Source organism: Sciurus carolinensis, chromosome 3, assembly GCF_902686445.1.
Source record: "Sciurus carolinensis chromosome 3, mSciCar1.2, whole genome shotgun sequence".
NCBI lineage: Eukaryota > Metazoa > Chordata > Mammalia > Rodentia > Sciuridae > Sciurus > Sciurus carolinensis.
In genome coordinates this window covers 172,230,198-172,302,286 of record NC_062215.1, presented here as the reverse complement: position 1 = coordinate 172,302,286, position 72,089 = coordinate 172,230,198, and the positions used below count along the sequence as shown (strand labels likewise).

Sequence of the window (72,089 nt, the reverse complement as noted above, 5' to 3'; positions counted from 1 at the left end):
GGGAATCTTAGACCTTCTTTATATTAGCCAAATTACAAATATGTCTAATGCTTAAATATATTTTAGTTGAGTATCTGATGTTTTCATATTTAGTAGACAATGTTCCAATCAATGATCTTTTAGCATCCCATCCTGGTAAATCAATTATCTCCTGTAATAAAAGGTTAGATAATTAATTTTATTTACCTCAAATTAAATTTGTTTATTCTTAATTGGAAAAGTCAAGATATTAAACAAATTTAAATAATAATATTAATAATTTCTTTCCTGTTTATAAAAACATAAGAAACAAGGGATATAGATCTTAAGTATTATAGAATTTAGCAATTTTATTATTTATTTGAAAACCTGAAAAAATGTGAATTAAGAAGTCTTTTTACCTGGAAAAATTTGAGTTAATAAGTATAAAGAAGCCTTTTGAGTTGTTTACTCAATATAAATTAAATCTCATTAATTCACATGAATTGAGGTCATATGGATCCATTTTTCTTTTAATTTTAAAATGTGAGCATGCTCATTGAACTGTAAGTAAATTTTGAAATCATGTAAGTGTAGTTATTGTGTGAACACATTTATAGATCAGTCAAAAAAAGGAAATTTTTATAATTTATTGTAAGTGAAGCTATATAGCAATGAACAAACATGCATTAAACATTGATTTAATTTGTCTAAAAATTTAAGATATAAAAAAAAACCTTCAGAATAATTGTCCTGATGATTGTTATTCACTTTTAAAATCATCCCTAAAAAGCAAAAGATTAATTCATTAATAAGCACAATTAGAATATTTTTTATCAATTTTGGAAAAATTTTTTTTCCCTTTTTAAAATTTTTTTTTCCCCTTCCATCTGAGTGGTTTCCTAGTGAGCCTGCAGGTTTCTCCATTTACATTGAAGCATGTAAGCCTTCCCTGAAACCCATAAAGGATCTAAAAGAAAGATTAGTGGTTCCAGCAAAAACTTGATGCCAAGGGCATTTTAGAGACTTCTTATTTTTAGGACAAGTTTGGATGTCAAAGAAAATTACAAAACCTTATTTTCCATTACTTTTGAGAATGAAGCAGCTATACTAAGCTCCTTACTGAAATATGCCATTGGCTATTGACCTGATTTGTCTATGGCTATCTATCCAGCAGTTTGGGGTGAATATTTTTAGGGTTATTTTTCTCTCAGTGATAAACAGGTTAAACCTTGTTTCTTAGGTAAGCTGAGAACAGGGGCTTAAAGTAAGACCCCTTTTTGATATTTTAAAAACCTTCAGTATGTTTTGGTTCTCACATTGATACCACCATTTACCGGTGATGAGTTCTGCTCCCTCTAATGTTGAAGTTTGAACACTCGGGAAGCACGCCAAGGCAAGCATATTAAGCAGATTTTATTCAAAGGTAATAATACAGACTCCTCCCAGGAGGGAGAAGGGGGCCATGGCTGATGTTCTAAAATCCCAAGAAGTGAGTGCACCCTACATCTTTTATAGGTTAAGGTCTCTTTTGTTCTCCAGTTCTCTCCCCCCTTATCTCTCCTTCCCCGCCTATGTGACTAGGCCCGGTTTTGCATAAAGTGAGAAGGGATGGGCAGGGGGAGGGCCAAGGTGATTTGGGGAGGGCCAAGGTGATTTAGGCAGGTAAGGGCCCAGGGGGCATTAATTAGCAGCTTCATGCTTGCAGTCTTTGATAAAGGCAGGTAAATTTGGTAATCAATGAGCTCCGGAGATCCTTGACATTCCATTCTCCCAGGGGCAGTCTCCAACTTCCAGAGGAAGATGGCTTTCATGGCTTTCATTTCCTCGATTTGACCCAATCCCCTATTTCTACACTAACTGCCTGTCCTTAATTCTGGCTTCAACATCAGGGCAGTTGTTCTTTGGTGTAGAGTTTTTTAAGAAGGCTTAGCTAATTTCTTTTATCCAGGAATCCAAGGCCTGCAGTATCCAGTTATCCCTAGGAAGCCTCTGTAACGGCCTTAATATTCTCCTGTGTAGTAGCACGTAAAGGATGTCATCTACATATTGGAGAACAATTACAAATGTTTCATGTCTGAATTTTGTTAATAGCTAGGGTTTGTCCCAACAGGTGAGGGCTATCTCCAAATCCTTGAGGCAACACTGCCCAGGTTAGTTGTTACAAAGTCTGAAAAAATTTTCCTCTGGTCCCTGCCGACTTAGGTTAGGGTTTAGTTTTCTGTCCCTAGGCAGGTAATTCTCTCCATACTCTTTGTGCATATGCACTTATTTGAGTATAAGTTTGTAAATCGCAAGTCAATTGTTGTCCCAAATCAGCAAATCGTCCTGAGCCGGTAAGCATATCCAAGGTAATCTGAACTCCATTTGATCTATTAATTTCCACTTGATCTGAACAATGTTCTATCCAATTGAATTTCCATGTTAAATACTCCCCTTCAAAAAGTCAGGAGTTAGCTAGTAGGAGTGGTAGGGCCTCATACATATTAATTGTAAGAGACTTAGTACAAATGGTGTGTTTGTTCCATACATAGAGCAAGGTAGATTTTAACTCTCTTAATGATGTAAAAGGAATAGACATGTGAGTTCTTTTTGGTCCTTCAGAACATTAAGAATCATTTTGCTCAAAAATGGGGTTAAACCTGTAATGTATAAAGCTGCTCGCCTCCCCCATTACAGGAATTTTCGGCTTCCCCACCACTTGTCAATCTGTGCTCCGCCCACCTCTTCCGTTACAGGAATTTCCGGCCTCCCCATCATCTGTCAATCTGCGCTATGCCCGCCTCTTACGTTACAGGAATTTCCGGCTTTCGCCGCCGCCATTTTCCTGCTTCCCACGTTATGTCCTAACATGCTATTCGTTCATCAGTCAGCTTGCAAGAATTCTCCTCCGCTATTGGTTCCTTCCAGCCCTCGAGATTCCAATAACTGGGAGAAGCCACACACCATCTTTTTCTTTTGCTCCTTCTTTTCGCCCTGAGCGGACGCGCTGATCGTCTGCATAAATAAAGTCTCTTGCGTGAGATCTCATGTCTGTGGAGTGTTTTTTCTGGGAGCTATCGGAGAACCACAACTGCCCCTCACATCTGGTGCTGAAACCCGGGATGGGTCCTTCCACTAACTAAGCAAGCGAATCCCATCCAATAGCCCCAGTGCCCACGGATAGAGGCTCACCTTCCATTTATCTGGACGCCCAGTTTTCTGCATGCAACACCAGACTCCAAATTGGTGAGTTCCCCTTAGGCAGGTCCCCTAGACCACTTAAACACATCTTGGCTGATCTGAGAAGCGGCCATTGAATATCCAGAGCTCTCAAGACTGCCGAGGTGTGGGGGTGCCTCCAACAACGACTTTCAAAGTTACGGTTGGTCCCTATAGTTGGTCCTAATTGCTGGGTGGATTCCTGATTTTATGGTGCTGAGATTCTTTCTCAGGGTTTGAGGCTCATCTTATATTTTTTCATCTCACTCAAAATCCCGGCCAGGTCCTCAAACTCTCTCGGCTAATGCCTGGTAGACACGGGTACTGTGTGACGACCAGACCTGTGTACTACCTTCTCATTACCTAACACGTGGTCGTGGGACGCCACTGATCACCAACTTAGGCGGATCTCAGTCTTCACCATGGGATCTAGGACTTCCACCCCAGCAAACTCGCCCCTGAGATGTGTATTAAACAATCTCAAACACCTTCACCTGTTCCCTGAATTAGAGCTAAACTGTCATTTAGATAATAAGTCAGAATGGTCTGTTTATGACACCCTAAATTCTAGTTTTATACTAGGTATAATTATATGCATAATTATACTAGTTATAATTAAGTACATATGTGGGCGACTTGGTGAATGGAAAGAGACTTTTCACCTTCGTGTTTTTCCTTTCTTTCAGGCTAAACCTAATCTCTGCTCTCCTCAAAAACCTGAACACGTTCTCTTGGCTTCTCCTCCCCCTTTTAATCCTTCTTTCTCTTCTGAGTTTGATCCAGCTGATGAGTCATCTCCTTACAGGCCTCCTACTGCAGAAGCCCCTGTTCATTCCGCTCCTTTGCCTCATTCTGTTTCTCCTTCCGCTACTCCACTCAGCCCACCAAGTCCTCCCACCACACAGTCTCGTGCACATGTCCTAGCTCCTTTACGGGAGGTGGCTGGTGCGGAGGGAGTAATCAGAGTCCATGTCACCTTTTCACTGTCCAATCTGTCTCAAATAGAGAAGCGGCTAGGTTCCTTCACCTCCAACCCTGCAACCTTCATTAAGGAATTTCAGTACCTTACCCAGTCTTATAACCTTACCTGGCATGACATTTACATGATCATGTCCAACACCCTAACCCCTGAGGAGCACAGGAGAGTCTGGGAACAGACGTACAATTATGCAGATGAGATTCATCAATCGACCCCAACCCACCCCATTGGGGCTGAAGTGGTACCAGATAGGGAGCCCCTGTGGAACTACAATACCGAGGCTGGGTGTCTACAGCGGGATAGGTTTCAAACCTGCATCCTTGCAGGTCTATGAAAGGCTGCTATTAAACCCATTAACTATGATAAACTTCAGGAAGTAATACAGGACAGAGATGAAAACCCGTCAGCATTTCTAAGCCGCCTTACAGAGGCCATGCTTAGGTACACTAACCAGGATCCTGAAAGTCCGGAGGGACGGCAGCTACTTATGACTTATTACTTTTCCCAAAGTTACCCTGACATAAAGGTTAAATTGAGGCAGTTGGATAGGGGGCCCCTTACCCCACAGTCACAGGTTCTAGCAGTGGCATTCAAGGTTTATAATGGAAGGGAAGAAAAAAAACAAAAATTAAAATACCAAATGCTGGTCAAAGCCTTTCAGCCAGCTAGACCTGCCCAACTGTCCACCGCTAGGGGCGCCCAAGCTCCCAGAAGACCTCCAAGCTCATGCCTCAAGTGCAGGCAAGAGGGCCACTGGGCACGAGCCTGTCCCAACCCCCGGAAGCCCCCAAGTCCTTGTCCAAGATGCCACCAACCGGGACATTGGGCAATGGATTGCCCTGGTGCTCAGAGAAGTGCCAGGTCATCCTTGCCCCCTCCCTCTGGTGACTTGCTGGGATTGGCAATGAATGACTGAGGGGGCCCGGGACTTCTGCACCCGACGACCATCACTACTCAGGAGCCCCGGGTGACCCTTACGGTGGCAGGCAGGCAGATCCCTTTCCTTATAGACACTGGAGCCACCTCAGTGCTGCAGGAGTTTTGGGGACCCACTTCCCCTGCCAAATCCTCTATTGTTGGGGTAGAGGGAAAACCATATAACCCCTTACAAACTCCTCCAATAAGCTGCCATATAGGACAAATTGGCTTTACTCATTCCTTTTTAATAATTCCTTCATGTCCCATTCCCCTTCTGGGAAGGGACATCCTAACCAAGTTGGGTGCCTCTATTTCCTTCCCACCCACCATGCGCCTTAGCCAAGACTCCTCTGCTATTCCTCTCCTTATGACTCTACAGGAATATACAGCTCAAACAGAGTCCTCATATCCCCTTCCTCCCTCCCTGGTTGACCCCAAGGTCTGGGACACTCATACACCCTCTGTAGCTAAATGCTCACCTGTACTCATTCATCTAAAGGACCCAACATCCTACCCAGCCCAGGCCCAATATCCCCTTCCTCCAAGGAGCCTCATAGGACTTCAACCAATCATCCAGGATTTAAGGCAGAAAGGCTTCCTGCGCCCTGCCAACTCACCTTATAACACTCCCATCCTGGCTGTTAGGAAGCTTAATGGATCTTACCATCTAGTGCAAGACTTCCACATCATTAACTCAGCAGTGGTCCCCATCTTTCCCATTGTGTCCAATCCTTACACCCTGCTTTCTTCTATCCCTTCTTCCACCACATACTTTTCAGTGCTAGATTTGAAGGATGCATTTTTTACTGTCCCACTTCACCCTGATTCACAGGATCTCTTTGCTTTTACTTGGACTGACCCTTTCACTCGAGTTTCTTCTCAGCTGACCTGGACAGTTCTCCCACAGGGTTTCCGAGACAGCCCCCATCTCTTTGGCCAAACGCTATCTCAGGATCTTGCCTCTCTCACATTCGTTTCCTCCTTTCTCTTACACTATGTTGATGATCTTCTTCTACGTAGTCCCTCTCTTGAGGACTCCCAAAGGGACACAATTAAGCTTTTAAACTTTCTGGCTGACAGGGGTTATAGGGTTTCTCCCGCAAAAGTGCAACTTTCCCAGCTTCAGGTTGTTTATTTAGGTGTCAGCCTCTCACCTGGATTTAAGGCCATCACTGTAGAGAGAAAAGCATTAATACAGGACATGCCCACTCCATCCACCAAGGAAGAAATCCTTTCCTTTTTGGGATTAGCAGGATATTTACGATCCTGGGTCCCCAATTTTTCCATCCTGGCAGCTCCCCTATCTGAGGCTTCAAAGGGTACTCCCACTGAACATCTCCTCAACACAGTGAAAGCCCCTTTCCAGATCTTAAGGAAAGCCCTTCTTCAAACCCCAGCCCTACACCTCCCTGACTTAACCAAACTATGATACCTGTTTGTCTCTGAGAAAAGTGGGTTCGCCCTGGGGGTCTTCGGACACATGTTTGGTCCCATTTTTGGACCAATAGCATACCTGTCAAAGAGGTTAGACCCCACTATAAGGGGCTGGGCACCATGTCTTAGAGTATTAGCAGCAGCATTTGTCTTGATTCAGGAATCAAAGAAACTCTCTTTTGGGGCTCCCACAGAAGTACTCTCACCTCATCATCTGTCTAAGCTTCTTACTTATAAAGGTCTGCAAACACTACCACCCTGTCGGGTGTTAGCCTTACAAACTGCTCTTATCGAGGACTCTTCCATTTCCTTTAAAACATGCTCTCCTTTAAATCCAACCACCCTCTTACCCCTACCTTCCAACATACATGCTTCTGCGACCCATAGCTGCCCTGAGACCCTGGAGGAGTTACTTCCCTGCCCCTCTAACGTCCAGGAAGGAGCTCTACGCAACCCTACGTTCATATGGTTCACTGATGGAAGCTCTTTTCTCCATAAAGGGATCCGACAAGCTGGATATGCCATTGTCTCTTGAAAAAGTAATAGAGTCAGAACCACTACTCAACACCACCACCAACCAACAGGCAGAACTAATTGCCCTTACCCGCGCATTCACCCTCGCAAAGGGACAATCCCTCACAGTCTACACCGACTCCAAATATGCTTTTCACATTATCCTCTCTCATGCTGCTATCTGGAAAGAGAGGCCTTCTTACTACAAAAGGAAACTCCATCACCAACTCTAGTTACAGTCTAAAACTCCTTGAGGCTGTTCGCCTCCCAGCAACTATAGGCCTTGTACATTGCAGAGCCCATCAAACACATCAATCATTCATCTCTTCAGGTAATAACAAGGCAGATGAGGAGGCTAAAAGGGCTGCCTTCTCGTCCATGCCAGTCCCTATTATGGCTCTCCATGATCCTTTGCCTCCACCACCCCACAACAGGGAAATACTTTCCTATCTCCATTGTCTGTTTCACCCCAACCTTTCTTCACTCTTACAATTTGCTAAAACTCATCTGCAACTGTCCTCCTCTGATATCTCATTTCTGAAGGAACTCTCCTCCTCATGTGAAGTCTGCCTGCGAACAAATCCTACAGCTGTCAGGCCCCCCACTTTTCCGACTCACCAAGCCCGTGGCACCATTCCAGGGTAGACTGGCAACTTGATTTCACTCACATGCCCACAGTAAGAAAATTTAAATACCTATTGGTTATGATAGACACCTTCTCGGGATGGATTGAAGCCATCCCCACCTCCAACAAAAGGGCAATAACTATCTCTACCTTCATCCTTCATGAAATCATTCCTTGCTTTGGAGTACCTACTTCCTTCCAGTCAGATAATGCACCTGAATTCATTTCCCAAGTCACCCAACAACTTGCCAAGGCTCTCGGGGTCCCTTGACATTTCCACATTCCCTTTCACCCAAAGTCATCAGGCAAAGTAGAAAGAGCAAACCGAACTCTTAAAAATGTTTTAACCAAGCTCTCTTTAGAACTTCACCTCGACTGGGTTAAACTCCTGCCCCTTGCTCTTCTGCGTCCTTGCTCACTCCCAAGAAACCAGCTAATGTTTCCCCTTTTGAGTTAATGTACTGTCATCCCATCCTGCCCCCTGGGATAGTGCCCCTTCCTTCCCTTCTTCCTTCTCAAATATCCATTCCTCTCCTAAATCACATTCAAGCATTTCTACGGGGTTATGCTGACTCCACCCTACCTAAACCTTTATCTGACCTCCTTACCCAACCTCTTCAAATAGGAGACCAAGTTCTTATTTCTCCTCCTCAGGAAGCTACAATCCCTCTATCTCCCAAGTGGCAGGGACCCCATACAGTGATCCTGGCCATGCCAACAACTGTCAAGGTACAAAATCTACCAGGATGGCTGCACATTTCTTGGGTTAAGCTCTATTCTCGGTCCACTAACCCCTCTCCAGCTCCTAATCCACAGGCTTCTTCCAACCGATACTCAGCCACTCCTGTGGGACCCCTTCGTCTCAGACTGAAGATCATGAAACCCTCCACCCTTTCTTCCATTCCAGAAATTGGAAACCAGAGGACTGAAACACCAGACAACCATGCCCAGCCATGAGGACTGAATTCCTGTTTGCACTTTTCCTAACCACTGAATTTTTTTCCAATAGAATGCCAGCCGAAAAGGGGAGCCCCCTGTCTTTTACTTCCATGTCCACTAATCAGCTTGTATTACAGAAAATACCAGGATCTTACAGAAATCAGATCCTGGCTACAGGTGTGCCCCCAGAGGAACTATCAAGTTCCCAACTCTTCCTGCCACAATGATATCTCTCCCCTGAATCAGCTCTACGTCCACACTCAGCAGTAAGTAATTACAGAAGACTGACCTTCATCCATGTACCCAAAAAGTATTTTTTTTAATAAAAAAAGAAATGGGGGAATGTAATGTATAAAGCCGCCCGCCTTTCCCGTTACAGGAATTTCCGGTCTCCCCATCACCTGTCAATCTGCGCTCTGCCCGCCTCTTACGTTACAGGAATTTCTGGCTCACGCTGTCGCCATTTTCCTGCTTCCCACGTTATGTCCTAACATGCTATTGGTTCATCAGTCAGCTTGCAAGAATTCTCCTCCGCTATTGGTTCCTTCCAGCCCACGAGATTCCAATATCTGGGAGAAGCCACACACCATCTTTCTCTTTTTCCCCTTCTTTTCGCCCTGAGTGGACATAAAGTCTCTTGTGTGAGACCTCGTGTCTGCGGAGCATTTTTTCTGGGAGCTATTGGCGAACCGCAACTGAGACAAGCGAGCGAGCACCAGTTCAGCAGGATCGCTACCACCGGGGTCCCAAGTTGAGCTGCATTTTTCCCCTTACACACACAAGAGCCACTACTCCTTTTAAATGAGAGGGGGCGTGACGGGTCTGGCCATACCAGCTCTGGCCTCTTACAACAACTCGCCCAACTTTCTTTTATTTATAATATACAGGTAAAGGGAACCAGGACTGGGAGGAGCCTCTTCTGTGATGGGCAGGATAGGGTGGAGTTAGGGGAGCCATTCTATTAAAAGGAAAATTCCAGAAGGAGACAGGGAACCACTCCCACACAGTGCCACATGCTTCCTGGAAGTTCCTAGAAGCCAGGCCTCTGCATCCCATGGCTCAATCTAGTCTGATTCTGCTAAATAAGGATGCCTTCCCACAGTCCCACCCTCCCTCTACCTTGCCACCAGCCTGACAACACCTGCCACCTCCTCTCCTCCCACAGGAATGACCTCAGGCTTCTTTGCTTTCCTGGGAGTTCAGCCAGGAACCACAATTAAACTGCAATGAAAGGAGGAGGACCCCCCTCCAGCTGAGCCTCCACCTACGCTCTGTTCCCAGATTCTTAAAATGATGGATAGACAGAATCTCTGCTCCCTTCAAGGTACAGCCCAACCTACTCCTACCCACTGGGTGTGGGTTTGCCTTTTGCCCAAGTTCATGGCTGAAATCACTTCAGAACACAATAGGGATCTTCAGTACCTCCTGACACTCAAGCAACACCAGTGTGAGACATGAATATTGTCAAGATATGTCAAACTCTGCCCTACCTTTTTTTTTTTTAGGTCACAACTTCAACTGGAAGTTAAAATCAGACTGGGGCATCTTTTGCAGAGATAGTCCAGGCTACAAGCCATCATGGTAGAGGTTTGAACAAGAGCACAAGTACGGCCCAGCCCCCACCACAAGGCAAGGAGACACATCCACCCAAATGACTTCATATCTGCACATCAGAAATTTATTCCAGAATGACACAATCAAGTGCAAGCTCTGATTCTGCCTCAGAATGAACAGAGGTGAACGCTTACCTGCCCATGTGCCCTAATCAAAGGAGCAGCGCTGCGAAGTAATCAAAATCTCCATATCCTTAACCCTGTGTATGAAACCTCAGCTGCGCTCCCCAAGGCTTTGCAGGAGACACGATCACTGGAGGGAAGTAGCTGGCAATGTCAGCATCACCCGTTAGAAGCTGAACGGCTGTGGTCTCACTGGCAGCCCCTTCCCTCCCCAGCACACTTTTCCCACAGACTCACCCTTTTCCAGTTCATCTTGGTTAGCAGCCAGGCACCCCTTCAATGACATGGGCCAGAAAGACATCGGTGCCACCTTGCGTCCTATCTTCCTTCCACTGGATGGGTCAGCACCCCTCACTCCCTGCACCCCTGTCACGTATGCTGCACCCAGCAAGGTTTCCTCAGGATGGTGCGTGTCCACGTGGGCTCATCTCAGGGTCCATTCCCAGGGAACTGTTTAGAATGATCCTCTTTCATGCAAGGCAGGAGATGTCCTTCCTAGACCCAAACCCTCACCAACTCTCCAGTTCACCAGCAGTCAAAGCCAAAGTTTGCCATGACCTCCTAACACCTGTGAAAAGCAGTGGACCTCCAGTACCCCTTACCTTCCTGACCTCTGCTCTACCGGCACCCTCAGTCCATTGAGTTGAACTGCCTTCTCATGTGGCTTCCCACTTTCTAGAATGTTCTAGAATGTCCCAGATGACTGGACCATCCACTCCCTCATCATTCAGTAGTCTTTGCTCATATGTTGCATTCCACCTGAGTCTTATTCAGACCAGCAGATTTTGCAATCTCACCCACCCTCCCCTCAGTTCCAGTCCTTCCTACTCTTTTTTTTCTCCTCATTTTAACACAATTTATTTTTAAGGGGCACAAAAACTATGGACCATAATCTCTTTGGTTTATAACATACTCTAAGCCTCACCTTCTATTCACTTTGCTGCTCAGTTTAATTATGTAACAGTCCCAGGACCTTGACAACATAGTCTCATGATAAGGCTTGTCACCCCACAAACTCTTCTCCTGCACCCCTACCCCCAAGGTTGCCCATACCCTAAAGACTGTGTTTGTCATGACTCTGTTTTTCTTTGGATGGGTTTTACTACATCTAAATGCATTCCTGCACATCAGAAATTTATTCCAGAATGGGTTTTACTACATCTAAATGCATTCCTTTCTGTGAATTTGCTTGTGCATCTTCTCTCCAGACTATGGGAATTCCTACTGTTTCCCGAGTTTTGCTGTTTTAACAGTGCTGTTGCCTTGAGCATCCTTGTATGTGCCTGCTGGAACCCAGGTGCAAGAACTTACACACACAGTAGAATTCCTGAGTCTTGTGGAAGTAAATGAACTAAGTGAGCATGGACAAAGGCTATTTTACTCAGTGTTTGTCATAGCTAAGAAGTTAGTCCACTGCTTATATTTTGGTAGAGATTCAAAAGCATGCAGAGGAGTGGCAAAGATCTGCAGAGCGGAAAAAGGGAAGGCCTGAGGGTGCTGGGTTGGAGGTTGTCTGCAAGGGGAAGCCGGGACTGGGCTAACTAGGGAGTGGGACCTCCTCTGTGGTTGGTTAGAGGAGCATATGTGACTTTCTTTGGCCCTAGGTTGGAAAAGGGGACAAGAATCAGAGAAGATGTCAGTAATGAATCGGGTGCTGGTCATTTGCAGCTGATTGTCGTCTTTGGGATTCTTGTTTGTGAGATAGTGGTGACTTCCTGTAAATCTCATGTTGACAGTAGGCTGAGCACAAGGATGTTATGACAGAAAAAGGGTTGGTTTCCTGGGACGACGACTGCACACCACAAGTCGGGTTCTGTCTTTTCGAAGAGTCTGGCCATTGTGCATTTGTACATTCAGTCTCTCAATCTGTAACATGCTAGATAAGACATTTATTTCTTATGCATGTTATCTATCTCCATCCCTAGGTTATCAGTTCTATCCACTCAGACTTTCAGACCTGTTTTGCTCATTGAATATCCTTGGTGTCTAGTCCCCCTTTCTTATATAAAATTATTGACCATTTTTCGATAGCCATATTTTAAGGGGGTGATAGAGGCTATGCGCTGAGGCGGGGGCGCGGCTTGCCCGAACAGGTACAGAGCTGGAGTGACAATCCCTCGGGAACTGCGCCTGTCTTAGGTTGTCCGTGGCAGAGCAGCATCCTTACCCGTCATTGGATAATGAGGCTCTAGCCCTCATTTCCTGTCTTAGGTTGGTATGAGCTCTCACGAATCTTACCCGTCATTGGCTGTCCAGTTCAGCTCACAGGGGTGATGGTCTTTTAAGATCATCATCACGATCCATCATCTCCGGTCGATGGTAATGAACCTGAATAGGTTTCGCCTGTATAGCCTCAATTTGAGCTTTAAGAAAAGCCATGATCTTGTTGAATATCAAAGGACCTATAGATACAATAAGCAGCAAGCAAAGGAGGGGACCTAAGAAGGGAAGAAGATAGGGAAGGAGTCCACTGAATCCAGTCCATAGTGGATTATCAGCCAGTGCTTGTCGGCGTTTTTCTGAGTCTTCCTGCAGCTGTTTGATCTTGTCCTTAACAATTCCTGACTTGTTGGCATAGAAACAGCATTTTTCCTGCAAAGACAGACAAATGCCTCCCTGTTCGGCAGTTAGAAGGTCTAAACCTCTCCTATTTTGTAGGACCACTTCTGCTAAGGAATCCACCTGATCTTGAAGATCTTGTATGGTGCTTGAGAGTATCTGTACATCAGAAATCAATTGTCTGGATAATTTTGTATATTGAGTAAGAGAGACCCCCAAACCAGCAGTACCTGAGGCCACTGCTGTAGAGGTTGTGCAAGAACAGGGTCTGTCATTCAGGGGATTTTTCGCATAGATTGTTAGCTGCATCTATAAGAGAGGAAGATTCATCCTCAGGGGGAAGGTTTCCGTCCCTGGGTTGTGGTAAATCATTGACCTGTTTGACCAGGCGTTCTGGTAACCATCTTGGGGCTGCTTGTTCTTGATCTAAAATACAAGCTGAGCCTCGTCCCCAAATGAGGACGGGATCTGGGCCTTTCCATTTATTTGTTAAAGGATCGCGCCACATAACAGATGGGCGAGCAGAACTAGAAGAGGGATGCCAATGTCTGTCTGCGGTCGAATGTCCTTCATTGTCTAGGGTAAGAAAGTTAAGAGCAAATAATGCATGATTAAGGCGATCCCTGGGAGTGGTAAATGCAAGGGAAGAGGCCTTAAGGCGGGTAAGCCAGGTTTTTAAGGTGAGGTGTGCACGTTCCACAATGCCTTGACCTTGAGGGTTATATGGAATTCCAGTAGTATGAGAGATTTGAAGAGTGGCACAAAACTGTTTGAACTTGGTACTGGTATATGCAGGGCCATTATCTGTCTTAATATGTGCTGGCTTTCCCATTATGGAAAAGGCTGAGACAAGATGAGAAATGACATCCTTGGTAGCTTCTCCGCAATGCGGTGATGCAAAAATAAAGCCACTAAAGGTATCTATGGAAACATGTATGTACTTTGTTTTCCCAAATTCAGGAAAGTGAGTAACATCCATCTGCCAAATCTGATTGGGCAGTAATCCTCGAGGGTTAACACCCAGATGTTGAGTAGGAAGGGAGACAACGCAAGCAGGACACGCTTTTACAATTTCCCTTGCTTGTTGCCTGGTAATTTTACAAAGTAGCCGAAGGCTCTGAGAATTTAAGTGGTGAAGTTTGTGTAAATCTGTGGCCTCTCGGATGGATCCAATAAGAACTGGGAAAAGGGACCGAGTGGCTGCATCAGCCTGAGCATTACCCCGTGATAGGGGACCGGGAAGATCAGAATGTGCTCTAATGTGTCCTAAGAAAAATGGATGTTTTCTAGCCTGAATTAGTCGTTGAAGCTGGTTAAACAAAAAGGCTGCGTTGGAGGAAGCCTTAATGGCGGGTGAAATCTCCAATAGGGGCACAGAATGGGCAATGTAAGCACTGTCTGTATAAATATTAATAGGTTTATCAAAAAATGTCATAAAGACTTGTGTTATAGCAAACAATTCTACAAGCTGTGCTGATGGATAGGCAGTGTCAAAGGTGGTGGGCTGATTATCAACAACAAAGGCTGCACGGCCATTGCTGGAGCCATCTGTAAAAACAGTAAGGGCTTGTGGAATAGGAGCCTTCCGAGTAACCCGAGGAAAAATAAATGGATGTAACTGAGCAAAATGCAAAAGGGGGTCATTGGGAAGGTGGTTATCGATTATTCCCAAAAAGCCTGATAGAGCAATACCCCATTCATCCCTCGTCTGTAGCAAAAATTGGGTTTGATCCTTAGTGTATGGAATCAGAATGCTATCAGGGTCTTTGCCAAAATGTTGTCGAGAAAGCAAGCGACCTTTAATAATGATAGAAGCTACCTGAGCAGGATAGACAGCAATAACTTTAGAGGATGTGGCGGGCAAATGAACCCAAAGCAAGGGGCAACCTTTATTTTTAAAATGTGGATCCCGCTGCCAGAATAGTCCCGTGGGTGTATGAGGGGTGTGTAATATAACCAAAACCAAAGGAAGGTTATAAGATATTTGTGTAACAAATTGTTGAGCAATGGCTTCTGTGACTTGAATTAATGCTTGCTGTGCCTCGGGAGTAAGCTCTCGAGGAGAAGAAGGGTCAGAATCTCCCCTTAAAATATCATTAAGAGGCAAAAGCACATAGGTGGGCAGTTTTAAATATGGTCTTAGCCATTGGATATCCCCTAGTAGTTTTTGGAAATCGTTAAGAGTGTGGAGATGGTCCACACGCAATTGTATATTAGGGATTTGAATTTGATTAGTTTGAAGTTTGAGGCCCAAGTAGGTGTAGGGGTCCTGTGTTTGAACCTTATCAGGGGCTATCTGAAGCCCCAAGGCAGTAAGGGCTTTATAGAGATCCAAATAACAATTATTAAGATCATAGGTATTAGGTGCAGCAATTAACAAATCATCCATATAATGTAATATATAAACTTGTGGCCACCGCTCTCTCACAGGGTCTACTGCTTGAGCAACATATTTTTGGCAAAGACTAGGGCTGTTAGCCATACCCTGGGGAAGGACCTTCCATTGAAATCTTTGCATAGGGCCCTGAAAATTGATGCGGGGGAGGCTGAAAGCAAAATAGGGTCTGTCATCAGGATGTAAAGGAATAGTAAAAAAGCAATCTTTTAAGTCGATGACCATTTTATAATAGTCCCTAGGAATAGCTACCGGTGTAGGGATGCCTGGCTGTAGTGCCCCCATCGGGCGCATAACCTTATTGATAGCGCGCAAATCCTGTAAAAGGCGCCATTTGCCTGATTTCTTCTTAATAACAAAAATAGGAGTATTCCAGGGTGAGGTTGAGGGTTCCACATGGCCGGCTGTCAACTGTTCCTGTACTAACCTAGAGGCAGCCTCTAATTTTTCTTGGGTAAGGGGCCACTGATCCACCCACACAGGAGTTTGAGTTTCCCAAATAATTTTGTCTGCATGGGGTACAGGAGGGTCAGGGACCGACACTAAAAATCCACATACCCAAGTCCAAATTTGTCTGTTTTTTGTATGGGCTGTACAGGCTCAACCTGTCCTTGTCCTAGCCTCCCAAGGCCTGTACCAGGGATAAAGCCCATACGAAGCATTTGATGAGTGACTAAAGAGTCGGGACTAGCAAGAATAACTTTCATTTGGCTTAGAATGTCTCGTCCCCAAAGGTTGACAGGGAGATCAGGAACAACAAAGGGGGTAACGGTTCCTTATTCCCTGTGTTATCTTTTGTGTCAGTCCAATTAAGCACCCTGGAGCTAACTAAGGGGTTTCTTGATTGCCCTATTCCTTTAAGGTCAGTTAGTGATGAGGTGAGGGGCCATTCTGATGGCCAATATTTTTGAGAAATAACTGTGGCATCCGCACCAGTATCTAGGATCCCTCGGAATTTCTTTCCTTCAATAAATAAGGTAAGAGTGGGTCTTTTGTGGGAGATAGGTTGGACCCAATACACATCAGAGGAACCTAAGGAGGCTGTGTTTCCTGGTGAATTTCCTGAATTGAGGGGAAGGAGTATTAATTGTGCAATTTTTGTTCCTGCAGGGATGGCAGCTACTCCGTTAACAGCTGTGGCCAGTATTTTAATTTCTCCAGTGTAATCATCATCAATGATGCCAGGGAAGACCTGAACACCTTGTAAGGTGGTAGGAGCTCTCCCAAGAATAAGAGCACACATATGAGGTGGAGGGGGGCCTACAACCCCAGTGGGTATTATTTGAGGTCCTTGCATAGAGTCTAATATTGTATCGGTGGAGGCACAGAGGTCCAATCCTGCGCTGCCTGGGGTAGCACGTTGGAGGGAGGTGATTGTGGAGAAGGACAGGGAGCCTGGATTGGGCTGGGAGTCTGAGAGGGAACAAACCTTATTGCCCCTGGGTTTGCTCTGGGGGTGGTCGGGGCCAGTTTGTGTTAACTCCGTGCCCAAGGCCAGTGAGCGAAGCTCGGCATCAAGGGCTTTTAGTTCTTTTAAAAGTTGGATTTGTTCCCGCCTATGTTGGAGAGACTCGCGTAAAGGGGTTAGATTAGGCAAGGGAAGCGGGGAAAAAATGTCTGGGGGGGCAGTAGGTCCCTGAGGGACCGGAGCACGAAAGGCAGGGGGTGTATAAGTGGGAAGTGGATTTGTAAGAGGTGGCAGGTCTGGAAAATGGTGTTGAGCCACTGCCTCCTCCAGGGTGGCCTCATCCTCTGGGGTCAACTCATCATGGGGATTTAAAACCGGATAAATCTTAGGGGGATTTTTAGGGGACTCCTTTGGTAAGGTGGGGTCTGGGAGGTTCCCAGGGTCTGGGAGGGTCCCAGGGTCCTGAGAAGCCTGAGCAGGGGGCATTTGAATACTAATCGAAGGGCATGCCGATGGGGGGCGAGAGGTAGATTGCATTGCCTGCTCCCCAATCTTTACAAGTTTTAAAGTACCACTGTCAAAGGGTGAACTTTTAAGAATCTCATTAATTAAATTCCAATAAGAAAAGACAGTGACGGGCACCTTTTGAGGACCAAAAGTCTCATAATAATCTTTGAGGCAGTCTCCTACTCTGAGCCACCTTTTACCATCAATCGATCCCTCGAGGGGAAACCAAGGACACAAATCCTCTATGTATGAAAAGAATGATCTTAAATCCTTTTTCTTAACACGCGCTCCCCGAGTCTTGAGGGCCTCCTCGAGACCCGTCAGAAACAAATCATGTGACGAAACTGCTTGTCCCATGGTGCGTCACTCACCTTGCGCTGGCCTCAATTTCCTCCTGGATCTGACTCCCGGTCGCGTCCACCGAGGCGATCCCGAATCCCGCTTGGCCAAGTCTTCCCCAGAGGGCAGCGTTCGCTTCTCAAACAAAGGCTCGAGCCCCACGTTGGGCGCCAACTGTCCCGACCCGCGGGACATCAACACGGGACCGCAAACCTGAGAGAGAAGGAATGAAGGGACAAGAGACGCAGGGAGAGGCAGCAAGACAGGAATTCTGATCAAGCTGCAAATTTTTATTGTTCACACAGGGGTATTTATACTGAGGGAAGGAGGGGTGTGACAAGGTGCAGGCTGGTTGGCTGTGTTCTTCTGCTGGGTTCCTGATAGGGTGCAAATTCGCGCCGGCCGGGAGGTGAGGTTCGCGCCGCCGGGAAGGTGAAGTTTGCGCCGGCGGGAAGGGAGGGGCGCTGCTGCTTATTGTAAAGATCAGAATGTTCTCAGAATAAGAACTTCTTGGTCCCTGACAGTCTAGAACAGTGTGCAGCACAATGTGGGTACTCAATAAATATTTATCAACTGAGTGGACACAATGGACCTGTAAAATACTATGCCAACGATGCATGTTTTTTTTTATTTTGCTGTTATCCTCAGAAATAAAGACTACCACTCAGACCTAACCCCCTCTAGTAGGACAGCCCCGGTCCCAGACATGGCTCACTTTTGCACGTCCTCTGTGCCCACCAGTGTCTGGCTTGAAGTTGGGGATTGGCAGGTGTATGTTGAAGCCAATTCATTTACTTTATATCAGTGTTGGTTGTTTGGATGCACATTAGTGCTGAGTCTGACAAGCAATAATAAGTAATAACATCCCTCTGCCACGCCAACACTGTAGCCTTTCATCTTTTGTTTATCTGAAAACAGAGGTGAACCAGGGAAGAAGTGCCCATTTCTCTTGAGCCTTGTGAAGACATTACCATAGGTCCTTCTTAGAAGCATCTTGGCACTGATATTTTTTAATTAATTAATTAACTTATCTATGTATTTACAGGTACTGGGGATTGAATGGAAGGTGCTTTACCACTAAGCTACACCCTAGCACTTTTCATTTTTTCATATTGAGACAGGGATCCTGATAAATTTCTGAGGCTAGCCTTCAACTTGAATCCTCCTGCCTCAGTCTCCTGAGTAACTGGAACACAGGCCAGTGCCACCGCACCTGCCTGACATTGGTATTTGACCTGTACTTTAATCTTGCCTCTGCATGAACCTCTTCTGCAATTCTTTTCAATGTAATATTTCCAAAACATTGACTCACTGAGGGTACTTCCACAAGTAGAAGAGAAGAGACCTCTGTGGTTCAGGGACAAGAACCAGTAGGAGTAAATCACCTCCCAAGTCACTTTTTCCATCCCTTACTTTTGACAGAGAACAAAGATACACAGTTGTAAGGGATCACTTACAGAGAAGTGCACTGCATTCCAAAGGTGACTTGATTAATATCATACGCCGTATGCTTTTTCTCTTGTGGGGACTCAGGTGCAGTATGAAAGCCACCCCTTATGGCCCCTTTATGTTCTTACAATGGTTTTGTTGTTGTTGTTGTTGTTGTATTTGGTTTAGTTTGATTTGGTTTGAGAGCGGTCTCACCATGTTACCCAGGCTGATCTTCAGCTCCTGGACTCAAGCAATCCTCTTGCTCAGCCTCCCGAGCAGCTGGGACTATTGGCAGCTACCACCCTACCAGGCTTCCCATAATGTTCTTACTCATGATAAAATATAATCAAACTGGGCTGGGGATATAGCTCAGTTGGTAGAGTGCCTACCTCGCAAGCATAAGGCCCTGGGTTCAATCCCCAGCACCGCAAAAAAAAAAAAAAATATATATATATATATATATATATTACTGTATTGATTTATCAGTTTGATTATATATATTTATATATTATATATATAATCAAACTGATAAATCGATACAGTAATTCACAACCTTATGAATAGATTCATTCAACTATTTTGTGACCATAACCTGCTAAAGAGATTGTTAACTAGTACTGGTAATGGAATTTAAAAAAAAAAAATCTCATTAAACCATGCTCAAATTTTAATCTGTTAACAGAACCAAACTAAAATAACCAGGATCTAAATTGATATTCATTGCTTTAGGTGTTGTATTTTATCTGGCTATAAATCCTGAGATTAAAATCTATTAGAAAACTTGAATCTAAGGGTGGAGAGAAACCGATGAAACATGAATCCATTGATATCGTGTTCAGGATTTTTATTCTGACTTACCTAAGAAGATAGGTGAAATCCTCGAAATTGGTACTAGGGATTGAACCCAGGGGTGCTTAACCACTGAGCCCCAACCCCAACCCTTTTATATCTTCGTTAGAGACAGGGTCTCACTAAGTTGCTTAGGGCCTCACTAAGTTGCTGAAGCTGGTTTGAACTCACAACCCTCCTACCTCAGCCTCCCTAGCCACTGGAATTAGAGGTGTGCACCACCACATCCAGCTTTCCAAAATCTTTACAATCCTGTGAAAATCTATTGGACAAATTATCCATGATTAATCTCAAACCATCCCAAACGAACATCAGGAGCCTGACTGTCCTGGGTTTAAATGCATTTTTGGTTAGACGCATTAAAATAAGACAAGAGAGGATAATGAATCTTTGATGCCAATTTCATGTGGTTTATTGGGAAAAGAATTTTGTTAGTTTTACAGAAACAGAACATAGTAACCGCAACACAGAATGTAGGAGCTACAGAGGAGGGCAAAGAAATAGAAATAAATAATCCAACAGTGAAGTTTCAAACAAGCATAGCATTAAAAATCATCAGTCCATTTTTTCTGGGTTCATGCTCTGATTAGAGAAGGTGTGTGTGTGTGTGTGTTGGGGGGGATGTTTTCAGGATCTCAGAGCCCAGGGGATGTGCAGGAAACTCCTGCAGACTTCCGATCAGGGAGGACTGGCAGGATGCGAGGGGAATCTTACCATACAGAGACCTGCACACCTCCGTCGCAGGGGCCAGTTCAGGCCGCCTAGCAGCAACACTGTTTCTTGCAGCAGCACTTCTGGCAGCACTTCTGCTGGCAGCAGCCCTTCCCGCAGCCGCAGCCACAGGAGCCGCAGCCACAGGAGCTGCAGCAGCTGCGGCGGCAGCAGCAGACCACGGGGGTGCAGCAGCCGCAGCAGCCGCAGCAGCCGGAGCAGCAGCCCCCACAGCCTCCGCACCCACTGCCGCAGCCACCACAGCTGCCGCAGCCGCCGCAGCCGCCGCAGCCGCCGCAACCGCCGCAGCCACCACAACCTCCACAGCCACAGCAGCCCATGGTGTCAGGAGAGAGGACTCAGGTGCAGTGAGGAGAGGACTCAGGAGAGGACTCAGGTGAGGACAGGAGGTCTGGAGCCTCCTTCTGCTGGGGCCCTTAAGTACCAACTGCGGGAGGGAGAGGGTGGCACATGACCACTTCCTTGTTGTTGCTAGGCTCAACTGTCACAAGAGAATCTCACGTGCATATTTACTTCCCTTTGGAATGCCAGCTAGATTTATTAGATTACTTCCTTTGCTTACTTTTCAAAGTAAAGTGCCCTAGAAAACGCAGCAAGACCACCCAGGAGCCACGGGGACACTCAGGAGACCCCACAGAGCAACAGGCCATGTTTGAACTGTTGGTCTCACTTCTGAACAGCAAAATAATAATGATGATGATGATCAGAAGACTATTGCTTTTTAGTGCCCTAAAGTTTTCCTAGCAAAGGCTGGAGAAATGAAAGGTATCTCAGGCACAAACATCATTGTCAACTGCAGAATCAGCCCTGATACCCTAGGCAGAGCCTGTCCGCTGAGGAATGAAAGGTTTTACTTCCTCTCACACAGTTGCAAAGCATGGTAGCATATTTCAGTGTTCAGGACATTTAACACTGATTGCTTGGAAGAGCTCAAATAAACCTTTGCAATAGTCTATTTTTCTGGTAAATTCTTATTGCACTTAAAATAGATAAGCATTTGTAATTGGAATTTGGGAGCTCAAAAAGTTTTATCAATTGATATCCAAGAGGAAAATCTTTATGTCAGGTGATATAGCCCATAATGGCAGATAATTAAAAGAAGTAAAGCCAAAGAGAGAGAGAAATTAGATCAGACTCAAAAATAAAATTGTATTTAAAGGAATTTAATCATGGTAGACTGACTCTATTATAGGCAATATTTATATCACAATAATCAAGTAGCCATCTGTATGGATTTTACTAATAATACTGATACAGGTTTGTCAAAAGTGATAGAAGGGAATTAAATCTCTACTGGTTTTAACAGACATGAACACTGGAAACCAAGGAAGAGTCATATAGGGGAAACAATAAGAAATGTGGAGGCAGCTGTCGTCAGAAACAAGCAGCCAAACCAAGATGCAGTGCTGCACAGTTGGCTAGAGAGTTAGGAGGAATCCGGGAGGAGACATGGAATGGATTTAACCTTACACACATAATTTGCTAATTAACACACAAATGTACATGCACGTAATGCACAGCCTCTCCTGGTCTGATACAGGTGGATGCCCTAACCACCCTAGTTCCTGCTCCCAATCACCAGCCCAACAATGGCACAAAAATTGTTGGGTTATGGACCTCTCAGTATGGAACTTGGTAGATGGCAGGGGTTCGAGGCATCCTTTTTAACTAATTGAAAATATTTTCCTTTTTAGGTAAGTCTCAGGCACCTATACTGTTTTGAAAGAATAGAAATGCTTTAGAAAGTTTAACACTCTTGACCTTGGCACTACCAATATTTTCAGCCAGAATCTTCCTTGTTGTTGGGGATTGTCCTGAACATTGCAGAATGTTGAGCAGTAACCCCAACCTCAGCCCACTAGTTATGACCCACTCTGTCCCACTTATGACAAAGTATTGCCAAATATCCCCTGGAGGCAAAATCATTCCTTTAATTGCAATCCACTGCCCTATAAAAATGTAAGGAGAAATACCCCACATCACGGCACACTCACAAAGGATGCAAGCTGAGGAACAGTCCCCTAAAGTCTGCAAAAGGATTTTGAATAAAATTCTTTCCTTTTAAAGTTTTGGTAAAAAAATCCTGAGGGCATATGATCCTGAAGGTGTTAAATACCTGGGGTGCAGGTGAAAGAGAACAGGAGGGGCCTCCTCCTTTCTCATTTACACCTGGCACCACGCTTGGGAGAAGTTAGTGCTCAGAAAGTTTTTTGGAGCAGATTGATCTATGCTGTCATCTGGGAGTTTTTGTGTGTCACATACATGGAAGTCAGGTTGTCAATAAAAAGAACATTCCAGGAACAGTGGCTGACATCTACAATCCCTGCTATACAAGAGGCTGTGGCAGGAGGATCACAAAGAAGACTACCAAGACAACTTAGCTAAACCTGGGCCATGTCTCAAAATAAAACAAAAAGGTTGGGGATGGGAATATAGACCAATGGTAGAGAATTTACCTAGCATGCAGGAGGCCCTGGATTCAATTTCCACACTGTTAAATAAATAAATAAATAAGAGTAGCACAGGAAACATTATTGATGCCAAAAAAACAAAATATTCACCTCTTATGAAAAATGAAGTAGAAAGAGCAAAGCATTAAAAATTTTTTGAAGTCTATGCTGTTTTGTTAGCCATCATGACTGGCATTCAATCTTTCACCCCTGCGGGAAGGAGAGAGGAAGACTCAGCCCTCTATACCTGCAGGTTTCAAATCTACAGATTCATCCAATCATGAATCAAAATAGTCCAACGGGGACTAAAAGGAGCAGAGCGGGTATGGGGGTAGGAAGAATAGTAGAATGCACTGGAAATTATTACCCTATATACATATATGGTTACACGACCAGTGTGATTCTACATCATGTACAACCTGAAGAATGAGAAGTTATACACCATTGATGTATGATGTGTCAAAATGCAGTCTATTGTCATGTATAACTAGAACAAATAAAAATAATAATAATAAACCGTTTTGAATTATAAAAAGAACATGTGTTCTTATTGAACATGTACAAAACAGTGTATCAACTATTTACATATCACTTATACAGATTAGGTATTAGAAGGGTTTTCAGAGATGATGTAAAGTCTGGAGGATGTGCTCAGGTTGGATGCAAACACTCTGTCATCTATAGATTCTGGTATCCGTGCCAGTCCTGGAGCCAATCCCATGAATGAATAAACAAAGGTGCACTTTGATGTGAGGCCAGGATATGACCAGGTAAAAGAAATCAGGCCAATGAAGAATCCCACTTCAACGAGAAACCGAGAGGAAGGCTGAGCCACACCTTAACAAAGAGGGAGTCTTCCTACCAACCCGTAAGAGGCAGGGCTGACTGTGCAGAGAAATGCCAGCCTGAGAAGCCGGCACAACCGTGGGACCAGAGAGCTTGCCTTGACTCTTGCTGCCTAGGGCCACTGTGGAAAAGGCAGGGACCTGGGGAAGGAGCCTAGGGACACTGGGCTGTTTACAGTATTAGTACAACAGGAAGCTTGAAAGCACTTTCAAGAAACCCTGGTTGTGGGAAAGAGAGAAGGTATGCTCCAAGAAGTAGGAGGGGGACTCAAAACCAAGGCCAGAAGGGTGCCTTACCCAAATTTTGCTCTCCTGCAATTTCAACCTGTGCCGACTGGTGCTTCTGCCTGTTCCTTAGCTGGTCAGATCCTTGCCCCCGACAAACCTGCTCCTTTGTCCGCTGACTTCAGTCTTTGTATTATGGGGATTGAAACAGAAATAAAACAGGACCCCAGACATCAAGGGCTCTGGGTCTGGTTTGGAGTACAGGCCACATGCTCTAGAATATGCATCCAAAAAAGAGGAAGAGGAAAAGCACTAACAGTGTGAGGGAGGCCGTGTGGGAGGCCATGGAGGGAAGATGCTTCTCAAAATGACCAGAGACCAGGGGTGAGAAAGGAGTGGAGGTGAGGTGTTTTGCTTTAAAAAGACTTTGCAAATGACCAATTGTGTCACTCTTACAAGTATAAAAGCTGGCAAGGCAATTAACTCAGGGTGAAGGTCATTCTCTGTTCCCAGAGGTTTTATAATCTAGGTGATATTTGCAGAGGGTCCCTAAGTGGTAATGAGCAAGAAGTTGCTCCTCCATAAGGGATGGGTGACTGGGCATCAGTGACACATGCAGGCATTTCCCCAGAGAAGCGTGCCTCAACTAGCCATTGTTCCACAAAAAATAGGTTTAATCTGACACACACACAAAATTGTAATCCCTGCTACTGATGTTGGCTTCCAAAGTTATAAATGAACAAATAAAATGTAGCCCTTTAGATGGAGTTGTAGGTCTTGAGGAAACAGAGCCATCTTCAACTGGAAAGGACTCTGGACTCCTTCCTTGAGCTCAGCCAGAGTGAGGCAAAGCTGAGTTGTAACCCTGGCTCAGACCTCAGCAGATGTACAATCCTCTACATGTGCCTTGATCTCTGAACCACAGCAGCTAACAGTATCTACCTCAGAGGACCAAGAGGGTAAATGTGATGAAATACCAGGAGTGAAGTCGTGTACTTGGGATCAGTTCCTCTCTTCTTCAGCAGCTAGGAGCAGAAGCTTCAAGTGGTGTGCCAACTAAGTTTCCTATAGTTATCCTGACCTCGTTAAGTAGTAGTCAAGATGAATGTGCGATTATTTCAGACCCAACAACACAAATCTAAGCAGGACATGAATTATACACCTTTTTAAGAACCTAGACCTGAATTATGACTCCAACTACATGACACCTGATAAAGGCAACACTAAAGAGACAGAAAAATGATTAACCAGGTGCAATGGCACAGACCAGTAATCCCAGCAAGCCCAGTGGCTAAGGCAGAATGATCACAAGTTCAAGCCCAACTATGCCAAGTTGGTGAGAACCTATTTCAAAATAAAAGATAAAAAGGATAGGGGATGTAGCTCAGTGGAGAGTGCCCATGAGTCAATCCTATACTGTCAAAACCTATAGACACACACACACACACACACACACACACACACACACACACACACACCAGTGTTTTCCAGGAAGAGATGAGTAAGGAGAGCACAGCGGACTTCAGAAAGCAAAACTATTCTGTCAGGGACCAAGAAGTTCTTATTCTGAGAACATTCTGATCTTTACAATAAGCAGCAGCGCCCCTCCCTTCCCGCCGGCGCAAACTTCACCTTCCCGCCGGCGCGAACCTCACCTCCCGGCCGGCGCGAATTTGCACCCTATCAGGAACCCAGCAGAAGAACACAGCCAACCAGCCTGCACCTTGTCACACCCCTCCTTCCCTCAGTATAAATACCCCTGTGTGAACAATAAAAATTTGCAGCTTGATCAGAATTCCTGTCTTGCTGCCTCTCCCTGCGTCTCTTGTCCCTTCATTCCTTCTCTCTCAGGTTTGCGGTCCCGTGTTGATGTCCCGCGGGTCGGGACAGTTGGCGCCCAACGTGGTCGATTGGAAACTTTGAGAAGCGGAACGCTGCCCTCCGGGGAAGACTTGGCCAAGCAGGATTCGGGATCGCCCTGGTAGACGCAACCGGGAGTCAGATCCAGGAGGAGAGTGAGGTCAGCGCAAGGTAAGTGACGTACCATGGGACAAGCAGTCTCGTCACATGATTTGTTTCTGACGGGTCTCGAGGAGGCCCTCAAGACTCGGGGAGCACGTGTTAAGAAAAAGGATTTAAGATTATTCTTTTCATACATAGAGGATTTGTGTCCTTGGTTTCCCCTCGAGGGATCGATTGATGGTAAAAGGTGGCTCAGAGTAGGAGACTGCCTCAAAGATTATTATGAGACTTTTGGTCCTCAAAAGGTGCCCGTCACTGTCTTTTCTTATTGGAATTTAATTAATGAGATTCTTAAAAGTTCACCCTTTGACAGTGGTACTTTAAAACTTGTAAAGATTGGGGAGCAGGCAATGCAATCTACCTCTCGCCCCCCATCGGCATGCCCTTCGGTTAGTATTCAAATGCCCCCTGCTCAGGCTTCTCAGGACCCTGGGACCCTCCCAGACCCTGGGAACCTCCCAGACCCCACCTTACCAAAGGAGTCCCCTAAAAATCCCCCTAAGATTTATCCGGTTTTAAATCCCCATGATGAGTTGACCCCAGAGGATGAGGCCACCCTGGAGGAGGCAGTGGCTCAACACCATTTTCCAGACCTGCCACCTCTTACAAATCCACTTCCCACTTATACACCCCCTGCCTTTCGTGCTCCGGTCCTTCAGGGACCTACTGCCCCCCCAGACATTTTTTCCCCGCTTCCCTTGCCTAATCTAACCCCTTTACGCGAGTCTCTCCAACATAGGCGGGAACAAATCCAACTTTTAAAAGAACTAAAAGCCCTTGATGCCGAGCTTCGCTCACTGGCCTTGGGCACGGAGTTAACACAAACTGGCCCAAAACCCCTTAATACTCGTAAGGTGAAGCCACGTGGTCAGCCTGTTCTTGCCTTTCCAGTCACTCGCAGTCAAGCAGATCAGCCCCCCCAAACTGAAGCAGAGAATTTAGAAGGAAGTCAGGAAGAGGAACCAGGGGAGGAACAAGAGGTAGAACCAGAGAGGGAACAAGAGGAGGACCAGGAATCAGGGGATGAGGAGGAGCCCACCTCTGGACAGAGTGGAACCCTTGGTTCTTATAAAAGGCTGAGCCTCCGCTTTCTTGAAAGACTTAAAAAGGCTTGTACACAGTATGGCCCCACTGCACCTTATACACTGGCCTTGCTAGAGAACCATAGTACACAGTGGCTCACCCCTAATGATTGGAAATTTTTGGCCCGAGCCACCCTCAGTGCAGGTGACTTCCTGTTGTGGAACGCAGACTTTAGGGAATACTGTCGGGAAACTGCCCAAAAAAAATTCAACCAAGGCTTCCTCTAAATCCTGGACCTATGTTAAACTAGTGGGTAATGCGCCATTTGATACTAACCCTAAACAGGCACGCTTTCCTACTGGGCTCCTAGCACAGGTTCAAACTGCTGGTTTGCATGCTTGGAGACGGCTCCCTCAAAAGGGCTCGGCCACCACCTCCCTAGCAAAAATTCATCAGGGTCCAGACGAGCCTTATAGTGACTTTGTTGCCCGGCTTAATCTAACTGCGGAGCGCCTACTTGGACCAAGTGAAAACGAGAGCTCCTTTGTAAAATATCTTGCCTTTGAAAATGCCAACCCAATATGTCAAGATGTTCTTCGGCCCCACAAAGATAAAGGGGACCTTTCTGACTTCATTAGGCTGTGTGCCGGGGTAGGAACAGCCCATGCCATGGGTCTCGCCATTGGTGCCGCCTTCACCAAGGCCCTTCACCACCCTGGCCCACGTACTTGCTTTACTTGCAAACAACCTGGCCCCGACCACCCCCAGAGCAAACCCAGGGGCAATAAGGTTTGTTCCCTCTCAGACTCCCAACCCAATCCAGGCTCCCTGTCCTTCTCCACAATCACCTCCCTCCAACGTGCTACCCCAGGCAGCGCAGGATTGGACCTCTGTGCCTCCACCGATACAATATTAGACTCTATGCAAGGACCTCAAATAATACCCACTGGGGTTGTAGGCCCCCCTCCACCTCATATGTGTGCTCTTATTCTTGGGAGAGCTCCTACCACCTTACAAGGTGTTCAGGTCTTCCCTGGCATCATTGATGATGATTACACTGGAGAAATTAAAATACTGGCCACAGCTGTTAACGGAGTAGCTGCCATCCCTGCAGGAACAAAAATTGCACAATTAATACTCCTTCCCCTCAATTCAGGAAATTCACCAGGAAACACAGCCTCCTTAGGTTCCTCTGATGTGTATTGGGTCCAACCTATCTCCCACAAAAGACCCACTCTTACCTTATTTATTGAAGGAAAGAAATTCCGAGGGATCCTAGATACTGGTGCGGATGCCACAGTTATTTCTCAAAAATATTGGCCATCAGAATGGCCCCTCACCTCATCACTAACTGACCTTAAAGGAATAGGGCAATCAAGAAACCCCTTAGTTAGCTCCAGGGTGCTTAATTGGACTGACACAAAAGATAACACAGGGAATAAAGGAACCGTTACCCCCTTCGTTGTTCCTGATCTCCCTGTCAACCTTTGGGGACGAGACATTCTAAGCCAAATGAAAGTTATTCTTGCTAGTCCCGACTCTTTAGTCACTCATCAAATGCTTCGTATGGGCTTTATCCCTGGTACAGGCCTTGGGAGGCTAGGACAAGGACAGGTTGAGCCTGTACAGCCCATACAAAAAACAGACAAATTTGGACTTGGGTATGTGGATTTTTAGTGTCGGTCCCTGACCCTCCTGTACCCCATGCAGACAAAATTATTTGGGAAACTCAAACTCCTGTGTGGGTGGATCAGTGGCCCCTTACCCAAGAAAAATTAGAGGCTGCCTCTATGTTAGTACAGGAACAGTTGACAGCCGGCCATGTGGAACCCTCAACCTCACCCTGGAATACTCCTATTTTTGTTATTAAGAAGAAATCAGGCAAATGGCGCCTTTTACAGGATTTGCGCGCTATCAATAAGGTTATGCGCCCGATGGGGGCACTACAGCCAGGCATCCCTACACCGGTAGCTATTCCTAGGGACTATTATAAAATGGTCATCGACTTAAAAGATTGCTTTTTTACTATTCCTTTACATCCTGATGACAGACCCTATTTTGCTTTCAGCCTCCCCCGCATCAATTTTCAGGGCCCTATGCAAAGATTTCAATGGAAGGTCCTTCCCCAGGGTATGGCTAACAGCCCTAGTCTTTGCCAAAAATATGTTGCTCAAGCAGTAGACCCTGTGAGAGAGCGGTGGCCACAAGTTTATATATTACATTATATGGATGATTTGTTAATTGCTGCACCTAATACCTATGATCTTAACAATTGTTATTTGGATCTCTATAAAGCCCTTACTGCCTTGGGGCTTCAGATAGCCCCTGATAAGGTTCAGACACAGGACCCCTACACCTACTTGGGCCTCAAACTTCAAACTAATCAAATTCAAATCCCTAATATACAATTGCGTGTGGACCATCTCCACACTCTTAACGATTTCCAAAAACTACTAGGGGATATCCAATGGCTAAGACCATATTTAAAACTGCCCACCTATGTGCTTTTGCCTCTTAATGATATTTTAAGGGGAGATTCTGACCCTTCTTCTCCTCGAGAGCTTACTCCCGAGGCACAGCAAGCATTAATTCAAGTCACAGAAGCCATTGCTCAACAATTTGTTACACAAATATCTTATAACCTTCCTTTGGTTTTGGTTATATTACACACCCCTCATACACCCACGGGACTATTCTGGCAGCGGGATCCACATTTTAAAAATAAAGGTTGCCCCTTGCTTTGGGTTCATTTGCCCGCCACATCCTCTAAAGTTATTGCTGTCTATCCTGCTCAGGTAGCTTCTATCATTATTAAAGGTCGCTTGCTTTCTCGACAACATTTTGGCAAAGACCCTGATAGCATTCTGATTCCATACACTAAGGATCAAACCCAATTTTTGCTACAGACGAGGGATGAATGGGGTATTGCTCTATCAGGCTTTTTGGGAATAATCGATAACCACCTTCCCAATGACCCCCTTTTGCATTTTGCTCAGTTACATCCATTTATTTTTCCTCGGGTTACTCGGAAGGCTCCTATTCCACAAGCCCTTACTGTTTTTACAGATGGCTCCAGCAATGGCCGTGCAGCCTTTGTTGTTGATAATCAGCCCACCACCTTTGACACTGCCTATCCATCAGCACAGCTTGTAGAATTGTTTGCTATAACACAAGTCTTTATGACATTTTTTGATAAACCTATTAATATTTATACAGACAGTGCTTACATTGCCCATTCTGTGCCCCTATTGGAGATTTCACCCGCCATTAAGGCTTCCTCCAACGCAGCCTTTTTGTTTAACCAGCTTCAACGACTAATTCAGGCTAGAAAACATCCATTTTTCTTAGGACACATTAGAGCACATTCTGATCTTCCCGGTCCCCTATCACAGGGTAATGCTCAGGCTGATGCAGCCACTCGGTCCCTTTTCCCAGTTCTTATTGGATCCATCCAAGAGGCCACAGATTTACACAAACTTCACCACTTAAATTCTCAGAGCCTTCGGCTACTTTGTAAAATTACCAGGCAACAAGCAAGGGAAATTGTAAAAGCGTGTCCTGCTTGCGTTGTCTCCCTTCCTATTCAACATCTGGGTGTTAACCCTCGAGGATTACTGCCCAATCAGATTTGGCAGATGGATGTTACTCACTTTCCTGAATTTGGGAAAACAAAGTACATACATGTTTCCATAGATACCTTTAGTGGCTTTATTTTTGCATCACCGCATTGCGGAGAAGCTACCAAGGATGTCATTTCTCATCTTGTCTCAGCCTTTTCCATAATGGGAAAGCCAGCACATATTAAGACAGATAATGGCCCTGCATATACCAGTACCAAGTTCAAACAGTTTTGTGCCACTCTTCAAATCTCTCATACTACTGGAATTCCATATAACCCTCAAGGTCAAGGCATTGTGGAACGTGCACACCTCACCTTAAAAACCTGGCTTACCCGCCTTAAGGCCTCTTCCCTTGCATTTACCACTCCCAGGGATCGCCTTAATCATGCATTATTTGCTCTTAACTTTCTTACCCTAGACAATGAAGGACATTCGACCGCAGACAGACATTGGCATCCCTCTTCTAATTCTGCTCGCCCATCTGTTATGTGGCGCGATCCTTTAACAAATAAATGGAAAGGCCCAGATCCCGTCCTCATTTGGGGACGAGGCTCAGCTTGTATTTTAGATCAAGAACAAGCAGCCCCAAGATGGTTACCAGAACGCCTGGTCAAACAGGTCAATGATTTACCACAACCCAGGGACGGAAACCTTCCCCCTGAGGATGAATCTTCCTCTCTTATAGATGCAGCTAACAATCTATGCGAAAAATCCCCTGAATGACAGACCCTGTTCTTGCACAACCTCTACAGCAGTGGCCTCAGGTACTGCTGGTTTGGGGGTCTCTCTTACTCAATATACAAAATTATCCAGACAATTGATTTCTGATGTACAGATACTCTCAAGCACCATACAAGATCTTCAAGATCAGGTGGATTCCTTAGCAGAAGTGGTCCTACAAAATAGGAGAGGTTTAGACCTTCTAACTGCCGAACAGGGAGGCATTTGTCTGTCTTTGCAGGAAAAATGCTGTTTCTATGCCAACAAGTCAGGAATTGTTAAGGACAAGATCAAACAGCTGCAGGAAGACTCAGAAAAACGCCGACAAGCACTGGCTGATAATCCACTATGGACTGGATTCAGTGGACTCCTTCCCTATCTTCTTCCCTTCTTAGGTCCCCTCCTTTGCTTGCTGCTTATTGTATCTATAGGTCCTTTGATATTCAACAAGATCATGGCTTTTCTTAAAGCTTAAATTGAGGCTATACAGGCGAAACCTATTCAGGTTCATTACCATCGACTGGAGATGATGGATCGTGATGATGATCTTAAAAGACCATCACCCCTGTGAGCTGAACTGGACAGCCAATGACGGGTAAGATTCGTGAGAGCTCATACCAACCTAAGACAGGAAATGAGGGCTAGAGCCTCATTATCCAATGACGGGTAAGGATGCTGCTCTGCCACGGACAACCCAAGACAGGCGCAGTTCCCGAGGGATTGTCACTCCAGCTCTGTACCTGTTCGGGCAAGCCGCGCCCCCGCCTCAGCGCATAGCCTCTATCACCCCCTTAAAATATGGCTATCGAAAAATGGTCAATAATTTTATATAAGAAAGGGGGAAATGTCAGGGACCAAGAAGTTCTTATTCTGAGAACATTCTGATCTTTACAATAAGCAGCAGCGCCCCTCCCTTCCCGCCGGCGCAAACTTCACCTTCCCGCCAGCGCGAACCTCACCTCCCGGCCGGCGCGAATTTGCACCCTATCAGGAACCCAGCAGAAGAACACAGCCAACCAGCCTGCACCTTGTCACACCCCTCCTTCCCTCAGTATAAATACCCCTGTGTGAACAATAAAAATTTGCAGCTTGATCAGAATTCCTGTCTTGCTGCCTCTCCCTGCGTCTCTTGTCCCTTCATTCCTTCTCTCTCAGGTTTGCGGTCCCGTGTTGATGTCCCGCGGGTCGGGACACTATTCTTTTTTTTTTTTTTCTTTATCTTTTAATTTTTTACAGACTGCATTTTGATTCATTGTACACAAATGGGGTACATCATTTCGTTTCTAGTTGTGCACGATGTAGATTCATACCATTGGTGTAATCATACATGTACATAGGGTAATGATGTCTGTCTCAGTCCACCATTTTTATACCCCTCCCTCTCATTTCCTTCTACCTAAACTAAATTTCCCCCATTCTTCTCTCCCTCCCCACCCCCACCCCCATTATTTATCATTCTCCACTATTCTTTATAATCCATATGGGATGGGTATCATTCCACATTTGTCCAAGCCTACAGAACGTGCAATACCAAGAGGGAATCTAGTGTGAACTACCGACTTCAGGTGATGATATGCCAACGCGGTTCATTCACAATAACAAGCAGCTGCTGCTGGGAGGGATGGTGACAGAGAGGAGGTGGCATGCACCAGGAACACAGGAGCTCCCTCTACTTCCCCCGGACTCTGCGACCACCCTAAAACTGTCGTAAAAACAAAGTGTTTTAACTTAACATGATTTCATTTCAGTGAAAGAAACTGAGCCACAGAGTGGTGGTGTCTTTCTAAGGGACATGAAGCCAGCTAGTAACAGGGGCTTTTGGCTCCCTCACCCCCCTCCCTACAAATTAATGACAAGAAAAGGGAGACATAAACCCTCATTTTGAAATACATCATGACAAGGCCTCCAATCCCAGGGCGATTCTGTATCCTGCATTTTGACAAGGGAATGCGGACAAACATCAACCTGAAAATAAATGAAAAAACCGACGTTCTGGCTCAAAACCTCGGGACGTGTGGGAAGAGACGTCGGGGCTTTGCCACTCTGCACGAGGCGCCAGCTCCTCCTTCACAAGGCAGAGAGCACGTGATAACAGAAGAGGCCCCGCGAGGCCGCGGCCTTCACGAGGGCGGAGCCTGCGACCGGTGCCAACAGGCCCGCGCTCTCATCCAACGTGACTCATCGGTGGCGCGCGCTAAAGGCTTAGATTAAAGCAGGGCTAAATATTTTAGAAACGTGTTTTTATTGGAACCACAACTTGAGGAAGTAAATGCTAAAATAAGCAGTTCTGTAAGGTGAGGGGGGGTTCCACGAGGAAATACGCCCAGGGTCTTACGAAATTCCCTGAGGGACAAGGAAGTGGCACCTGCCGCGTGGGAGGCCCAAGGGGGTATTTAACAACCCCTAAAGCAAAGGGCTCCAGACCTCCTGTCCTCTCCTGAGTCCTCTCCTCACTGCACCTGAGTCCTCTCTCCTGACACCATGGGCTGCTGTGGCTGTGGAGGTTGTGGTGGCTGCGGCAGCTGCGGTGGCTGTGGCAGCTGTGGTGGCTGCGGCAGCTGTGGTGGCTGCAGCAGTGGGTGCGGTGGCTGTGGGGGCTGCTGCTCCGGCTGCTGCGGCTGCTGCGGCTGCTGCGGCTGCTGCACCCCCGTGGTCTGCTGCTGCCGCCGCAGCTGCTGCAGCTCCTGTGGCTGCGGCTCCTGTGGCTGCGGCTGCGGGAAGGGCTGCTGCCAGCAGAAGTGCTGCTGCAAGAAGCAGTGCTGCTGCTAGGCCGCCTTAGTTGCTCAGAGCCCGTGCAAGACTTTCCTCCAGCGTCCTCCAGGCTTCCTCCCGCCCTCTCCCTTAGATGCACGGGGACTGCTCTTCCCCACCCTGTACACTGAGGCTTCGGGCCGGTTCCTTTCCCTTTCTTCTGTGTCTTCCAGGACTGAGCATCTGAGAACTACACATTCTTTTTCATCTTTGTAATCGCGTCTCCATTTGGAAGAAAAGATAAAATACTAGCATACGTTATCAAATGTAATGGTAAAAGTCTAGTCACTCATGTCAAAATATATTTATAAACCGGGTGCCATGGCACATGCCTGCCATCCTAGCTCCTAGGGAGGCTGAGGATCTCAAGTTCCAGGCTGCCTGGGCAGCTGAGATCCTGCCTCACAATGGAACTGGAAAGGGCTGGGGATGTGGCTCGGCGGTAGAGTGCCCAGGGTTCAATCCCTGGTGCCAACGCACAAAAAGTATTTCTATTATGAGCTTAACAACCAAAAGTGATGATAGCTAACACTTCATTTTCTTAAAAGAATTACTAACGGTAATGAATTTTTTGCTCTTTCATGTTGTACTTTCACTAACTTCTTTCCTATTTCCATGTCTCTGTTTAAAAAAAGAGAAACTTTTGAAATAAACTTTTTGCAAAGTCACTCCTATCTTACTGTGTTTCTTGTCTGTTTGTAAGATGTGTTCCCTTGCATGGGTGAGGCCAATGGCACAGTGGACACTGGGTGACACTGGAAGACTTGGGACAGGTTTCAGTTAGCGGATGTGTGGTCCCATAGCATCCTATAATGCACTTTACACTGAAGGTAGAAATTAAGAGTGAATCCCCAACCTTTGGCCATCAGTGTCAAACGGGACACTTGTCCTCTCCTACAAGTGTCCTTGTGTTGATCGTCTGCAACCCAATTACTACTGAAGCATGGGTTAGCCTCTAGGAGGGAAAGAGATAAATTAATAGAGTCTGCTACACTAACAGCGTCCTAATGTCAGATCTGTGCTTGGTCACCAGGTCTCTACTCACACCAACTACTCAAGTAGATTTTTGTGTGCACCAGCGTAGCCACATTGCTGAGCACATTCACCTGCTAGATAAGCTGACTCTTCCCCACCGGGTTTCATTTGGCCTCCATAACATGGGACACAACTGACCACTCCCTTCTCCCCAACATACTTCCTCCCCTGGCTTTCTTCTCTCCTTCCTAAGACAGTTCCTCTCCCCACTGCTGTTCTCTTGCCCCTCCTTCTGTTCCTATCCAGTCTCCCCTATAGGGTGAAGGAAGAACCCCAAGGCTCAGGCCCTAATCCTTTCATTCATCAGATGGAGGTTCCCACATGATCTTCCCTCGTTTCTATTTTTCTTTTCCACTGCCCTTAATACTTCCTAACATACCATAAAATTCATGAATTTATGTTCACTCTTGTTCCCTCTACTGCACCCCGCTCTCAACCAGAATGTAAATTCCTTACTACAGATATTTTGAACTTTGTTCATGGATGTATCCAAGCATCTAGAATAGTTTCTGGCACATAGCATATACTCAGCAAATAACAACTACTCCTCCTCTCCTCCTCCTCCTCCCTCTCCCCATCCCACCTTCCTCCTCCTCCTCCCCCTTCCCTCCTCCCCTTCCCCCCCACTTCTTCCTGAAGCTTGAACCCAGGTACACTTTACCACTGAGCTACATTCCTAGGCCTTTTAATTCTTTTTATTTTGAAACAGGGTCTCTTTAAGTTGATGATAGTGATACCGCCGTTTACCGGTGACAAGTTCTGCTTCTTCTAATGTTGAAGATTAAGCACTAGAGAAGCACACCAAGGCAAGCATATTAAGCAGGTTTATTTAAAGGGAATAATACAGACTTCTCCTGGCAGGGAGAAGGGGGCCATGGCTGATGTTCTAAAGTCCCAAGAAGTGAGCGCACCCTACATCTTTTATAGGTTAAAGTCTCTTTTGTTCTCCAGTTTTCTCCCCCCTTATCTCTCCTTCCTGCCTTCGTGACTAGGCCTGGTTTTGCATTAGGTGAGAAGCCATGGGCAGGGGGAGGGCCAAGGTGATTCAGGCAGATAAGGGCCCAGGGGGCATTAATTAGCAGCTCCTTGTTTGCAGTCCTTGATAAAGGCAGGTAAATTTGGTAATCAATGGGCTCCGGAGATCTTTGACATTCCATTCTTCCAGGGGCAGTCTCCAACTTCCAAAGGCAGATGGCTTCATGGCTTCATTTCCTCGAATTGACCTGATTTCCTATTTCTACACTAACTACCTGTCCTTAATTCTGGCTTCAATAGTCTCACAAAGTTGCTAAGGCTGGTCTTGAACTTGTGATACTCCTGCTTCAGCCTCTGGAATTGCTGGGATTACAGACACGCACCACCATGTCCTGCTAATAAAGAACTTTTTAGTGAGTCGTTCTTTTTAAAAAACATTTTTTATTATGGAAAATGCCAAACATACACAAATGTGGATACAGTACAATAAATTTCTAAGACCCATCACCCAAGTCAACAATTATCAACAGATATCCAATCCCCTGTGACTCATGACCCCACCCCTGCCCTTCCCATCGATGGATCACATGCAATAAAATTCAGATCTCACACCATCTCATTTGCGAAGTTGTCACTATGTTGCTGTGAATGAGTTCCTTCTCATCTCTCTCTGACTTAGACTGTGGCTATGAAATAGAGAAATAGAAGTAAACTCCTCAAGATCACACTCAAGGTCATCTCTCCTGGAGAGGTGTGGAGGAAATGAGGGCACCTTCAGGTCTCAGAAAGCTTCACAGTGTTCTCCTGTAGAGCCCAGCAATTAGCAAAGATAACACGTTGCACAACAAATAGCTCAGTAATCTACGGACTTCTCACAAATCACAGGAGGGTGAGCACACAAAGTCCAAACCAGTGGGACAGGTATGCAAGACACAGAGCAGACCTTTCACCAATCTGATTTCTGCTAGATTTGAAATCATACAGTGTCTATGTTTAGAGAGTGTTTTTTAATTCCATCAACAGTTAAACAAAAGTTACTTAAATTTTTTCCATTTTAACCAGTAAGAACTTTGTTAAAAAAAAATCCGCTTAATAAGTATCACTTTAACATATGAACTATTTGTATCAGAAGACTCTCAAAGGGACACACACACACACACACTGATTGAAAATATTGGCTTTGGAGCCAGATGTCCCAACTAAGATCTAGGCTTCTCTACTTATTAACGCTACAGCTTTTGTCTATGCAAAACAGGGATCACAGCTAGGATTGGCCTAGGAACCTAAAGAGCATATGCAAAGTTGGGGCGTGGCCTCTGGTCCCGGGTGCGCATCGGCGGCCCCGCCCCCACCTTACTCATCTTCTGAGTCCACCTATGGCCGCCCGTGGTTGTTGGGGGCCAGGGAGCGACGCCCGCTTCTCCAGGTAGGAAACCTCTGGGGGAGTTAGTAGGAGAAACGGCTGCGTCCCGCAGGCGCAGCCTTCCCCCTCAGTCTGGGGCTAACTGCAGCTGCGCGGTCCGCCGGCCCTGCGGGCCAGGCCGCTCCTGCCAGTGCTGCCGTGGACCTTCGTGTTCTGGCGCCCCGGGCTGGGTCCCGCCCAGCCAAGAGTGGCTGGAACTCTCCGTGCAACCATCTGGAAAAGCGGATTAAATGCAATCACGACTCTGGTCAAGGTATTAGCAACTCCCATGGCTACACCCGTGTTGACAGGTTCCAACTGAAAAGTAATTTTAACACAAAATTCCAGATCCCAATCCAAAGATGGGCAAATGTCCTTCCTAATGAGGAAAAGAGAGGTGAATGTGAAATGAAGAGAAGCGAGACTCTGTTGAGAACTGCTCTAATTGAAACTACCACAACCAAGTCTTGCAGTAACTGCCCTGGAAGAGATACCGGATCATCAGTTAACATGTGTAACATCTATTTATCCAGTCAGGGTTGCAGCCGAAAATGCCAGAAGGTTAGAGCCTATGGCGCCCTTCAAGTTTGAAAGGGTGAAGGAAATAATAGTTTTTAAAATTACTGTCATACAGGTGATTGGCTCCTACCCAAAATCAGAACCCAGTTTGTGGGTGTGTGGGGGGCTGTGCTGCGGATTGAACCCAGTGCCTGGTGCATGCAAGGTAAGCACTCTACCAACTGAACTATATCCCCAGCTCGGAACCCAATATTTTCTGCTAAGGCAAAATGCATTTCTTCATTAAGGCATTTGTCTTAAATAGACCAAAACAGAACTAATTTTCCAGATATATTTTTCTTTATACTGTTTTAAAAGTAACTGAAAGGGACAGAAATACCAGTTTTGTTCAGTCATATTTGATAACAGAACAAGAAGTTATGGAGTGGAAATGTGATTCAAGAATGTCCAAGTGCAAAATTACTGCAGTTTAACTTTGTATCTTAATTGGTTTTATTTTCTATTCCATAATTGAGCAACACTTCATTCCATAACATGGAATAAGTGTTCCAATGGGCTGAGGCAGAGGAAGAGCGAAGAAAACCCAATCAAAACAAAGAATCCATGGGTCACTTTAAAGTTACTTTGCCAGGTGGGGACAAAGACAGAAGAACAGAAAAACAACTGATTGCTAGCATCGGATTATTTCAGTTTACCTCTTTTATGTAAGAATTAAAACAGAAGGAACTTCATTCAGATAAACTGCTTAGTTTCAGCTTGGAACTTTGGCACAAGTGACTCCATTTTTATTAGCCTGTCTTTGAGACCCTAGTTCAGGGGCTCAGTCTGAAACAGTGGACTCCTGCTTCTTTTATTTAACAGGTATAACTAGTCAAAGATGAATTTCTTGTCTTTAGCAGTTAAAGGAAAATTATCTACCATGTACCTTTCTGTGATTACTGTCCCTGGACTTAGCACAGAATTACCAATTCTGACTGAATTTGCACTGTGTACCTGCATGGAAAGAATGGGAAGGAAGGTCTATAGATATCTGTCATTTGCTAAGAACAGGATTGAGCACTTCCCAAGACTGCCTTGTGATGGAGGTATAATCACCTGTATTTTAAAAGGAGTCTTGGAGAGGTTATGTACATACCATAAACAGGGATGGAGCCTAGCTGTCAGACTCCAAAGTCAAGCTCTTTCCACTGAACCACACTGGCCACTGCAAACCCAAACCTGGAGAGAGGGGACAACAAAAAAATTTCAAATTTGGGAAGGTTCACAGTGAGGTATCAAAATGTTAAAACTGATTTAATGATTTAACAACTAGTAGCAACTTATTTCAATTCAGAGGAATAAATGGGAGTTTATTTGGATAGGCTAGAAGACTGATGAATATTAAAAGATATTAAAAGATAACTTTCAAAGAAATGTAAAGTCATGACTCATTTGCAGGTATAAAAATTAATGTGTGTTAAAGGTTTTGTATAACTAATTAATGAGGGAACATATAAGGTTGTTACAACCAGATGGAAGGAGAATCCAAATGATGGATACAGTTATAGAACTGTATAGGAGTACTGAATATAAGTAATGCAATATAGATATGTCATGCGATATAGATTGGGAATATTGACACTCATTGTCCATGGGGCAGGGCAAAGAATGTTGTCCCTTTATTGGATAAAATGTATTTGCATGACTATAAACAAGCATTATTTCACTCTGCACTCAGTTATTACAGTTATGGAGCTGTAAAATAGCTTAAACATCCTGTAGTTTCTCCTTGAAGCAAAACTTCTTCCCACCAACCACCACTCTGTGCCTTTGACCAAGGCCCACACTGCATTTTCATGGCTAGGTTTGGTTGGTTGACTTTCTATCAAAGCTGGCCACCACTGTTTTGTGAGTTTGTTAGGAATATATGCAGAGCATACACATAATTAGGGTGGTGATGGTTAATTCATCAGAAAATGCCTCCTACAAGTAAAAGGAACCATACTCTCTCAGTGATAAAGCAGTAACCACAGCGTGGGATTCCTGGTCATTCATTTCTACTCTTGCTGTGGGTTTGATCAGAAGCAGGACTCTTCGACCAGTTTACTGAACATCTGAGCCTAGTTCACACCTTTTGAAGTTGTGTGAAATGCTTTGTTTTTAGCAAGATTTTTTTTGTGGAGTGGTGGGGACATAAAGGATTATTAGTGGATCATAGGGCACCATACTAGTTTTCTGAGAGCCTAAGTCACTTACAGAAACTAAATTAGATAACTTTAATAATAACATTCAAAGGAAAGCATTTTTTATTTGTATGCCCCTCTAGTCATTTGTGTTACAGAAACACATGAATCTGTTTTTTTTATTAGCTATGAAGCTTTAATTATTGCCTCATTTATTAACTAATAGCAAATAGATGTGCATGCAATCAAGTAGACCAGTAAGAAATAAGAAAAATTCAAAATTTCATTTAAATAAAATATTTTCCTTGGTCATCAATTACAAGAAAATGTTTTTCAAGAATATTTATCAAATCCATGCATTTACCAGCAAATGCCATAATTTTCATTCTTCTTCATGGCTAAGTATAACTTCATTGTGTATACATAATCACATTTTCTTTATCCAGTCTTCTATTGAGGGACATTTAGGCTGGTTCCATAACTTGACTATTGTGAATTGTGCTGCTATAAACCTTAATATATATGTATCTCTATGGTATGCAGATTTTAGTTCTTTGGAGTAAATACCAAAGAAAGGGACAGCTGGGTTATATGGTGGATCCATTTCTAGTCTTTTGAGGAATGTGCATGATACTTTCCAAAGTGATTGCACTAATTTGCAATCCCACCAACAGTGTGTAAGTGTATCTTTTACCCCACATCCTCACCAGCATTTATTATGATTTGTAGTTTTGATGATTTCCATCTAACTGGAGTGGGATGAAATCTCTATAGTTTTGATTTGCATTTCCCTGATTGCTAAGGAGACTGAGCATTTTTTCATGTATTTCTTGGCCATTTGCATTTCCCTGATTGCTAAGGAGACTGAGCATTTTTTCATGTATTTCTTGGCCATTTGCATAGAATTAAATGTCTATTTAATTCTTTTCCTATTTGTTGGTTTATTTATTTTTGTTGTTAAATTTTTTGAGTAGTATATATATGTGTGTGTGTGTGTATATATATATATTCTGGATATTAATCTTGATCAGAAGAGGAGTTGGCCTAGATTTTCTCATTCTGTAGGCTTTCTCTTCACGTTCTTAGTTGTTTCCTTTGCTGTGCAGAAGCTTTTTAATTTGAAGCCATCCCAGTTATTGATTCTTGGTTTTCTTCCTTGAGCTTTAGGAGTCTTGTTAAGGAAGTCGGTGCTGCGCCAGTATTTTGGTGTGTCAACCCTGTTCTAGCAGTCGCAGTGTTTCTGGTCTAATTTCTAGGTCTTTGATCCACTTTGAGTTGGTTTTTGTGTAGGATGATAGATGAGGATCTAGTTCTATTTTTCTACACATGGATATTCAGTTTTCTACTGTCTTTTCTCCAGCATATGTTTTTGGCACCTTTGGCAAGGATGAGATGACTATATCTATTTGCACTTGTCTCTGTGTCTTCTATTCTATTCCATTGGTCTCCATGTCTTTTTTTGCCAATACCATGATGTTTTTGTAATCATATAGCTCTTCAGCACAATTTGAAATCAGGTATTGTGAAATCCAGCTGTTCAGTGTTGCTGTGTTATATGTATATGTGTGTGTGTGTGTGCGTGCACGCACACACGGGTGCACGTGTACGTGAGCTAGAAATTGATCCTGTGGTCTTAAACTTGCTATGCAAGTACTGTACTACTGAACTATAACTCCAGCCTTGCTGTGGCTATTCTGGGTCTTTTATTCTTCCATATGAATTTTAAGACTGCTTTCTCTAGTTTCATGAAAATATTGGTATTTTGATGGGGATTATATTGACTGTATATTGTTTTTGGTAATATGGTCATTTTAATAATATTTGTTCTGCCTATCTAAGAATATGGGAATTCTTTTCATATTCTAAGATCTTCTTCAATTTCTTTCTTCATTGTTCTATGATTTTCAATGTAGACATCTTTCACCTCTTTGGTTAGATGATTTATTCCCAAGCAATTTCTTTTCTTTCTTTCTTTTTTTCTATGCTGTAGAAAAACTATTGATTTTTGTATATTGATCTTGTATCCTGCTACTTTGCTGAATTTGTTCATCAGCTCTAGAAGCCTCCTGGTGGAACATTTTGGGTTTTCTAAGTACAGAATCATGCTTTTAGCAACACAGGAAATTTGACTTCTTCTTTTCCTATCTGTATCCCATTGATTTCCTTCTCTTGCCTGATTACTATAGCTAGAATTTCAATAACTATATTGAATAGGAGTAGTGAGAGTGGACATTCTTGTCTTGTTCCTGATTTTCGAGGAAATGCTTTTGGTTTTCCTCTGTTTGGTATGATGTTAGCTTTGGATTTGTCATCTATAGCCTTTATAATGCTGAGGTGTGTTTTTCTATCCCTACATTTTCAGCATTTTTAATATCAGTAGGTGCTGAATTTTGTCAAAGACTTTTTCTGCATCTATTGAGATGATTGTGTGATTTATGTCCTTGCTTCTATTTATGTGATGAATTGCACTTATTAATTTACACAGGTTGAAACAACTTTGCATCACTGGAATGAAACCAACTTGATCATGGTGTACAATCTTCACAATGTGTTTTTGAATGCAGATTGCTAATATTTTATTAAGACTTTTTTGCATCTGTGTTTCAGGGATGCCAATCTGTAATTTTCTTTTCTTAATGTGTCATGATGAGCAAGGAAAGAGAGGGTGAGAGTGTAAAATAGTGTTGAAGATGGATATATCCAATTAGTACAGAATTTTACATACTTTTTTTTTTTTTTTTTTTTTTTTTTTTTTAAAGCCAGGGTTAAAGGCTTCAGGGTTTTTGTGGTGTTCCTTGTCACCTAAAATCTCTTAGGATGGTTTGATGGAACCTCCGAGGTTGGCAGAGTAGCTTGTGTTCTGCTTGGAATGACTTGTCCCAGGGGCCAAGTGCAGGTAAGCCTGCCCTCCGTTGGCACGACGCCCAGTTGAATCTGTAGCTGAGGAGGGTGCCCTGCACTTGTCCTGGAGGTTGCGACTCTGAAAGACCTTGTGGATCCAGCCGGTGAAGCATGTGTGCGCTCGTTTGCTGTTTCCCCGGCACACAGCCCGAGTGTAGGACCCCGTTAGCCCCAGCACGCTATCTTCACGGTTGCAGATGCTGCTCCTCACTGCTCGGGTGACCCCGTGGGTCTGAGTCGCCAATGCTTAATCTCTGTGGAGTGTCGTGCGGGTGTCTTGCTCTGAGCCTGACTGTTCTGACTCCTTCGCTTAGGTAGATGTCCCCGGGTAGCCGGTTCGAAAAATCCCACTCCTTGAGTCCCAGTGCGTAAGGGGCGCGCGCGGAGTTGACCTGAGTCCCGGGAGAATTTCCCCAACTCTGGACCTTCCAAACTGGCAGAAGGTGGCGGCTGCACTTGGGAATCATCGAGCTCAAAGCCACCCGATTCCATCATCCCGCCTTCTGACTGCGAGTCTGACTCTCCTGTTCCCGCACAGGTTTGGGGGCTGAGGACTCGCAGTTCCAGTTAGAAAGAAAAACAGGGGAGCAGGTGGAGACTGCTGGACTTTGTACATTTTGAAAACAGGATACACACACACACACACACACACACATATATATAAGATATACATACACATATGTATATATACTTTTTTATTTTTTTAAAGAGAGATCTAAGACACAAAAAAGCGCGGAGACCTGGCTCCTCCGTGCACACCAAGGTGGACCCGGGTCCTAGCCCTCACCGTCTCGGCGGGAAGTGCAACTCTGGTACCGAGGCAGGAGTCACGAGAGTTTGTTGCACAATATTTAACTCTTCTTTCTGCTCAGACTCAGTAGGTGTCTAATGGTGATGTCGGAAGTTCTTGGGACCTTTGTGATTCTTTCTCCCCCACCCCCTGCACTCCGGAAGGGAGTTGCCCCTCCCCCAGGGAGCAACCAGGTCTCCGGGTGGAGCTGTGGACTCTGTTTTTTCCTTTGGGATTCCAAAAGAGGGTGGTTGCTGAAGGGCGTGGACAGGGGCCTTGGAAAGGGGTTGGGAGACCTTGCTGGGCAGGTCGGTTCTGAAGGAGGAGAGACTCCAGACAGATGAAGAAGGGACACCGTGACTGGGATTTGCAGCGACTGGCAGCTGGAAGGAGTAGAAGTTCAACTGGACGTCAGGAAACCAGTCCTGAGTACAGAGAGAGAGAAATTTAGGGCACAGGAGGAACAGGTAATTGATTCTCTCTGAGTTCATTTAAAGAATATTCTATGTGGCCAGACTAGTGAGACTTGTTAACCTGTCTCAGCTTTGATTTATGGGCACTGTTTCCATTCTTAACCTTCTGGGACAGACCCAGACTCAAAGATCTTGCTCTGTTTTCTGATTATGTAGAAGTCTTGCCCTCATCTGAAATTTGGAATTAACCTTTGTCATTGTACCAGTAGCAAAAGTTCAGACTGAGAGTGTTGCGCACAGGAAAATGGTTTGGAGGAGGCAGAATGGGGTGCATTTGCTTAAATTGAGGTGTTCTTCACATATGGTCTAGATAGAGATTTTAAGTATATATAATTGTATATGCCCATGTAACTCCATCCCATCAAAAAGTAGAATATTTAGTCAAACCAGAAGTTTCCCTCATCAGTCTGTGACCCCCAGCCTCAGAGATGACAGTTCTAATATCAGCATAAAGTACTGTAATTTTGTCTGAAGCCTTGATATAAATGCAGTCATACAGCATGTCCTTTTTGTGTCTGAATTCTTTTAGGAAGCATAATGTTTGAGATTCATTTGTTGTGTTCCATGTATCAAATAATCTTTGTCGAGGTGTGATTTGCATATAATAAAATGTATACTCTAAGAATGCAGCATGGGAGGTTGGACAGGTGTTTGTAACCATCTCCACAATCAAATCACAGAGCCTCTTTATCACCCCCAAGAGTGCCCTGTGCTCTTCTGCAATCAGTTCTTCCCGACCTCTTACTCCAGACAACCTCTGGTCTAGTTTTTACCATCATAGATTAGTTTTATTTGCTTTAGGACTTTATATACATTTTTGTGTCTGGAATCTTTGGTACAGCATCCCGTTTTCAATATTCACCCAAGTTTTTGAAGTAGTGCACTATTTTTTATTGCTCATTACTCTTAGTTGTTAAAATATACCACATTGTGTACATTCCCCATTTAATGAAACTTCAGTTGCTTCTTGTTTTTTTACTGTTATGAATATATGAATTTTCTTGGATAGACTACAAACGATTTTCCAAAGAGTTGGTACCGTTTTACATTCCCACAAGCAGCGTATACAAATTCAGTGGCTCGACATCTTTGCCGATATTTGGTTGCAGGTCTTTTGTGTTTAGCCATGCTAGTGGTTGTGAGATGTTCTCATTGTTTTAAGTTATGATTCCTGATGACTTACCATGTTTTATGAAGCATTTAGGTCTTTTTCTCATCTTTTATTATTAAATTGTAGGACTTCATTATCTATTTTGGACACAGATCTTTTGTCTGATAGTGGCACTGTGTTTTAAGTGTTCAGCTTCCCTTAACATTTTTTAAATAGTATCTAGATGAACAGTTGTGGTTTTTTTGATGAAATCCAATCTCTCCCCCCCCCCCCCCCCCCTCTCTCTCTCTCTCTCTCTCTCTTTTTTCATTTACGTTTCATCCTTTAAGTTGCCTGGATCCCTTACCCAGGCCCTCCTCCAGCAGCTTGCCTGGGGTTAAATGGACTGCAACTCTGCTGTATTTGGATGTTTTACTCAAAGTTAAATTCCCTATTTTAGTAATAAGTTGGCGAAAAGGAATGATTGTCAACTCTGCCATCAGCTAAAAGCAAATACTTTCGTTTTTAGTAATCAGACTTTTAGTTTGCTTCTGTCTGATGGTCTTGACTGGCAGCATCGAAGGCTGGAAAGGTGGACTCTTTGGAACATGTAACTGCTATGAAATAGGCAGTATTTGGTCATCTTCCCAGGTTTCTCTCACAAGCTAAAACTTGGAAGTTCCTGAGTGATAGGAGTGTTTGTGTTATTCACAATGACCCTGGATAACTCTGAGGATTGCTAACGAGCTATCTTAGAGTGAGGCCCCTAGATAGCCTCAGGATAGAACGAGTCACTAGAGACCCAGTGATTACAGGTTAGAGGTCTGAACATCAGGAAGTGGATGTGGATGGGCCTGGAGATCAAGCTCTCAAAACTCTTGAATCCATAGCTTGGAAGAGCTGGTTGCTGAACACGTACGGATACTGGTGGGCTGGCACCCCAAAAGGACGCTTGGGAGCACGGTGGCCCCCATACCTCCTCTTGGCCATTCCTTCATCTGCCTGCTGATCTGGAACCTTTGTAATATCCCTTATAAAAAACCAACAAACACCAGTGGTGCCTGCCTATAATCCGGGGACTCCAGAGACCGAGGCAGGAGGATCCTGAGTTCCAGGTCAGCCTGAGCAATTTAGCCAGACCCTGTCTCAAAATAAAAAATGAGAAGGGCTGGGATTAGCTCAGTGGTAGAGCAGCCCTGGGCTCAATCTCCAGGGCCAGGGGAGCAGGGGGGAAGGGGGCAGTAAACATGTTCCCCTGAGTTCTTTGAACCATCACAGAAAATGCACTGAATCCAAGAAGTGGGTAATGGGAACCCCAGTTTATAGACAGTCTGTCACAAGTATAGGTGACAACCTACTGCTTGTTGTCTTGTGGGACTGAGCCCTTAACCTCGGGAATCTGACACTATCTCACTTTCTACAAGTGGAAAGCGTCAGGATTGGGTTGAATCGGAGGACACCCAGTTGGTGTCCAAAGGGGATTGCTTGCTGTGAGGGGAACACCCGCACACCTCTGTCACGGGGCAGTGTTCTGAGGTATGTGTGCAGAAGGAATAAAACAGCTCATGTATTCCTTCCCTAACAGACACTGGCTCCTTATGCCTTGGGGCAAATGACATCTTTTGCATAATGTCTCTGGCTCTGCTGCCCAAACTCTTTGGAATTTAGAGGCTGTGAGGTTCATTATTATTTTAAATGATCACACTGTTGCTCTGTTTAACTGCATAAAACTCTGGGGAGGAAGGTGAAGATCGGGCACCCCCCTCAGGCACCCCATCTCTAGAGGGCTGGAGCAATTAGTTGAGAGGGGCTGGGCTGGAACTGGGTGGAGACTAGGGATTCTAGACAGTTTCCTTCTACATTATTGGCGTCTGGGTTGATTCCGATAGTATCTTCTAAGCAAATGTGGAAGAGGATTTGAAGAAGGGATACCCTTCCACCATTCTACTGTCTTGGAAGGACTCTGTCAACTAAGGCTCCTCCTTGACTGGAAAACCCTCCTCCATACCAGAGATTCCGGAAGCCTTCCGGTGCTGCCAGTTTCTGCAGTTTTTGAGTTTTAATAGTTGCCTATTCTACACAAATGGAAAATATGCCTAGAAAGATCTGCAACCGTGGAGTTTTTTGTGTATACACACTTATGCACACACATTACCTAAGAGTTAGGAAACAAGACACTGTCCGTATCTAAAATGTAGACAAGGTGCAAGTTGACTTTGGGTCCCAACTAAGCATGTGTGCTTCCCCCAATACGTGTGTGGTCAACACCTGCAAATGTTTATGTGCACACTTATGGGAAGAGCTTAATTCACACAAAACTCTGTAAGCTAAAGCTAACCAAAGGAAACTCAGCAATAGAGTTGGTAAATGGGTTCTAACCTTCTCTGGTAACTCACTCCTGAGATCCTGGCAATGAAAATGAAGTAGCCTTGTGCTTCTATCTTCAAAAAAGAAAAAGAAAGCCTTCTTTCCTCCATACCACAGAATTAAGATGGCACATGGGCATGTCTTGCGGTCAGTAAAAGAATTAAGTTGCTGGGCGCAGTGGCACACGCCTCTAATCCTAGCAGCTCAGGAGGCTGAGGTGCGAGGATCATGAGATCATGAGTTCTGAGCCAGCCTCAGCAACTTAGCGAGGCCTTAAGCAACTCAGTGAGACCCTGTCTCTAAATACTAGTATAGAAAAGGGCTGGGGATGTGGCTCAGTGGTAAAGTGCCCCTGGGTTCAATTCCTGGTAACAAAAAATAAAATTAAAAAGAATTAAGTTAGTTTCAAATATGGCATTTTATTCCTTACTGAAAAGGAAGTGGTTCAAAGTGGAAAAAGCCAACAACATGGTAATCATTGGAATAAAAGAGAGGAGAAAAAAATGATCTCTGATACCAAGAAACTACAAGCATGTAACAGGTGACATAAAAAGAAATGTTCCTAAGGTAGATGAAAACAAAACTCGTAAGAAGCCACTCCAGGCAAACTCCAAATCAAGTACAAATAGATCTTACATTCTATAGGAGATGGAGAAAAATGCTGAGCCCCTTACAATGAAGTAGCCTTAGCTATCCCAGCAAGGAAATTATCATTCTTCAAGAATTTCAGCACCCTCATCTCCTAAATGGGAAGCAGCAGTAAAACGTGTGGCCTTGTGTGGGTATGTGGAAACAGGCCCAAAATAGACAGAGAGGACTTGGATATGAAATTGTAGAGCATGGAGGGTCCCTGGTGGGACAGAAGTGACTTTTTTCACAAGAAACGGTTACTCTTCCCCTAGCAGAAAAAGGAAAGAAAGCCAGAGGCACTGAGATTTGTGCTGGTTTTCACATCAGAGCTTGGGCTTGGACTCAGTTTTTCTAATTCCAGCTTCACTAATCTTTCCTCTTACCTCGTATCCAGAAAGCCCAGCTGTATCCTCAACATTTCAATTTCATTGCTTTAAATAGTGTTTTTCAGATTGTGGCGTCAAAGAGATCCAGTGAGCTACAAGCACATTTTTTTAATGATGCAAACAATATTATCAGAAGGCATTTCAGAGTATAGCTAAGTTTTTCCTGCAAATTCTGTTTGGGTTAGCAATATGTAAACATACATATGTGATCACTATATACGCTAACATACTGTGGGACACAGTCACTGGGTTAAAAGTTGCAGAGAGCCAGGTTCGGTGTGCATGCCTTTAATTCTACCAACTTGGGAGGCTGAGGTAGGAGGATCATAAGTACAAGGTCAGCCTCAGCAACTTAGGAAGGCCCTGTCTCAGAATAAAAAATAAAAAGGGCTGGGGGATTTAACTCCATGGTAGAACTCCCCTGGGTTCAATCCCCAGTGCTGGGGAAAAAAAATATATATATAAAAATAAAAGATGATGACAGATAGGTAATGATTTCCATGCATTTGTGAGACCTTTAGCTACAAGCTCCCCAGAAGGAAAACTAATGATCTTGGTGCAGTCCAGGTTGCTGTCCCATTTTACAGATAAGCAACTGAACTGCAAGGCTCTTGCAGAATCCAGGCCTTCCCTGGCCTTTCACTGATGCAGCTAGAAAGGGAAGCTCACTCAGGAACACCAGACAGCACTTGTTTTTACTCTCAGCAGGGCAGGGGTTGGGAGTGGAGGTAGTTAGACCCTCATCCCCTCTACAGGACAGCCTTCCCCAGCTCCCATATCCTTGCCTATTCTGAAAATCTACCATCTTTCCCCACTCTTGACCAAGCAGGCTATAGTTGTTTGTTTATTCCATTCATTCAGCGTCTTCCTTGAGGGTCTGCTATGTGTCTGGCTCTATTTGAGACACTTAAGATACAACAGTGAACCAGACAACAGGCCCTGCCCTCCTGGGGCTTACATCCTATAGGCATCTATCATATTTTTCTGCTTGACTTTCACAACTCTATCTAGTTGGGCAGCAGTATCCAGAGCATAAGGAAACAAACAGATAAGTAATCCAGGGTCTTTTAACAGCCAGTGACCGTGGGAGTAGTCCTAGGTTTCTGAGACACATGGAGAAGATGACTTGGAGTTGGTGGTCGAATCCATGGTCAGCACAGATGGACAGAATGTTCCTGATGTAGAGTCAGCAGATGCCACCCCATCAAGACCACCCTTCAGAAGACTTTAGTAATTGGCTACTGAGGATGTCCTTTCCTATAAGGAGTTCCCAGAAAAACCAGCAGCATCCAGGAAGAAGAGAAAACCCTGAGATTTCTGGTGTGAGGGAGTGAGCAGAGGTTAGTCAACCTCGGCCCTGGACAGAACTTTACATTGTCATCACTGTTCACCGTGATCACAATCCTAGTTCCAAAATCTGATCATCTTGTTCTCTTCACTGTGTCTTAAAAATGGTGTTTACCTTCTTTTACTTAAGAAAAAAACAAGATCCATCTGTGTTGGAGCCCCTTTGTGACAGCAGGGTGGGTAGCAAGCTGTGGCGTGACTCGGCAGGATCCTGCACCTGGACACCTGGAGTTCCACCCAGGAGACTCGTTCTTCTGGAAGAGCACCCTTTTACCTCTCTCTGGCCCACTTTCAAACTGTTAGTGCCTCTGGAAGCTCTCTAGATGAAGCCACGCTCTCTAGTATGGACATGTTTGTGAAAACACTTCCTTCCCTCACTGTGAACAGAGGTTGTCTTTGGGTTACTACCAGCAGCAGAGGGGGAGGGGTGTCAGGAATGAGGCCAGTGGAGTGGTGAGAGTGTCTGATGGGAGCTGAGGACACCTGGCTTCAGATCTTGACCCTATTGTTTGAATTCAGTCATTGGATATCTTGGATCTTCCACATAGTCACCTAAGAATCAGGGGAAATGGTGTCTTTTATAGTTGCTAAGAGGATTTAATAAGATAATATACAGAAAAGTCTCATACAGAAGGTTAATTTCCTTCCTGTAAATATTCTCAGAAGTTCACTACAGTCAGGAACACCAAAAATATGTAAACTTTATGACTACGTTTAATCTCAGACATGAAGGAATAAGAATGAGTTTTCTCATGTACACTGCAATCCTCAAGGCAAAGCAAATGTTTTCAAGTTCAGTCACCATAAAATAAGGTCGGTTTTGTTTGTTTTCTGTGTAGTGACTAATGAAAACTTCTTGTGTTATATGTCAGAAGTTTGAATTTCAGGTAATTTCTATAGTAGGAAAAAGTGTTAAAAATTAATTACCTACCTGCCTGCATTGAGTGGTAGTTAATTAATCCTGAAACTGTAGGATTGGAGAAGAGCCCAGTTATGAGGAGGAGTGAAGAGCTAGCAGTGTGGCCAGTGGTGGAGCCCTTGCCTAGCATTCACAGACCCAGCACTGCAAAAAGTAAAATTAAGAAGTAGTAACCTAAGAAGCGATGCCTTCCATCCCAGCAGAGTTGGCACCAGTGACGAGAGACAGCAAGTCAGGTCTTCTTCCAGTTTAATTTTTAAACTGAAGAACTGTAAATTCTTAGAAGATGGGATACCCCTGACAAATATCTTGGGTATCTATTACGTGTCCAGCAAAATGCTAGGCCAGTGGAGTGTGGTGGAGAGGTGACTGGATGAGCACATGCCTTTCCTGGTGGAGGGTTGGGTTAGTTCCATCTGTTCTCTTGGACATGCCTCACCTGGCATGTAACCAGTTCATCAGCCAGCGTTTCACTTGCTTGCATTGGTCCACTGCTTATCAATAACTTGTAGCTACTCATAACCATTATGGCTTCCCCCAGTGCAAATAAAAAAGAAGGTAATTGATAGAGGAGGGCATGACCAGCTCACTGAACAACATTTGAGAGAAGCTATTCATTATTCACCTCTTTGTTTCAACACAAATGGATGAAACTCTATCCCTTCATAAAACATTTAGAGGGTCCTGGGTTGGAGCTCAGCACTTGCCTAGCACGCATTGGCTCTGGTTTACGCTCCCCAGCACCTCAAAAGAAAAAAAAAGAAAAGGAATAATTCGCTTTTTGTTACATCCTGGATGCCAAAAGGAATAAATATTACTTAATTTTTGCTTTTTTTTCCCATTTGATTAGCCATGGAGTGTTTGAGAACTTCACCAGGCAATTCCTGGATTTATCCCACCGTGATCCTCTGTTTATTTGGATTTTTCTCCATGATGAGACCCTCAGAACCATTTCTTATCCCATATTTATCTGGACCAAGTAAAAACCTGACCAGCACAGAGGTGAGTTAATACACACACTTATCTCAATGGAGTTCAGTTCTGCAGGACTCCAACAAGGACATAGGGTCTCATTTAATTTGAAATAAGAATACTTTGACATCGGTGAGTCCCATTATCATAGTACTCTTCACACAATGAAGATGCTCTTCACTCCTCACATCTGCAAAACTGGGCAACCTGTATAGGAAATATTTTAACTTTTGCAGAGTCCTGACTTTAATCTTAATGCACAGGAACCTTTCAGATCTCCATTGACTTTATACTACTTTCCCTAAAAAAAGGTCAGTGTTCTAGTCCTAGTGAACTGCTAGGCTGCTCAGTATAAACGAGATCTAATAAAAACGTTTCATACACTTACGCATCACATAACAATGCTAAAGTCAATGAAGGATCCCACACATGATGGTGATCCCATAAGATTGCAACGGAGCTGAAAACTTCCTTTCAGCTAGTGATGTCATAGCAACTTACGTTACAGCGCAATGCATGACTCGTGTGTCTATACTGATGTGGGTATAAACAAATCCACCATGCTGCCATCCATAGAAAAATATTATGTATACAATTGTGTACAGTATATAGTATTTATTTACGTATTTATTTATTTATTGCTATGGATTGAACCCAGGGGTGCATTACCACTGACCTACATCCCCAACCCTTTTTTTATTGTTTACTTTGAGTCAGGGTCTCACTAAGCTGCCCAGGCTAGCTTCAGACTTGAAAGTCAGTGAGATCATAGGCATGTGTGTGGTGCCTGGCTATAATACTGCTTAATGATAATAAATGACTTCCTGGATTGTGCAGTTACCATTTTGTGGCTTTTAATCACTGTTTTAGAATATACTCCTACTTGTAACAACACAAGTTTACTGTAAAGCAGCATGCCAGGGACCACCAGAAGCCCACATGCCTGTGTGTTTTTATGTGTATCCTGGTTCCACATCTTTTGACCACATCATTTTCTCTTGAGTTTGATTTCGTCTTGTGCTATTTTGTTCATCATGGCCAAGAGCAACAGGCTACACCATATATATTCCACATACCTAGGCACGTAGTCGGCTGTGCCGTCTGGGTTTGTATAAGGACACGAAGAAAATTGCTCAGTTTTGCATTTTTCAGAATATTTCCTCATTGTTAAGTGACACGTGGTCATATTTCTTTAGGGTTCTTATTCAGTTTTAAAAAACTATTTAGTAAGGGCTGCAGTTATGGCTTAGTGGTAGAGTGCTTGCCTAACATGTGCGAGGCAGTAGGTTTGATCCTCAGCGCCACATAAAAATAAATAAATAAAATAAAGGTATTGTGTCCATCTACAACTGAAAAAAAAAAATTAAAAATAACAACAACTCTTTAGCAGCAGGTGAGACATTAACAGCTGTCTCTTCCAGCACTCCCTCCTTTCCTAGAAAGCAGAATTCTCTTACTTAAATGATCCGCATCTCACTGGGCGTGATCATGTGTGCCCGTAATCCCAGCAACCTGGAAGACTGAGGTAGGAGGATGGCAAGTTCAAAACCATCCTCAGCAACTTAGTGAGACCCTAAGTAATTGAGCAAGATCCTATCTTAAAATAAAAAGACCTAGGGACGTAGCTCAGTAGTTAAGTTCCCCTATATTCAGTTCCGGGTCCCTGCTCCCTGCAAAAGTCTCTTTTTCTTTATAATGAATGCAACCAAAAAGGTACCCACCAGCTAGAAAAGTATCCTGGGTTGGCTCTACCCTCTCCAGCCTCAGCCGTGAAAACGCTGTGTGGAGTGTGTGTCTCACCCTGGAGGACTGATTGGTGCTGGCTTATTGGTGGTCAGGTGGCAAGGCAGAAAGCCAAGCCTGTTCTGCCAAATCACTAGGGAGCGGTTTCAGCTTCGCTCAGACTGCAGAGGTCTAGCCAACCCAGGAGCTGGGGGTGGTAGTGATGCCTGTAATGCCAGTGAGTCAGGACACCGAGGCAGGAGGGTCCCAAGTTCAACATCAACCTTCGGAATGTAGAGAGACCTCAGAGGCAGAGTGCCCTGGGGTTCAATCCCCAATACTTGGGGGGTGGGGGGAGGAATGGTGTTTCTTTGTGTTTTGTTTTGTTTTAGAACTTGGAAAACTCAGGGAGCAGGGGTAGCTTTTAACAAATTCACTTAACTGTATATATTATTAAAACTTAAATTTCACATCAAGTTCTGACTGCCCACTCTCCTAACATATTCTACAGGGATATAGCTAAGTGTATAAAATAGTTGGGACTCCCGCCCCTCCCCCACTTTTTTTTTTTTTTTGGTGGAGGGAAATGTTCTGGTTGTTTTTGTAGCTCCAATGGGAAAAGAGAATGTCTTTTAGAGGTTTCCTTGAAAATCTGTTTCCAGTCATGCGATTCCACAGAAGATCTGTGAGCTACAGAATCTGAGCTACACCCTGCAGGTCCCCTACAGATGCCCGGGGCTTGTGGTCTTGCCGTTTTGCTTTGCAGATCACCAATGAGATCCTTCCTGTTTGGACCTACTCTTACCTGGTGCTGCTGCTCCCGGTGTTTGTCCTCACGGATTACGTGCGCTACAAGCCGGTCATCGTCTTACAGGGGCTAAGCTTCATCGTCACCTGGCTGCTGCTGCTGTTTGGCCAAGGAGTGAAGGTCATGCAGCTGGTCGAGTGCGTCTATGGTTTGGTGTCGGCCACCGAGGTGGCCTACTACGCCTACATATACAGCGTGGTCAGCCCAGAGCACTACCAGAAGGTGAGCGGCTACTGTCGCAGTGCCACGCTGGTGGCCTACACGGCGGCCTCGGTGCTGGCCCAGCTCCTGGTCTCCCTGGCAAACGTGTCCTACTTTGACCTCAACGTCATCACCTTGGCCTCCGTCTCCCTGGCCTTCTTTTTCTCACTCTTTCTACCAATGCCGAAGAAGAGCATGTTTTTCCATGCAAAACCCAGCAAAGGAGCTCCGCAGAAGACACCAGGACAGGCCGCTGTCCTAGAAGAAGCCGGTAGGAGTCAGGAGGCCGCCCGTCAAGAATCAGGCACCCTTTCCCGGCATCTGGAGGAGAGCCAGCCCAGCAGCCCGAAGCCAGGAAACAAGGCTTTGAGGATCTGTGTGCAGTGGTTCCAGGATTTGCGGGAGTGCTACTCCTCAAAGCGTCTTTTCTACTGGTCCCTGTGGTGGGCTTTTTCCACCGCAGGTTTTAACCAGGTTTTGAACTATGTGCAGATCCTGTGGGTCGACAAGGCCCCCTCCCAAGATTCCTCAGTCTACAATGGAGCAGTAGAAGCTATTGCAACATTTGGAGGTAGGTAAACATCACTCTATCTTCCTTTGCTGGGCTGCACTTTAAATTCATTTCTCTGGGTACTAAACTTTTCCAGAGTGGTAAATAATTAGCTCTGTTCAGAGGCCTGATAATTTTTTTCAAGATTGGAAGGTTCTGGAAAAATAAGGAGTATCATAACCTTTTACGTAATGCGTTATGTCTAGCTAAAAGTAATTCAAAGAGCTCAGATCCAAACACTTAAATTGCAGTTGAATCCCTCAGACTCCATTTCATCCTTTGGACAAGTGTGAGTGTTCCCTGTTTTCTCGGAGGTGTTTTTTTAATATCAAAAGGAAAAAGACTTGCCTAAGTAATGAGTTTTTATTAATTATTTTATAAAATACATTAAGGCTTCCAAAATCTCACTGAGAGTCTAGTTAATGATCTAACTAGTACTCATCCTAGTAATTCTGTATACCAACAGTTTTCAAAAGTAGTTTTTTTTTTTTTTTTTAATGAGGGGTGAAAGAGATATGAGAGTCAAGACTCTAATATCAGAGAGAAATCTGCCTTTGAAGTTTATTCTACATCCTTGTAAATGGAAACTTCAATGCCAAATGAGGCTTTGAAGTTATTTTTTGGGAAGTGAGGTTTTTCCACACCCTCAGACAAAATGTTTTAGAAAACTCACATGGTCTCTGTTTTATTTTTGTCTACCTTTTCGGGGCTCAAGGTTCACTCCCCAAAACTGATTGTGTTTACATTGGCTCACTGAAATGACTGCTCCTACCTTCCAAATTCTTGGGGGAAATTGACCTTTGTAGACATGGCCCATATTTAGATCACAGGTGGGAAAATTAATTGATCAATTTCAGTCATTTGAAACTTAAATGCCTTTTACTTTGTTAAATAGAACCACAATTACTAACCCTGATTACCGTTGGTGATACAGTCTCTTAAACCCTACAAATTAATAGAGATCTTTTCATCCAAATGTTAAGCATATGAGGCAAGCTGGGAACCTATCTGGTACAAAGGACTGAAAAACTGTACAAGAGAAGGTAGAGAACAGGTCAGCAGGGAGGCCAGGCCCTCACAGAGCATTTATTGGTTTCATCCTTTTCTGTCCTGTGTGTTGTGGTCAGTGCAGCCTTGGTGTGTGGTTTCTCCTTGCACTGCTGTGGGTAGGAAGCTTTCTGGACCCTCTGCCTAGTCTAGTGCCTGGAGTGCATTAGATACTGATAAGAAGTGTATGACCAAGTAAATTGAGAAAATAGGAAATGAAAAGAGAAGAAAACCTGGATGAAAAAGGACATCTTCACTTAGACAGATCACACAATTTTTGTGAAAGCAAGGTATTCATTCATCTTTCAGAAATGCATGAGAGCTGGGTGTTTTTAGGTAGTCGATGGTTCCTGTGTGCAATGTCAGTATGTTGATTTTCCCCGTGCTTCATTTGCAGGGGCCCTGACTGCCTTCGCAGTGGGTTATGTGAAAGTCAACTGGGATCTGCTGGGAGAGCTGGCTCTGGCCATCTTCTCCACTGTCAGCGCAGGGTCTCTGCTCCTCATGTACTACACGCCCAGCATCTGGGCATGCTACGCTGGCTATTTGTTGTTCAAGTCCAGCTATATGCTTCTTATAACCATAGCAGTGTGAGTATTACCAAGCACTTTTTCCCACTCTTTTCTATTCCTGAATTTCCTCTGAGAACTTCAGAATGATTTCAATCAATTACAACACTAAATGTAATTGCAATATTAAATCACAATATTGAAATCAATTGCAATATATAGTGATTGCAATATTAAATTGAAATATTAAAACTACTAAATTTTAAACCCAACGCAACCAAGTCATCTTGCCATTTAACTGTTCGCTCTGAATTTTGCTCAGATTAGTCACTCAGGAGAAAAGCTCTGCTACCGTCTAAATCACAAACGAATACAATGTCTGGTTTCAGTGATTTTTTTTATTTCCAGCAATTCTTCATGATAAAACAGAAACAATGACACATCATCAGGATTTTATTTTTATTTCCAACAATTTTCCATAATAAGGTATAGTGTGATTTCATTTTAAATGCCTAAGTTTAGATTTCATCCCTAATCTCATTGAGCTGCTTGAATAATTCTAAGCACATACTTTTCTGTGAACCATATATTCTCAGGAAAGTTATAAAAAGTTGGATACTGAAATAAAGTAGATACAAAGATGAAAAGAAATGTGATTGCCCTGATACATGGAAGCAAATGGCGTTTAATCATTTCTTAAAGAAGATCTCTGGTATATAGGATTTCCTATAATCTTCACATTTATTTTTCAAGGATATGTTTTAGAAAATGATTAAGGAATGAGTTGGTTAGTACAAGTCTAGTTAAAGCTGAATACAGGAAATGTGCTTTGGTATTAACTAAAGAGATGAGAAAAACTTGAATTTCAAGGTACATAAAAAAGTTGAGAGTTTTATCAGATTTATTTGTTTTTCCTTGTGAATAGTCTTTGATAAACAATTGACAAAACAGTGAAGTAGAGTAGCAGGAAAAGCATCATGAGACAAAGGAAGGAGAAGAAACTAGTTGGCAAGTTTTCCTGTGTTTTCCTGTGGCTTAATGGATCAAATTCATGTTTTGAGTTTTTTTGTTTGTCTGTTTTTTTCCATTAAAAAAAATTCAAAGCCCAAAGCCTTTCACTTGCATTTCAAAGAATTTTAAAAATCTATTTAATTAAAAAATTAAATGCAGATTCAGTCAATTGTCCAACCACTCATGATCTGGATCTTCTAAATAATGATTCCCACACTAAACTTTGTCAATGCTGGCAATTGACAGTAAATGAAATGATACTGAAAAATGTGTTCCCCAGATTGGGTAGTCCTTGCATTTTCTTAAAAATTCACTGGGAAACAGTATCTAAAAATCACATGACAACCAATATTTTCATGTTACGAGAATTTAAATCATTCAGGCTTAATTTTTAGAAAGCACTAAATTGGAGGAATTTTCCTGTTATCTTTCATGACATTTAATCCCTTTACTCCACCTGTCTGTGTATGCTAAGGGATTTAGACACGAAGTATATTTAACAACACCATTTTCTCTCCAGTTTCTATCTTTGGAAGAAAGAATCCCCTGTTTCTTGTGGTTAACATACTTGTTCAACATTTCATGGTAGATTTCAGATCGCAGTGAACCTTAGCGTGGAGCGCTATGCCCTGGTGTTCGGAATGAACACCTTTATTGCCTTGGTGATTCAGACTGTCATGACTGTGATTGTGGTGGATCAGAGAGGGCTCAACCTGCAAGTCAGCACGCAGGTAAGCGCCTGGACTTCTGTTTTCCTACTAATGTAGTTTCTGGGGATGTAGAATAACTAAGTTGCCTTCAAAGTTCTTCACCAACTAGCAATATTTTGATTTCCTGAATTCCTTGACTAGGCAAACATAAAAACACACAATTCCTTAATTATATTAAGACACCGTGTAGGTCGACATTTACTTGGGTAAGAGAGGTAAGAAATAGCCTCAGGGTCTTAAATTCATCCTTACAGATAAATGCACATAAGTCAGTCCTGGTGGCATAGGCCTTTAGTGCCAGCACACAGGAGGCTGAGGCTAGAGGATCACTTGTTTAGGAGTTTGGGTAACATAGCAAGACTCTGTTTCCAGAAAAAAAAAAAAAAAAAGGAGTTTGAGACAGTACAATGCACTATTCCAGCTTCCAAACCCAGACACATAGATAGATCAGTGGGATCTAATGTGTTTTCTCTGTTGATAACAGTAGCTGGGATTTGAATCTAGGCAATCTGCTCCAAAACCGGTGATTCTGATCCCTGCATTGCTTATGTTTTCACACCTGCTTCTTCTAAGCTAGAAGAGGGAATTGTCTCATCTACATGGCCCATCCTCAGATCCTGGGTCTCATTTACCCCATAATCCAAACAAATGGACAGCATCATTCCCTATTATCAATGACACAGGTGTTCAGATTTTATATGTGGCTAATTATTTGTTTTTCTCCAGTTTTTAGTTTACGGGAGCTACTTTGCAGTCATTGCTGGAATTTTCCTAATGAGAAGCATATACATTCTCTACTCTGCCAAATGCAAAAAGGAAGTACAGAGTCCAACTCAGCCACATCCAGAAGAGCCCAGTAGCAACGTCATGGCAACCAAGTTCTGACCTTATTAGATCAACTGTGATGGTTTTCAAATCGGTGAATGGGAAGGCAGGATTCTGAGAAGGCTAGCTTGAGATGTGTCGCCACACGTGGACTCCAGTGAGTCTTTCCAAAACCACAACAAAGCCTCAGCTTTAGAGCAGATGTCTGTGAGCCCAGCTGAGATGTGTGTAGTCAGCAGGACTCATCCCAGATGAACAGCCCATGTTGGGGACTCCCTTGAATAGCAATAACTGGAAATTCTAGTTCCAGTCACTTAGAAGAATGTGCAAACAGCATGGAAACAAGCCCCAAGGCAACACCAGCCACCTTGGATTGATGTTCCCCCTAGTGAGCAGACATACTAACCGTGCTGACCCTGTGGCTTGGCTTGAATGCGTATCAGATCTAGGTCGGCAACACCTGGGACATTCTTGGTCCCCTGAACCATTTTTCTTCCTTCTCCTGTAAGTGTATCTCTGTTTTAATTTTGCAGTTCTCTGAGAGAATAACAAGATTTGGTCCCATTTCTAGGGGCTACTCTTCAATTCTGAAAACAGCATTATTCATGAGCTATGATTTGGTATTTTTGCCATTTTCATTTTTTTCATGATTATTTTTCATTTTGTGCTCTGCTGAGCTTTGTGTTGAAACTACCTCAGGAATAGCTCCAGATACCCCTGCTTGTCCAGAGCAAGACAATCACATCAATTCTCAGTGACCTGGGAGAGGCAGCGAGCCTCCTCCCCGTCATGATCCCAGAGAGGTGTAATGCTGCATCAGTGCGATATCTAAAATAGAACACCGTGCAAGGAATTTCCAGGGGTTTCTAACAGTATTTATAAAAAATAAACATACACTTGGGGAAATTAAACACCTAATTTGTGTTTATTTATTTCTATTTTTTTTTTTTTTTTTTTTTTTTTGGTGCTGGAAATTGAACCCACAGCTTCATACAGGATAAATGTGCGATCTACCACCAAGCTATACCCCCACCCCATAAACCCTTAATTTTTTAAAAATTACTTTTATTTGGCTTTTAATATTTTACAGACTGCATTTTAATTCATTGTACACAAATGGGGTACATAATTTCATTTCTATGGTCATACACAATGCAGAGATTGTGCTAAATAAATTGCATCTAAATTTTTTAGAATCCAGCTTTTATGTTGGAATTCTGCTGTAAGTTATCTGAACATCCATCATTTGGAACTTAACAGTGGAGATTATGTTGAGCAGTCAGTCACTGAGAATAAAGAACACTTGTTGAAGATTATTTCAAACCTACTTCACTCCAAATCTCAAAATTCTTTCACTAGACTGAAAATAAGATTCAGCCCCGAACCCAACGCAGCAGCTCCCACTTCTCCAGTTTTACTTTCCATACTTTCAGGTGTGTTAGCAACAGTCTGGTAAGTAGAAAGTTCCGGAAATAAACAGCTCCCCAGCTGAACTGCACGGTATTCCAAGTGCCACAAACGAAGTCCTGCTCTTCTCTCTGTCCTGCCCGGGACAGGGATCATCCCTTGGTCCAGCGTATCCATGGGACTCACCCGGAGTCACTCAGAAGTTCTCTGCATTTTCAAATCACCTTTGGTGGTTATCTGGGTGCCTGCGTTCAAGCAACCCTTATTTTTCTAAATAATGACCTCAAAGTGCCAAAGTAGTGATGCTGGGAATTCAAAGATACTGGAGAGAAGCCTGTTGTCGTGGGGATGTGTGCAGAAGGAAAACTATGCATGCAGGTTCCAGGCATCTAGGGGGCCTTAGAGTGTATCCCCCAGGGACAACAGGAGAATGGGGACAACAAAGCTGATGACTTCTACACTTATTCCAAGTGTAGTGTATAAGCAAAAAAGGATGGAAGGTGTTAGCACAATTAAAAAAGAAAACAAATCAGAAACCAAAAAGTTAGAAAGGAAGAGGCAAAATTAGTATTCCAGAAGTTGTAATCATATCACCAAGAGTCTTGACTAAAAATCAAGATGGTATAGACAGTAAGTATGTGGAAACCGACAGTTTTCATAATACGGCAACTGTGGAGAAGGTCTGAAGAAAGAAGACCCGGGAACTCTAACCACAGTTATCCCATAGTCAAAAGAGTTTGGGGAAGTAATTTAGTTTCATAAAATATAACCAAATTGATTTCTAATGAGGACATTCCAGTAGCCAATCTACTTACCTGCTGTCTCAATCTTGGATCACTGCCAAAATCTACAAAGCCTCTCCTGGGCTGTTCATATAGTTATCATCTTTTGTTGTTTTTGTTGTTCTTTTTATACATGACAGTAGAATGTGTTTTGACATATCAAGCATACATGGAGTATCACTTCCCATTCTTATGGTTGTACATGATGTGTAGTTACACTGGTCGTGAATTCATTTATGAACATAGGAAAGTGATGTCCCATTCATTCTACTGTCTTTCCCATTACCCTCCTTCCTTCCCCCAATGCTGCTCCTGTCTGATCCAGTGAACCTCCACTCCTCCCTCCCCCAGTCTATTTTGAGCAGCATCCACATATCACAATATTCTGCCTTTGGTTTTTTGAGATTGGCTTATTTCACTTAGCATGATAGCCTTCTGTAGCATCCATTTACGGTGTAATACCATAATTTCATTCTTCTTTATGGCTGAGTAATATTCCATTGTGTATACATACCACATTTTTGTTATCCATTCATCTATTGAAGGGCACCTAGGTTGGTTCCAGAGCTTAACTATTATGAATTGAGCTGTTATGAACATTGATGTGGCTGCGTCACTATAGTATGCTGATTTTAAATCCTTCAGATATATGCCAGGAAGTGGGATAACTGGGTCAAATGGTGGTTGTAGTCCAAATTTTCTGAGGAATCTCCATACTGCTTTCCAGAGTGGTTGCACCAATTTAAGTCCCACCAGCAATGTATGAGTGTACCTTTTCCCCACATCCTCTCCAACATTTATTGTTGCTTATAATCTTGATAATTGCCATTCTGACTAGAGTGAGATGAAATCCCAGTGTAGTTTTAATTTGCATTTCTCTAATTACTAGAGATGTTGAACATATTTTCACATATTTGTTGACCATTCATATTTCTTCTGTGAAGTACCTGTTCAGTTCCTTTGCCCATTTATTGATTGGGTTATTTGTGTTTTTTGGTGTTAAGTTTTGTGAGTTCTTTATATATCCTGGAGATTAAGGTTCTATCTGAGGTGCATGTGGCAAAGATTTTCACCCATTCTGTAGACTTTCCTTCACATTTTTAATTGTTTCCTTTGTTGTGAAGAAGCTTTATAGTTTATACCATCCCATTTATTAATTCTTGATTTTACTTCTTGTACTTTAGGAGTCTTGTTGAGGAGGTTAGTTCCTAAATCAACATGATAGATTTAGGCCTACTTTTTCTTCCATTGGGCACAGGGTCTCTGGTCTAAAACCTTGGTCCTTGATTCGCTTAGAATTGAGGTTTTTGCAGGGTGAAAGATAGGAGTAATATTTCATTTTACTACATATGGATTTTCAGTTTTCTCAGCGCCCTTAAAGAGGCTATCTTTTCTCCAATGAATGTTTATAGCACCTTTGTCTAGTACGAGGTAACTGTATTTATGTGAGTTTGTCTCCGTATCTTCTATTCTGTACCATTAGTCTTCGTGTCTGTTTTGGTGCCAATACCAAGTTGTTTTTGTTACTATAGTTCTGTAGTATAATTTAAGGTCTGGTATTGTGGTGCCTCCTGCTTTACTTTCCTTGCTGAGGATTGCTTTTGCTATTCTGGGCCTGTTATTTTTCCAAATGAATTTCATAATGGCTTTTTCTATTTCCATAAAGAACATCACTGGAAACTTAGTAGGAATTGCATTAAATCTGAATAACACTTTTGGTAGTACAGCCATTTTGAAAATATTAATTCTGCCTATCCAAAAACATGAGAGAGCTTTCCATCTTCTAACATCTTCTTCAATTTCTTTCTTTAGTGTTCTGTAGTTTTCACTGTAGAGGTCTTTCACCTTTTCCATTAGATTGATTTCAAAATATTTTATTTCCTTTGAGGCTATTGTGAATGGGATAGTTTTCCTAATTTCTCTTTCAGTTGATTCATCACTGATGTATAGTAGTGCAAATATTCTATATATGTCCATTAAGTCTAAATTATTATTATTATTATTATTATTATTATTTTGTGGTGCTGGGGATTGAACCCAGAGCCTTGTACATGCAAGGCAAGCACTCTACCAACTGAGCTATATCCCCAGCCCAAGTCTAAATTATTAATTTTTTTAGCTCTACAGCTTCTTTATTTGTATTATTATTATTATTATTAGTATTAGTATTAGTATTAGTATTTTGAGGATCTATCCAGTGCTGAGAGAAGTATGTTAAGTCACCCAATATTATTGTGTTGTGGTCTTTTGCATCTTGGAATTGAGAAGAGTTTGTTTGATGTACACAAATGCTCCATTGTTTGGGGCATAAATATTTATGATTGTTTTGTCTTGTTCATGTATAATTCTCTTAAGCAATATTTTAATATTTAGAACTTCTTTGTCTCTTCTGATAAACTTTGACTTGAAGTCCACTTTATCTGATATGAGGATTGTTTATGAGATCCACGGGAATAGTATTTTTTTCCCATCCTTTTACTTTCAGTCTGTGGATGTCTTTGCCTATGAAGTGAGTCTCCTGGAGGCAGTGTATGTTTGGGTCTTGTTTTTTAATCCAATCTGCCAGTCTGTGTCTTTTGATTGATCAGTTTAGGCCATTTACCTTCAATGTTATTACTGAGATATGATTTTTACTTCCTGTCATTTTAATTTATTTCTGGTTTTTAATTTGAATTGGTTTATCCATTGGTTCACTGTTCTTTTGGTGTAGTTCCTCCCTTTGCTGGTTTTCACTTTTTAAAAAATTTCTTCTCATGAAATATCTTAGTGTGTTTTGTAGTGCAGTCCTTCTAGTTGTGAATTCTTTTAACCTTTGTTTATCATGGAAGATTTTTATTTCATCAATTCTGAAGCTTAATTTTTCTGGAAGTAGTTTTCTTGGCTGCATCCATTTTTGTTCAGATCTTGGTATGTACTATTCCATGACCTCCTAACTTTAAAGCTCTGGGTTGAGATATGGCTGAGATCTAGATTAGTTTCCCTCTAAATATTACCTGTCATTTTCTCTGGCAGCCTTTAAAACTCTATCCTTATTCTGTATGTTAGGTATTTTCATTATAATATGCCTTACTGTGAGTATGTTGTACTTTTGTACATTTAGGGTCCTGTAAACCTCCTGTATTTGATTCTTCCATTTCATTCTTTAGGTTTGGGAAATTTTCTGATATCATTTCATTGAAAAGATTATAAATTCCTTTGGTTTGTCTCTCCAAGTCTTCATTTATCCCAATAAATCTTAAATTTGGTCTTTTCAGGTTATCCCATATTTCTTGGAAGTTCTGTTCATGGTCTCTTAACATCTTTTCTCCATGGTCAACTTTGTTTCAAGATTATATATTTTGTCTTCATTGCTTGAAATTGTCTTCCATGTGATCCAGTCTATTGATGATACTTTCAATTGAATTCTTAATTTGTTTTATTGATTCCTTCATTTCAATGATACCTGGCTGTTTTTTTTTTTTTTTTTCAGAATCTCTATCTCTTTATTGAAGTGATCTTTTGCTACCTGTATTTGCTCTCCTACATCATCCTTTACTTTGCAGATCAGTTTAATTATGTATGTTCTAAACCCCTTCTCTGACATTTCTTCCACTGTGGTGTTGATGGATTCTGTTGGAGTATCTTGGTTTATTTTGGGGTGATTTATTCCCTTGCTTTTTCATGTTGTTTGTGTGTCTACCCATCTAACAGTATGGATCTGAGGCAGTAGAGTTTCTACCCTGTGGACTTAGAGAGTCCCTGAAGGTTTCCACTGCCTCACTGTTTAGGGAAGACAAATAATAACGATAACCAATGCAAACAATATATAGCATTAAACCAGATAGTTCCTACTATGACATCTATAATGTTAATTAATGTTAATTATCCCAATAAACAGAAGTGATATGATCAGTTATTGCTTATAGTAAAAACAGCAAGCTTGTAAAAGGGTTTACAATTTCAAGTAGTAGACAGGGAGTGAACAGAAGTGATACAGGATTGTGAGAAAGGAGGAAAGAGGATGGAATTAAACATTAAAGGAAGAGTGAAAGAGGGAACAATAGAGATTGGCTGTTAGTGGAAGAAAAGAAAGAATGAGAATCAAGGGAAACAGGTTAGAGAAAAAATATAAAGTAAAAAATTTTAAAAAGAAAAAGAAAACAAACAAAACTAAAATACACTAATCAAACATCCTAGTCTTCAAAAAACTGATCCATGAAAAATGACTGGCTTCAAAAATGCTAGAAATGAGAAACAAAACAAATATGAGTATGTATAAATGTCCATGTACCATTAAGGTCACAATTAAACAGAGAAAAGAAAAGAAAAAGAAAAAAGAGAAAAAAATTCTGGATGAAAAGTTAACGAATTCTTTCTGTTGGAGTTCAAAATATTCTCAGCTTCGCTTCTCAGCAGGGTTAGATGGAGTCAGCTGGAGTGCTATGCTCCACCCAGTGGACTGCTGGAGTGAGAGGTGATCCTGTAGACAGAGTTCCTGAGGCAGGGCTAAGGTTTGTGAGCTACAGGTTCTTGGCTGAATGCCAATTGGTCTGGAGATTTTAAATCAGCACACCTCCAGGGCCCAGTAATTGCTGGTCCCTGCTGGAAGACTACACCCCAGGGATTTCCCCTAGGTTCCACTTGTGTGGTGATGGAGCCAATTCTTAGTCTCCTAAGTCACCTGCAGACCCCAGGTTTCGTGGTCTTGACTTCAATCTCCAAACACAATCTCTCCTGCCCCCATCCTTCTGAGTTCCCAGCCTGATATGTCTCTTCCAGCTGGTCCTGCAAGTAGCAAGATTGGAGAGAGAGGGGTAGAGCCAGTGGGTTTCCACAAACAGTTGTCCCCTCTCTCCATGTTTGATTTTCTTCTGGTCGTATAGGCACACTCTGTGTCATGCAGTGTGGGTTTGCCAGGCCTGTATTTCAGGCCAAACTTGGGTTTTCCAGGAATTGGCTTCCTCAGCTGCTGACCTCTGTGCCATGGCTGCAGTATGGTTCCTTCCTTTACCTTCCAGTCGCCACCTGGAGATGGCAGCTTCTTTCCCACACAAGGGTATTATGCAACGCACCTTTCAGTTTAATCAGGCAATTTCCTTGATCTCTCAATGCTCTGTACCTAGACATGCCTCAGGTGTCCTAAAAATGCAGGTTCCTTTAATTCCCTTATCTCTTCACTTTGCTCATGAAGGGAATACTCTGTCTGGTGCTTCCAGCCCAGTAGCTGCAGTATTATTTTATTATATTCAACCTTCTGAGTCCCTGATCTGCTTTGAATGTCCAGTTTTAAAATCAAGTAAAGTCCCCCTCACATGCTTTTTTATTTTTTTATTTTTTTTATTTTTTTGTTCACCCATCTTGCTGAGACGCTGCCTGTCAGCTTTCTTGGTTTCACACCATGAAGCAGTCAGGAAAGTGACCTCCTCTGTTCTGCCATTTTGAAAAACACTGTAATCATCTTTTCAGATAGATTTTTCTCTATGAAAGAGCAACTATATCTGAGATAGAAATGTGACCCCCAAAGAAGAGTGAATACATGCTTATTTTGCATTTATGATGGCAGACAGACCTCTACTCTCAGATAATAACAAAAGGTTGACTTTGGTGGGGCCTCCCAAGATGGTGGTGTGCATTGTGGTGATCACCAAGGGCCATTACCCTCTGTACAGCAGCAGCACCCCCGTGGAGAGCCAGCTGAATCCCACTACATGGTGCACACCTCCCTGGATGTGGTGGATGAGAAGATCAGCACCATGGAGAAGGCCCTTGTGGACCAGAGGGAGCTCTACCTGGCTTTGAGCTACCGGGCAAAGGAAAAGGTCTATGGCTACATAACCAACTCCAAGGTGAGGTTTGTCATGGTGGTGAATTCCTCCAATACAACCCTTCAAATCAATAAAATTCTGGAAGCTGCATTACTCCTACACAGATGTGATGTGCAACCCCTTTTATATCCCTGGGGACCACATCTGGTCCAGGGCCTTCGACAACATAGTGACGTCTAGGATAATGATCCAGGTGTGCTGAGAGGACTCTGCCCTGAAGAGATGCAGCCTGTGTAGAACTGTGCTTACAGACCTCCTCTTTTGTCATTTCTGTCCTGAATGTTGCAATGTGCCCCAGGAGCCAGGTGAGGCTTATGCAAGTTGTCTCTCCACTAAAGGCCTTTTGAGGTTAAAAAAAAAAAAAAATTAAAAAGTTGAATTTGTTTTCATCACTGTAAATAAGATTAAATGAGCTTTATGTAGTCTTACCTGTCTATTTTTCTTCACACAAAAAAACATGGTGGTAGGTGGTTGGAATTCAAAACATTCAAAGGCCTTACATATATTTCAGATTGTAAGGTCTGACCTTGGTCTTTCAAATGGTCCTATTATCCTGATTAATCTGTCTTAAATGAGCAGGTGTGCCACTTTTAGGTACATAATCCAGGTAAAGCCAAGAGAGTGTGTGTAGAACCACCACTGATGTTGGTTAGACTAAAGAGAAAGGTGGGGGAGGGATGCAGTTTGCAGCAGAAACAGAAGTTTAGATACAGGTGCACTCCAGACAGCTCAAGGGTGAGAAGAATGAAGTCCAAAAGGACCAGCTCAGCCTGAATTCAGCCCGTGAGAGCTACTACAGCCTTATCCATACACTAGGAAAGGAAGAGCGGGCTGATCAGGTTCAGCACCGCTAACCCTTCCACTTAATTCTTTGTTCTCCACACTGCTTCTCTCCCCAGGAATTTAAGTTATAGAGAGCAGCAACTTTCACTCAAGTGTTTGAAGTTCAATGAGTATTCAGTATAGGGCTTAAGTGAGGATCTGAGGATGCTGCATTTCAAGCAATCCTTGCCATCCTGAAATATGCTCAGGTTTCCCTTGACATGGTGCCAATGTCCTGTGAACTATATCTAAAGTGTCTCCTGAGGCTGACGATACTACATGTGACTCTAAAGTGAAATTAGATTTCTGCCATATTAGAAATGTCTTTCGATGTCATAATAGGTTCAAGAATCTCATATGAGATTGGCAAAGTAGTACCTGCTGAAGATAATCAACATTTTAAAATCTTTGCCTTTTTTGTCTCAGTTCCTTTTTTAGTTTTACACATCTCATAAGAGATTCAAATGGGTAAAACAACTTTCCATATAAGCATGTCTAGAGCTAACTCAAATTTCCTCTGGAATTGCTTATTTAGATCCTCCCCTTGGGAGGAAAAATGTTTTATTTATTGTCTTTTAACATTTGCTGGTTGTATATTTTGTTGCCTTTTAGTAACTTGATTAGAGTTCAGGGAAAGAAAGTGCAAATCATGTCAGCTTGTTTTAATACTAAATGGAAACATTTTAAGAGAAAGTAAACACGAATATTTAAAGTAAAGTGGGACTTCCCTTGCTTTTTTAGGAGCTGCTCCTGACCACAGCAACCACCATGGGTCAAACATGACCTTTTTGATTCCTGAGCATTTAAAGATCCACTTACCACTTTCATTTCTATGACATTCTTATCATTAAACAAGTCAACATCTTTGTACCTGCCCAATGGGCAAGAAAACAAATTTAAAAAGCTTGTCCTACAATCCAAATGGCTTCTGACACAAAAACACCAGAATGCAGGCATATGCACCCACACACACGCAGAGGAGGAGCAGAGCTGAGCCATGATTTTGAGTTGGGTGCAATGATTCTAAGGCAACAGAATTTTAGGAGGGGCCTTGTTGGTCATTTAGTTAGGAATGGATCAAAGATGCAGTCATATTTGAACATGTCAATCAAACAAACTCACCATTAATTTCTTATCCCAATTTTCACCTTATACTGGGAGCCACTGCACAAAACCAGTACTGGGCAACATCAGAACTACTCTTCTCAGCTTCTGCAGCTATCAAACAAGATGGCCCTTATAAAGGCTTTCACAGTTTTCTTTAATATGAGCATAATTATTTTAAGAACTGGAAGAATGACTTCCATAAAGGGACTGCAAAGAGTGCGACTTCAGCATCACTCCATGTTGCCTCAGGACTGCGGGGTTTCGTCCAAAACCACCTTCACACAGATCTTGTCCAAAACCAGCTAGCACTGCCAGATTATGCAGACATCACATAGAGTAAAGATGCTTACGTGCAATGATATTAAACAAAATATATCCAATCTAGCTTTCTAAAGCTCAGTCCAGTACCTCTTTACAGGGGATAATGCTTAGTTTAACAATAAATAAAATGAAAGTATAAATAATATATATTCAGTGCTAGGGATTGAACCCAGGTCCTTGTATGCAAGGCAAGCACTCTACCAACTGAGCTATATCCCCAGCCCAAAAGTATCAATAATATTTGACCATTTTCTGGCTCATATGTGTATTTGGTTTGCCACTTTTCTTGCATTAAAATGTCTCACTGCTATGAAAGTGAATACGAAAAACCTAAACATACATAAAGCACCCTTTGGAGGAGGGAGAATATGTTAACACTATCTACATACATTTAAAAGACAACTAAATAAAGCTTTAGATAAATGACACAATCCCTGTTGTACATTTACTCTGCTTGGATAATTACTAACAGGATTTTTAAAATTTACAAATTGTGTGCATAATCATAATACGATTGTTTCCCAAAAGTCAACAACAAAAACAAATGAAAATGTATCAGCAATAAAATTTGTAATATTCTAGACATCGATCTACCTACCAAATGACAAAAGTGGTAATTATTTTTGTCCCTTGTGGTGACGGGTATCCAACCCTGGTCCTTGCACATGCTAGTCAAGCACTCTACCACTTAGCTATACCACCAGGCCCAAAGGGTTGATTCTTAAAATTAACTGTAAAGTGAATAAATGGACCAAATTATGTGGAGCTTTCATTCACTGTATTTTAAACTGACTGTCAAGAAGCATCTGAAACCAGATGACAGCAAGACATACTGTTGCAAGTTGTGCTGAGTGTGTGGAACATTAGTGATTGATTTCAGCAACTGTTAAAATGTTTCTTTAGGAATTTCACAGTGATTACTCCATCCATGGAGATATGTTTTTAAAAACTAGAGAAACACTCACTGTTTAAAGACTTATTAGAGAAGACGGAGCATCAACAAAGACTTTCTAATAAGTTAGCACCTCACACTACTTATCTGTTCTCTTTGCTTGTTAAGGAAGAGAATTCACCAACGTTCCTTCTAGCAATGTGTGTGTTCAGTTGCTGGTTTTAGATGGCAGGGAACCTCCATTTGGAACTCTTTGTTCTGATGTCAAGAAGCAACTCCACACTCCTTCATCACCCACACTGTGATTGTTCAGAGAAACTGAGCCAAAAATCTGGGCCCAGGGAAATCTCATTACCTCTGATCTTCTGCTGGGTTTCTATACTTCCTCACAGACTTTTTAAAAAGTCTTTAAATATATGAAGAAAATACCATACTAAAACACGGTTATGTTTTAGTGTTTTATTATGTAAAAAAATTTTAAAGAAAGCAAATCAAAAGGAAACTCTTAAGTAAGCACATGAATAACTAGCCAAGGTAGAGGGGTTCCTGTTCACGTGGTTCTTGTGTGCAACTGCAAGAGAAGATTTTTTTCAGAGCTTTGACTTTCACATCTATAAATTTTTAAGTAAAGAACCAAAAAGAGTCTAGTACTTTCTAACAGAACCAAAAAGAGCATAATGCTCATGTATAAATTTAATGCAAGTATAAGACTTGTACACTAAAACTGAAAAGTCTTGGAAAAAAATAAAGACTATTTAAATAAATGGAAAAGCATCTCATGTTTATGGATTAAAAATAACATTGGTATGATACCAGCCTCCCCAGGTTGACTTACAGAGTTCAACTCCATCCCAGGTGGAATCCCAGATGCTTCCCCCCTACCCCAGATATTGAGACACTTCAAAACATGAAGTCTGTTCACTTGATACATTTTCTTAAAATGTGTATGAAATGCAAGGATCTCAGAATAGCCAATCTTGAAAAGGAATGGGAGTGGGGCAAGGGAGACAGACTGCTAATGGGTATGGAGTTGCTTTTAGGAAGGACAAAATGTTCTAAAATTAGATAGTATTGATGGATGCTCAACCCCCGTGAAAAACTGAACAACGGTTGAATCTTACATTGTAAATGGATGAATCATATGTTATGTAAATTGTAGCTCAAAGAAGCTGACTTTTTGTTTATGTAAGTCTGCCCCACACAGTGGGTGATTCATAGGGATGATGTGTCTGGAACTTGAGAGCTACAGTCACTCTTTAATAAAAAGTAAAACTTTTTCTAATAAATGAACAACAATCATATCTTAGCCTATGAATATATGGAATTTATACTATTTTAAAGTAATTTTACTTTGTTTTCCCCAAAAAGAAATTTCTTCTTTTTTCAGTACTCACCTCTTTGCAAGTACTTAGTTTGGAACAGAA

At 43.1% G+C, this 72,089-nt stretch overlaps 1 protein-coding gene and 1 pseudogene across 2 annotated transcripts; both read left to right on the top strand.

Moving 5' to 3' along the window:
* The first annotated feature begins 44,295 nt into the window (after positions 1-44,295).
* Positions 44,296-60,410, top strand: Slc19a3 (solute carrier family 19 member 3). Of its 2 annotated transcripts, XM_047545743.1 has the most exons (6): positions 44,296-44,430; positions 52,026-52,177; positions 54,636-55,449; positions 56,873-57,065; positions 58,585-58,726; positions 59,432-60,410. In XM_047545743.1, the coding sequence occupies exons 2-6, from the start codon at positions 52,028-52,030 to the stop codon at positions 59,588-59,590; spliced, it is 1,458 nt and encodes a 485-aa protein (XP_047401699.1). In that variant the 5' UTR covers positions 44,296-44,430; positions 52,026-52,027; the 3' UTR covers positions 59,591-60,410. The 2 variants fall into 2 exon arrangements, with proteins under 2 accessions (XP_047401699.1, XP_047401700.1); XM_047545744.1 differs by lacking the exons at positions 58,585-58,726; positions 59,432-60,410 and adding an exon at positions 57,393-57,433.
* A 6,907-nt stretch (positions 60,411-67,317) lies between these two features.
* LOC124981100 (trafficking protein particle complex subunit 2-like protein) lies at positions 67,318-67,725 on the top strand (annotated as a pseudogene).
* The last annotated feature ends 4,364 nt before the right edge of the window (positions 67,726-72,089 follow it).

Bases quoted from the DNA above. Each gene is read 5' to 3' on its own strand.
- Slc19a3 (XM_047545743.1), top strand. From the start codon at position 52,028: ATGGAGTGTTTGAGAACTTCACCAGGCAATTCCTGGATTTATCCCACC. The intron at 55,450-56,872 runs GTAGGTAAACAT...CTTCATTTGCAG, and splicing joins AGCTATTGCAACATTTGGAG to GGGCCCTGACTGCCTTCGCA. The intron at 58,727-59,431 runs GTAAGCGCCTGG...GTTTTTCTCCAG, and splicing joins ACCTGCAAGTCAGCACGCAG to TTTTTAGTTTACGGGAGCTA.